General features: G+C 44.1%; 1 protein-coding gene across 1 annotated transcript; it reads left to right on the top strand.

Annotated features, from left to right (window-relative positions):
- Positions 1-21,089: 21,089 nt before the first annotated feature.
- Positions 21,090-64,247, top strand: LOC144690033 (ATP-dependent clpX-like chaperone, mitochondrial). The gene is made up of 8 exons (XM_078557557.1): positions 21,090-21,200; positions 22,801-22,900; positions 27,553-27,717; positions 31,746-31,834; positions 34,763-34,927; positions 42,066-42,362; positions 52,352-52,444; positions 64,137-64,247. The coding sequence occupies exons 1-8, from the start codon at positions 21,090-21,092 to the stop codon at positions 64,245-64,247; spliced, it is 1,131 nt and encodes a 376-aa protein (XP_078413683.1).
- The last annotated feature ends 7,842 nt before the right edge of the window (positions 64,248-72,089 follow it).

Below are 72,089 nucleotides of genomic sequence, written 5' to 3'. Positions count from 1 at the left end.
GCTACCTCTACCAATTTCTTTTTCCCAATCTGCATGAAAATTAAAGTCACCCATGATTAATATTGCCTTTTTTACATCCCCTCATTATTTCCTGATTTATTCTTGTCCTACAGCATAGCTACTGTTAGGGGGCCTATAGACTTCTCCCATCAGTGCCTTCTTCCCCTTGTTGTTTCTTACCTCCTCCCATATGGATTCCACATCTTCTGATCAAAGATCATTTCTTGCTATCGTACTTATTCCATCTCGTACTAACAATGCTACCCCACCACCCTTTCCTTCCTGCCTGACCTTTTGAAAAGTCACATACCCCTGAATATTTAGTTTTAGCTTTGATCTCCTTGTAACCGTCTCTGTAATGGCTATAAGATCATACCCATTAACCTCTATTTGTTTTGTTAATTCATTTATTTTGTTCTGAATACGACATGCATTTAAGTAAAGAGTCATTTATTTTGTCTTTTTACCATTTTTTCCCCCTTTGACCCTATTTGCTGCTTTTTTTTATATTTGTATATTCTGTCTCTTCCTGACACACTCTGGGTATCATTACCTAAGTAGCTTCCCTCAATGCCGCCTTATTCTTTTGCTTCGTAAGCCTACGTATCCCCTCTCCAGGATCCTCCCCCCTCTATTTAGTTTAAAGCCCTCTCTACAGCCCTAATTATTCAATTCGCCCGGACACTGGTCCCAGCATGGTTCAAGTGAAGCCCGTCCACCGGAACAGCTCCCTTCTACCCCAGTGCTGATGCCAGTGCCCCATGAACTGAAATCCATTCCCTCCAGACCAATCTTTGAGCCACGCATTTAACTCCTTGACTTTAGTTTCTCTATGCCAGTTTGCCCATGGTTCAGGCAGTAATCCTGAGATTAGTACCTTGGAGGTTCTGCTTTTTAACTTAGCTCCTAACTGTTCAAATTCTTTCAGCAGAACCTCCTTTCTAGTCCTATCAACGCCGTTGGTACCAACGGGGATGACAACAACTGGATCCCTCCCCTCGAACTCCAAGTTCCTCTCTAGCCCTGAGGATATGTCCTTAACCCTGGCAAAGGGCAGACAACGCAGACTTCGGGACTCACATTCACGGTTGCAGAGAACAGTATCTATCCCCCTAATTACACTGTCCCCTACTACTACTATGCTCCCTTTTCCTCCCCCCACTTGAATGGCTCCCTGTACCACGGTGCTGAGGTCAGTTTGCTTAACCACCCTGCAGTCCCTGCTCTCTTCCACAAAGCTTGCAAGAACCTCATAACTGTTGGACAATTGCTGAGGTTCCTTGAACGCTACCCCCTGGGTCTCCATACCTGTCTCACCTGCAGTCACACCCTCTTGTCCCTGATCACAGACCAAATTCAAATTATCTAACCTGTGGGGTGTGACTGCCTCCTGGAGCAAAGTGTCCAGGTAACTTTCCCCCTCCCTGATGTGGCGCAATGTCTGCAGCTCAGACTCCAGCTCCTTAACTCGGATCCGAAGTTCCTCAAGCTGCAAACACTTACTACAGATTTGTTTGCTCTAGATCACCTTGGTGTCCAGCAGCTCCCACAAGATGCAGGCTTGGCATTCAGTAGTAATAAGACCACCGAGTCTCAAGAGGTGTTTAAACATGTATTAATACAAGAAATATTGTAAACACATACATATGTCTACAAAATTACTATTATAATAACTACAAAAATCCTGTACTTACTCTGACACTCAGCAACACCATCCTTGTAATACTCGGTCTCAGACTTTTGATAAAATTGGATCCTGATTTGTCCAATTCTTTACTTGCTTCGCACAGACCGGTGAAGAGTCCAGGAAATTCAACACAAGTACAACTTCTCGTTGAGTATGTACAATGCTATCTGGTAACGGAAGGCAACTGAGTGCGTCTGCATTTGCTATATGCACACCCAGACGGTGCATGAAGGTGTACTCATACATTGACAAAATCAAGGCCCATCATTGAATTCTGGCAGAGGTTATAGGCAGAATTGCTCTGTCTTCACTAAATAAACCCATGAGTGGCTTATGATCTGACACTATGCTGAAATGTTGACCATGCAGATATTGATGGAACTTCTTCATCCCAAATATTACTGATAAACTGTCTTTTTCAAGTTGTGGCTGCAGAGAGGGTTCTGGAAACATAGTCTATTGGCCTTTTGGAACCATCTTCCATCCTATGTGACAACACTGCTCCCACCCCATAGGGAGTTGCATCACAGGTTAATATTAATTATTTTGATGGGTCATAATGTATTAGTTGATATGATGAGTGTAATAGCTTCTTGACCTTTATGAAAGCTTCTTCTTGTTACGCCTTCCATGACCATCGATGGTTCTTTTTCAGCAGTAAGTGTAAAGGTGCTAACACTGTTGACAAGTTTGGCAAGAAGAAACTACAATAATTTATCATGCCCATAAAAGACTTGAGTTCAGTGACACTGATAGGAGAGGGCGCCTCCTTGATTACCCTAACTTTCTCTTCTGCTGGATGCAACTCCTGGGGATCCACTTGATGACCCAATAAGTGACTTCAGTCACTTAGAAAGTACACTTCTTTCTTTAATCGTACACTAGCTTCCAAAAATCACCTTAAAACCTCTTCTAGGTTGGCCAGATGTTTGGCTTCCGTTGATTCTGTGATCAGGACGTCATCCAGGTACACTATTACTCGGGGAAGCCTTTGCAATAGGCCTTCCATGGTCCTTTGGAAGATTGCACAGGCAAATGATATACCAAAGGGCAGGTGTGTATATTGGTACAGGCCCTTGTGTGTGTTGATTATTATATACCCTCTAGACGTATGTCCAGATCTAGCTGTTGGTGTGCATGGCTCATATCCTGTTTGGTGTAGGATTTTCCTCCAGCTAGCTTAGCTTACAAATCTTCAATCCTCAGGATAGGATATTTATCTAATTTAGCAGTCTTGTACACAGTTAATTTGCAGTCTCCGCAGAGGCGAATAGTTTGATCTGGTTTCATCACAGGGACTATGGGTGCTGCCCATTCCAAAAATTGGACTGGCTGGATGATGCCTAGCTTCTCTAAGCGGAACCATTCTGCATCCAGCTTCTCCTTTAGGGTGTAAGGCACAGATCTGGCCTTAAAGAACCGGGGTGTTGCCTCCGAATCGACATATATTTTTGTTTGTAGGCCTTTTATCTTTCCCAATTTGTCACAAAATATGCTGTTGTACATCCTTAACAGCTCAGGAATCCCCCCTGCACTCACTTGAAAAATTTCTGATCAGTTGAGCTTAATTTTTTGTAACCAATTGCAGCCCAGAAAGCGAGGTCCTTCACCTGTTACAATGATCACTGGAAGCTGGGCTGCCTGTCACCTATAGGACACAGGTACAGTGGTGATGCCTTTTATGTGTATTGCCTCTCCAGCATACATCTTCAGCTGAGTCGTGGTTTGCTCCAGATTCAGTAGCTGGGTACCTTCACTTAGGTATTTAAATATGTGTTCTCCCACCACTGTGGTCGATATTCCTGTGTCTACCTCCATGGATAGAGGCTTCCCATTCACTTGAAGGGTGACGTTTATTGGTTCAGTTTTTACTTTGATATTGTATACGGAATAGATATCAATATCAGCAGCTTCTGGTTCAGTTATATTGTGCACTTCAATCATCTTGGCATGCTGTCTCGAATTCGCCCTACATTGCTTTATAACGTGCCTTTTTTTGTGACAGTAGTGGCATTCTGTCTCTTTAAATCTGCAGGTTTCTGGTACATGGTTACCCCCACATTGGTAACAAATTAATTTCTGAACCACTGGTGAGATGCTTCCAGTATACCTTTTCATTTTTTGGACAGTAGAGGCTGTCTCCTGCTTCACGGCTGTCTCCCTGGTTTTCGTGCCAGATCCGGTAGTAGGTTCATGCCCCAACTGTAGAACAGCGCCATGTTGCACATTCTGCAAAGCCTGTGAGTCCCTCTCCCTCCATTGCTAGCGCTATTTCCGTGCACTTTAGATCAATATTAACTTCTGCAAGTAAACGGCGGTGAATGGCGTCATTGTGTACACCACACACCAAATGATCTCGCAACGTGCCATTGAGCATATCTCCGAAGTTGTAGTGCTCATCAACTGTTTTAACTTCGCCATATAAGTTGTGATTGACTCGCCCGGGGTCCTTACTCTGGAGTTGAACTTAAATCTCCACTTAAATACTGATGGCTACAGCGGAAAATGTGTGTCTTCATGAGATCTACCAGCTTGTACAAGATTTAGAATTGGGCACGTTCGGGGTCATCAGACTACGGATGAAGTTATATGTCTTGCTCCCGCAGACACTTAAAAGAAATGCTTTCTGTTTCTCCTCCACTGTAATTTCATTCGCCATGAAATAAAAACCTATGTTATCTATGTACTGGCTCCAGTCTTCCATGGACGAGTCATAAGGGTTGATTCTGCCGAAGAGTGGCATGACTGGTGAGTATGCTTTTCTTTCCTTAATAACTGATGCACTCACATTCACAAGGTGAGATGCAGTGTTGGAGCTATTTATCCTTGTTGTTAATTGTAAAATGCTTGGTGTACTGGACAGGTTTCTTCCTTGAAATAGATAACTTTATTTACAGAGCTTTTGAAGAAGCTATACGCTTGAACCAGCTCCATGACTAGAAAGCTGCACCCCTTAAGATTACACGCGCTTAGGGCTGATTTGTCAGTACAATCACGTGTCCCCTAAAACAGTAGGAAAGGTTTTACCTACAATCTCTACTGAATAGTAGGAGAGAAAATTCTGATATGTGTAAAGAAAAACTTTCCCAATCAATGGACTAAATTTAATGCAGTCTATTGTGGCAGGAAACATAGTGGATGGGCGCTCTTAATCGTGGGAGAGGCCCTGTGTCAGTCTCCTGGTGGTGGCAAAACCTTCCCTGATTAAGTGGGAGGGTGGAAGGGATGTGGCATCCCTGGCCATCAGTGGCAGGATGTTAATTCGAATCATTAATTAGCTATAGGGCTTTTCCATGCCTTCTGTTAATTTTGCCAGCAGCCTTCTGGGAGGGTTCCCACAATGTCAGGCACTCTGTGTCCAATCAATGATAGTCACTGATTGCCACCCACTCTGCTTTTGCCTCTGCCCTTTCTCCCCACCTCCCATGGCCCCCGTCCCACAACCCCCATCCTGCCCTCACTCATTTTTGGTCTGGGATCCCATGATGACCCTGGGCCTTCAGAGACTTAAGAAGGGACTTAGCATGGATTTGTTAAAGGCAAATCGTGTCTGACGAACTTGATTGAATCCTTTGATGAATTAACAGAGCAGGTTGATCAAGGTATTATTGTGGATGTTGTATAGCTGGACGTTCAGAAGGCATAAAACAAACTGCCACACAGGAGCTTATCAAGTAGATGGAAACACATTGAATTAAGGCAGAAGTGGTGGTATGGATATGAAATTGACTCACTGGCAGGAAGCAAAGGGTGGTGGCGGGTGGATGCTTTTCAGACTGGGAGATGGTTGGCCTATTTTGGGTGAAATTTAATGGCCTCCCTCAGGGCGAGTTTGGTTGCAGGGGCATTTAATCGGATGGGAGGGTGGCGGGTGGGGACCCTGTCACCTTTGGCCTCTGCCCCGATTAAATCCAGAGCAGGAGATTTGTGGGCAGCCATCCTGCCCCACTGCCAAAGGCCCTTAAGTGGGCAATTAATGTCCATTTAATGGTCTCATTCTGCCTCCAAGTATTCACGTAGCAATGGGCAGAGGGCTCGCCATGCCGGAAGCCTGCAAAACAAACCCTATTGGAGTTGCTTGTGAGCTTCCAGGGGAGACCCTGGTTTAAAGGCACTGCTTGATCAAGGAACTCAGCATTGGGAAAGGGAGGCCCACTGACAGCTAACCCCTGCCCTTACTGCCAACCCACCTCCACCATCCACAATCCCCACCTTGCAACACCCATCCTGCCCTCACTCATCTGTGATCTGGGTCTCTCAGTGATCCTGGGCCTTCAGTGGGTGCATTGCTGGCAGCAGCCACTGCTCCCCCTGCTACACTGAGGAATGTGCAGCTGCCAATCCCTGATTGGACAACAGCTCTCGGGGCTGGATTTCTGCCTCGTGGTCCTTGATCCTGGTAAAGACCTGCCACTGCCCTGTTAAGTGTCTGATTGGCATTTAATTTGGCAGGCTTTCCTGAAAGGAGATGACGCAGTGCTCTCAGTGAGACCCCCATTGCCTCCATTAAATACCATTATCCATGCTAATATATCACTTTGATTCTAATACAAATACCGAAGTCTGTGGCTTAGTTGTTATATGTTGAACTTCAAGTTTCAAGCTTAAAGTAGAGAATTGTATGCTAAAGATGTAAAAACATAAGAAAGGAGCAGGAGAAGACCAGAAGGGTCAAACTGCCTATTCCTGCTCTTGAATTCCATGTTCCTATATTCTTGGACAGCCTGTCAAGCCTGCTCCGCCATTCATGACCAGGGCTGATCTTGGGCTTCAACTCTACTTTCCTGTCCGCTCCCCATGTTCCTTGATTTCCTGAGAGACCACACATCTGTCTATCTCAGCCTTAAGTATATTCAATTATGGAGCATCCACAACTGCCTGGGGTAGAGAATTCCAAAGATTTCCAACTCTTTGAATGAAGAAATTCCTCCTGATCTTGTTGGAAATGATTGGCCCCTTATGTTGAGACTGTGCCTCCTTGCTCTAGATTCCCCAGCCAGGGGAAACAACACCGGGATTTACTGGCGATGCTGGCGTCAAGCATGCTCAGCGGTGTGAGTGGACAATATGGCGAGAAGGCCAAAAACCGGTTTCATGACGTTGTGAAACAGTTTGCGATTGTCCACTCAGCTGGTCGATGGTGGGCTGCGTTCACGCCATTGGACATCGGGAACCTCAATACTTCAGCATATCATGATAAGGCCAGTCCGACAGACTCATCCCCCCCAGCTAGATCGTCCACCCACGTTGGCACGAAAACACGCCGACATGTTTCACAACAGCAGGCTGCACTTCACTTGGGACTTCAAGGTTGTTTTGCCTACCTTACTTTGGTCAGCACTCGCAGTCATCAGCGCCAAGCTTCACAGACAGCGCCACATCGCCTTTAGGGGGGCTCATGGGCAGGTCATTACCTACCAGATCAGCCATATGTGGGTGGCTTTTCAATGGCTGCAGGGCTAGGGCTTGCTTGGGGAAGGAGGAGAAGTGGCCTCAGGCAAGGGAAGAGGATGCAGGGTGAAGGCTGTACTGCGGAAGAAGGGTATCCCACGGTGTGTGTGGGAGTACATGTTGATCTGTGCAGTTGGCCTCAAGTTGGTGAGGGCTGAGGAGGCAGTCTCCAGAGGAGATGAGGCCATGTGGACATGTGAGGATATGTGTGCAAGAATGGGTGGTGACGTTCCTTGAGCTGGCAGTGAGTGAGATGCCAGTAAATGTCTGATGGGCTTGAGTGTGAGAGTTTGGAGTGATGAGATGGTGGCACTGATGAGATCATTCATCCTCTATCTGCATTGAATGGCCAACCTCTTCTGTGCAGCATTGGCACTGATCACCACTGTCATAGCTTACCAAGCCAGGGTGGCCCCTCCTGTAGCCAGAGCGGGGGTAGAGGACATCACAGCGGGTCTACACAGCGTCTAAAAGATGCTCGAGGGCTTCAGTCTTCTTGTCTTTCGGGGCTATGCCTTCTTTGCAGCAGTCCTGGGCTGGAAGCACTGAACATTAGCAGCTGTGCTTTATATGTGGTGCCTGGTGTAATGAAGTGGTGAGGTGTAGTGTGGCAGGTGAATTGGAGCCCACCCACAATGGAAATGGCAAGTATCCCAGGAATGCATAATTAATGCAGCGGGTTTGGGATGAAATGGCGTGAAAAGCTGCCATTGCGGCTGGCAGGTAAAGCGTTGTTTATCCCGCCCGCTACTGCACTTAGTGCAAATCTGGGACGATTCCGCTCAACGTCTCAGTCCCTACCCTCTCAAGCCCCTTCATAATCTTGAATGTTTCCACAAGATTACCTCTCTTTATTCTAAACTTTAGAGAATAATGACCCAACTTGCTCAGTCTCTCATCATAGGACAACCCCCTCATCCCAGGGACCAATCTAGTGAACCTTCGCTGTACTGCCTCCAATGCAAGTATATCCTTTCTTAAATATGGAGACCAAAATTGCACACAGTATTCCAGATATGATCCCACCAAAACCCTGTACAATCGTAGCAAGACTCCCTACGCCCTTGCAATAAAAGGCAACATGCCAAATGCTTTCCTAATTGTTTGCTGTACCTACAGACCAACTTTGTTTGTTCCTTATATGAGTATACACAAATCTTTCTCAACATCAACATGTACAAGTTTCACACCTTTAAAAGTATATTCAATTTTTTATTCTTACTACCAAAGTGATTAACATAGCACTTCCCCATGTTATACCCTAACTGCCACCTTGCTGCCTACTCACTTAACCTGTCTATATCTCTGCAGCCTCTTTGTGCCCTCCTCACAGCCTACATTCCCACCGAGCTTTATATCATCAACAAACTTAGATAAATTACTCTCTGTCTTTTTGTCTAAGTCATTAATATACATTATAAATAGCTTCGGCCCTAGCATTAATCCTTCTGGCACTCCACTAGTCACAGACTGCCAAATTGAAAATGCCCCATTTATCTCTACTCTCTGCTTCCTGCCTGTTAATCAATGCTCTGTCCATGCGAAGATAATACACCCAACTTCATGAGCCCTTATCGTGGGTATTAATCTTTTGTGTGGCGCCTTATTGAATGCCTTCGAAAATCCAAGTTTACTACATCTACTGCTTCCTCTTTATTCACCCTCCTACTCGTCCTCAAAAAGCCCGAATAAATTTGTGAAATGGGATTTCCCTTTATAAAACCATATTGACTTGTTCTAATCACACTATGCTTTTCTAAGTGCATTGTTAAGACTTTCTTAATAATAAATTGCAGCACTTTCCCAATGACTGATGTAAAGTCACAAAAAAGGAATGAAACCGGACGGGCCACCTGGCATTGGCCTAGGCACAAGAAATGACAACAGCAATCACAGCCCTGTCGACCCTGCAAAATCCTCCTTACTAACGCCTGGGGGCTAGTGCCAAAATTTGGGAGAGCTGTCTCACAGACTAGTCAAGCAACAGCCTGACATAATCAAACTCATCGAATCATATCTTACAGGTAGTGTCCCAGACACCACCATCACCATCCCTGGGTATGCCCTGTCCCACCGGCAGGACAGACCCAGCAGAGGTGGCAGCACAGTGGAATACAGTCGGGAGGGAATTGCCCTAGGAGTCCTCAACATCAACTCCAGACCCCATGAAGTCTCATGGCATCAGGTCAAGCATGGGCAAGGAAACCTCCTGCTGATTACCACGTACCGCCCTCCCTCAGCTGATGAATCAGTGTTCCTCCATGTTGAACACCACTTGGAGGAAGCACTGAGGGTGGCAAGGGCGCAGAATGTACTCTGGGTGGGGGACTTCAACGTCCATCACCAAGGTGGCTCGGTAGCACCACTACTGACCAAGTAGGCTGAGTCCTAAAGTACGTAGCTGCTAGACTGGGTCTGCAGCAAGTGGTGAGGGAACCAACAAGAGGAAAAAACATACTTGACCTCATCCTCACCAGCCTACCTGCCGCAGATGCATCTGTCCATGGCAATATTGTTAGGATTTACCACCTTCACATTGAGGATACACTGCATTGTGTTGTTTGGCACTACCACCATGCTAAAGGGGATAGATTTCAAACAAATCTAGCAACACAAGACTGGGCATACATGAGGCGTTATGGGCCATCAGCAGCAGCATAAAATTGTACTCGAACACAATCTGTAACCTCATGGCCTGACATACCCCCCACTCTACCATTACCATCAAGCCAGGGGATCAACCCTGGTTCAATGAAGAGTACAGGAGGACATGCCAGGAGCAGCAGCAGGCATTCCTAAAAATGAGGTGTCAATCTGTTGAAGCTATAACACAGGACTACTTGCATACCAAACAGCATAAGAGCAAGTGATAGACAGGGCTAAGCGATCCCTCAACCAGCAGATCAGATCTAAGCTCTGCAGTCCTGCCACATCCAGTTGTGAGTGGTGGCAGACAATTAAATAACTCACTGGAGGAGGAGGCTCCACAAATATCCCCATCCTCAATGATGGAGGAGCCCAGCACATCAGTGCAAAAGATAAGGCTGAAGCATTTGCTACATTCTTCAGCCAGAAATGCTGAGTGGATGATCCATCTCGACCTCCTCCGGAGGTCCCCAGTATCACAGATGCCAGTCTTCAGCCAATTCAATTCACTCCATGTGATATCACGAAACAGCTGAAGTTCCTCAGGGTAGTGCCATCAACCCAACCATCTTCAGCTGCTTCATTAATGACTTCCTTCCATCATAAGGTCAGAACTGGGGATGTTCGCTGATGATTGCACAATGTTCAACACCATTCACAACTCCTCAGATACTGAAGCAGTCCATGTCCAAATGCAGCAAGACCTGGACAATATCCAGGCTTGGGCTGACAACTGGCAAGTAACATTCGCGCCACACAAGTGTCAGGCAATAACCATCTCCAACAAGAGAGAATCTAACCATCGCCTCTTGACGTTCAAAGGCATTACCATCACTGAATCTCCCACTGTCAACATCCTGCAAGTTATCATGGACCAGAAACTGAACTGGACGAGCCATACAAATACTGTGGTGAGAAGAGCAGGTCAGAGGCTAGGAACTATGTGACGAGTAATGCACCTCCTGACTCTTCAAAGCCTGTTCACCATCTACAAGGCTCAAGTTAGGAGTGCGATGGAATACTTCCCACATGCCTGGATGAGTGTAGCTTCCACAACACTCAAGAAGCTTGACACTGTCCAGGACAAAGCAGCCTGCTTGATTGGCAGCATATTCACAAACATTCACCCTCTCCACCACCGACGCACAGTAGCAGCAGTGTAAAGCATCTAAAGATGCACTGCAGGAATGCACTAAGGCTCCTTAGGCAGCACCTTCCAAACCCACCACCATTACCATCTAGAAGGACAAGGGCAGCACATATATGGGAACACCACCGTCTGGAAGTTCCCCTCCAAGCCACTCACCATGCTGACTTGGAAGTATATCGCTGTTCCTTCACTGTAGCTGGGTCAAAATCCTGGGACTCCCTAACAGCATTGTGGGTGTACCTACACCTCATGGGCAGTTCAAGAAGGCAGCTCCCCACCACCTTCTCAAGGGCAACTAGGGAAGGACAATAGGTGCTGGCCCAGCCAGCAAAGCCCACATCCCGTGAATGAATAAAAAAAAATGCTGGCCCAGCCAGCAAAGCCCAGATCATGTGAATAAATTTTTAAAAACATTGTACGCATTACATTATGCATCATGTAATGGCCCAAATCTTGCAGCAGTAATGATGGTGAAACTGTCAGTGTTCAATGTCATTACCTCTCTGAATTTCAGCAATTTCCAGAGTCCACACAAGTACAGTTAAATGCGGAAGTCCTGAAGTTGTTGGTGGTTATTCTACACTTGCCTACAATATGCACTGTTGGAGGCTCCCCAAACTGCAATCAAGTAAGAATCACTAAATTGACAAGAACTTTTACGCTAGTATTCTCACTATAAAAACCCTCAATAAAGTGACTCTTTATTGATTGTGGTGTAACTGAATTTTTAGTAATGTACTAAGTTATTGCTAAATGCTGGCCCTTAAAAAAACTAATTTTGTATTTGTGGAATGTCAAACTTCTTCATTATGATAACAAAATTCACTTGTTTTTAAAATATTTTTTAAGTTTACAATATTTCAACTTCTACCTTATTCTCATGTGTATATCCCCAACATTTATTTTGCCCTCTATAAAATTTTAACTACAAGTGAAAAAAATCAGTGCATTTTACCTCCTAGTTTGCTATGTGGAAATATTTTGATGTGATCAGTTAATTGCTTGCCCTGGTTGATGGCATCACTGTTACTGGATGCCTGGAGATCCCCTTGTCTTAGCACCAGATTCAAACTGACATTGGGAAAGTGAAAATCTACACCACAGAGATTGCTAGATCTTTATGGGCATCTTTCTTCAAGGGTCAATGTTGGCGCTATTACTTTACCATTGACTTAGAAATCCGGGCCTTTATATATAACATTAAAAATGATTCTTTTTCTTCTAGATGCCACACCATTTGTAAAATGCAATCAATGCCAACACTTCTTTTTGGTGGTGAGGTCAAAAAAATCTCCTGAAAGCAGCTACAGAGAAGTAGAGTTGTGGCATACAGCCGCTAAAAGTGACTGTCAAGTGAATCTACCAACACCAAAAGAAGTAATATGCACACTTCTCTTTCACTGATACTTACTGTACTTTTAAACTGTGATGTCTCTCTGCTGAATCACGTTTATACTGGTGTTGTTTAGGCTGAACTTCAGTAGTTTGGCACTATTCCAGAGGGGGAAGCCAACTAATGGTGATTGAGGGAGATAATGGGGGAAATTTTAATCAGCCCCACCCTGCTCATGTTAAGTAGGGGTTAAACAGCGGGGTAAAAATATTCTCTTCACTGACCCCTGAGCTTCTGAATACCAGGGACTGTAGCCAGTGGTCCCTTCCTGCAGCCTTGTACTGCAGGCTTTTTCATTTGGCAGCTAGACAGCCACTCAGTTTGGCTGGCTGCTGAGCGCAAAGCGGAATAAATACATTCTGATAAGGTCCTGCTGTTAAATTAAGGATATCTACTTTCTTGATATTTCCAGCATTCCCAGCTGCTGATAGGTGTCCCCCATCCCTCCCCTCTCCTTCCCTATAATTATTCGGGACACCAGCACAAATTTCATGCAATATAAAAACAGCTGAAAATGTCTGTACTGTTTTCCTGAGAGTTTCTGACAGCCTTCCAACGTAACTTTGGCAGAATTTCAGGACCACTTTCTTTTTTTGGAAATATAATGCCTATTGATGATAATTTCAGAATAATGCACCAATTATTTTGAACCTTCGACATCTGATTTAAAATTGTATTAATTCAAGGGCTTGTTCTATGGCAAATCATGGTCCAATATTTACAAAGAGACAGGAGGGATTGTCGGTGGGGGGGCATGGGGAGCTGTTTTGCATTTGCGAAATGAGAAGAAATTCAGCAGGACCCAATTAACAATTTGTGTCTTTGTTTCATGGCTGCAGCCAGCCCAATCGAGAAGCTATTGGTCGATGGGCAGTTAGGCCTCCAGCATCAGGCCCCAGCCAGGGCTGGGAGAGAAGGGATACAGTGATTGGAAAGGCTGCAGAAGGGGGGAGATTGGAAGGGCTAGGGTGGAAAGGAGATTGGAGGCTGGTGTCAGTGAGCAGGGAGAATGGTGTTGGCGGGGAGGTTGGAGGGGCAGAATGGAAGCCTCAGTGTGGAACGCAGTAGCGGGAAGGATCAGAAAGACTTGGGTGGAGTGGGAGTCAGGAGTTTGTGGGGGACATCGGAAAGGCCGAGTTTCCGGGTGATCATATGGTTCGGTTGGACATTGTGGCTTGGCATGGGAGATCAGATCATGGTGTCAGGGATGGGTAGTTTAAGCAATCACGGTAGGCTGTGGGGAGGTGCTCCTGCTCCTCCTGGTCCACAAGTGGAGCTGAAAAGGCACTTAAATTTTCCATTCAGCACACGTACCCCACTTTAGCTGTTGGGTTTCCCAAAGTCCAGGAAGCTCAGCTGCTTAGGGTTAAACCTAAACTGGAGAAAAGAATCTGAGGCACACAGCCTGATTAAAATATTTAAATATGTGATCTGCCCCTTTTGAGAGGGGTGGTTGTCTGACCCTTGCCTTGTCCGTGTTAAAATTAAGGTTCGAGATGGGTTGGTTTTGGGTTTGAAATTTTTAACACCCCTTCAAACCCAAACCTCTCTGTTTTGGGGTCATAATACCCCTAATGTTTCTCATTGAAATTAGTAGCATTTGAGTCCAGCTTTCAATTAAAGTAACTGTTTTAAAATCAGTTTAATGACCTTGAACTTTACAAGTTGTGGAAATTTGTTAAATATCTTTGGTTTCAGCTCCATAGCTTTTTGGATCAGTATGTTATTGGTCAACAGCAAGCTAAAAAAGTTCTCTCAGTGGCTGTCTACAATCACTATAAACGACTTAACAACAACATTTCACCTGATGTCACACAGCACACTGCGGTTTATGGCGATAGTTACTCCAACTCTTCCAAAGGTAAGTTTGGTTTGGAGTTTTTGGATCTTTACAATTTTCAAGTATTTCTGGTTAAAATCGCCAGTACTTGGGATCATAAATGGCCCCAGCAAAATCAACAACTTCAAATCAGATCTGTTTGAGGCATTAAAATAAAAGGTTTTGCAGTTACATCAGAAAAGAAGATCCCAGGTTCAATCTCTGAAATTAGCTAATTTAGGGTGGCTGTAAATGTTACCTGAACAGGATGGGAACAAAATCAGTTATGGCTGGCTCTCCTCAACACTACAAAAGTGGCTCCTCCTGGAAGTATGTTTGGGGTTGAATTGAATCAAACAGCATCTGTCTTTTTTATGCACTATGCAGCCATCTAAGGTATCAAAATGGCATTGTACAACATGCCACTGTTGTGGTATCTTTGAGGAATGGACCACAGGAAACTCAGGTACAGGTTACGATCGTTTATTCGAGCAATTGCAAGGAGGGCACCATCTCAATCCAGCTTGAGACAGAACTCTGCTGAGCTACAAGTGTTCACCATATTTATACATTATTGGTCACGTACAAGAACATCCTCCAGATTCCGATCTTGTCAACATATAGGTTTACATTAAACAGACAAGTCTCTGGTACAAAGGTACATGCACCATCTGACCCTACTTTCACCCAGGCAGAGACCTGCCTTCCTATCTAAGCTGGGACCATCTGTCCTTCCCCTATCTGTTGAAGAGCACACTAAAAAAAAATGTTATTGCCATCCTCTGACTCCAGTGTAACTCCCAGGGCCTTGCTGGTGTTTGCAAACCCTAAGGGTGTACAAAGTTTGAGAGTGTATAAGGTTCATCTGGTTTAACAGTTTAATTGTTGATTTACTGATTTGCGCTGGCCTGCCTATAGATTCTAATTTAAATAATTCATTCCCTTATAATGAATTCTCCCTTATCATAAATTCTCATTTACTTTCTTCCCCCTAACAGTCCCCCCTTTGGGCTCTTGGCCTAGCCCAAGGTAGCCAACTATAGTGGTACTGTCCGTCCCTTTACGCACTGCCGCCCATTGATGCTGGCCAGTCATCCAGCTTTGGGTTGTAAAGGGTACTGTCAGATCATCTGTATCATCTGGCCATTCAATTCAGGCCTCAGGCTTTTTAAATTCCTTCTCTGTCTGGTAAAACTCCCCCAGCGCCACCTTTTTTGTGATTTCCGGGTGCGATGAATCAAGTATGTTAGATATATAATCAATATCAATTGGATCATGGGAGATAATCCGAATCCAGGGGTTTTTCTGTACATTTGAGCCCCAGTTCCACAGGCCCTCCCACCATGTGGAAGAATCTATTTGTTCAATATCTGTCTTTAAGGTTCTAACCTGTTGCTGCAGTGTATAGTAAGTTCTGTATATCTGCTGAACCTGTCTCCGAATCGCGGTGAGGTGCTCTGGTAATAGGGGAATTTCATGGGAGAACTGGTTCAAATACCGTCAGGTTATCCTTAAGGCTTTCCTTGACCTGAATAGCAGTCGTTCCTCTCTTGTATATTTCGACCAGTTCCACTTTCCTTACCCTTGCTGGCGCCCGTATGTGTAGGCACACTGAATGATTATGGATGGGGCGTATCTGGTTACCCCCATACTGGATTCTTTCCTGCCACGTGTTGATACAATATCTCCCATTCCCTCTACATGCAACATGGGTCGGTTCTTTTGCAGCCCACATAGTTTCCATTGTACAGTTTGCGGCTGCTTTAAATCCACACTTTGCTTCCTCCGTCTCATATATCAGATGTGCACATACTACTGCGGTGGGTTCTATGTTACACCCTTCTAATGTGGTACTAACTATATTTCCTTCTATGTCTACTGCGTATGGCAGAATATCGTGATACTTAATATAGTAATCCCCCAGCAAAATCCCAATATTTTCTACTCTATATAATGTCCTGCCGGGCGTTGACATAGGTATGACAGGTGTTACTAATACAATGCCCATTAGTATATTACTATTCACTATACATTCAACATTCATTCTATATACGCGTGTTAAACCTCTGAGCTGGCCACCGGTCAAGTCATGATCCTTGTGCCGTGAAAGATTAAATAAATGCTCATTAGTTACCCATAAAGGAACTACCCCTTCATTAATCTGTCTTCTTTAATCTGTCTTAAATTCTCTCGGGCTTGTTCCATAGATGCTGCAAACATCATTTCTGCTTGCTTCATCTGAAATATTTTTCCCTATTTAGTTATGAATTCCCTGTCCCCGCTCTAGAATCTCCTTAAGCTTAAAGCTCAGGGTACAGACCTTCAGGTCAACAGTTGCCAGGTTCTGAATTAACCACTGATGTTCCTGTATTGAATATCGCAGCGGCATCATTTATCAGGCTGCACTTAACGTGGTTCCTTCCCAAGCCTGGTCACATCTCGCCATTGAACTGAGATGCTTTAGTCATCAGCTGGCCCATTCGAGCCGTATATAGTGCTCGAATATGGGTTGAGCACCACTGGGGCGGGGCAATTCCGGATATGTTGAAGACTACAGGTACCAGCTCGTGGTGTACATTATCATACAAAACTTCTGATTAACCAGTCGGTCCTGGATGCATAGGTGGGTCAGTCAGTGTGGTTTGAGGGGCTTCAATAATCTCTACTTGGACCTCCCACACCCGAACTGAAGCAAACCCTTACTACAATTCGAAAGCACTTGTTCTCTTACTGTTATATTTATCATTCCCCGTTGTGTGTCACATTCGGCACTGTCCGTGCTGTATCAAAGTTCCTCCTGCGGTGCAGGATGAGCAGTGATGATTCCCGACCTTGTTGCCAGTACTGATACGCCCAGGATCGTAGATCTGTGGAGACATTACATCGGCTCCCGTTCTCCGGGTTACCGTTTGGTCAATTGTCATGTATCTTTAACTGTGTGTAATGCCTCCATTTACTTCCCGTTCTCATATCTACAAGTGCGCATGTATCACCTGTCATAATTACCTCGTATGGCTCATGCCTGTTCGCTCCAGGCTCACCTTGACCATCACCATATTCCCCACTTGGTCCATTGTTGCTCTTTGGATTTGCCTGTTTCCATATCCTTAATCACCTGTCAGTCTCTGACTTCCTTCCTTAACTCATGCAATTGCTTATTTATTTCCCTCACATAGTCTCGCTTCCTTCCTTTTAGTGGTCCTACATCTCCCACTCCTACTATGATTCCCTCAGGTAGCTGCATTGCTCTCCTTGTCATTATTTCAAATGGGGTGAACCCGGTGGTCCTGCTTGGGGTAGCCCTAAGGCGCATTAGAATATTGGGCTGTTCCCTGTCTCTTGAATTGCTTTTGTGATTGATGTTTTTTTTTAAAGTTCAGTTCATCCTTTCCACCATCCCTGAGCTCTGTGGCTGGTAGGGAATGTGGAATTTCTGTTTAAATTTAAATTTATACATTTCTTTAATGACTCTTCCTGTGAAATGAGTTCCCTGATGTGAATCCATCTGGATAGGCCCCCTCCACTCCTTCCAGTCTACTGTCTCCTGCTGCTGTCCCACGTCGGAACTCAATTCCTTAAACTGCCGACACAACTCTACAATGCACCTTCTTATCCTATCTTTCAATGGCTCAGTATCGTCACTTCCAGTGATGGTTCTCTCTGCGAGCCACTTAACTCTGTCTGTCATCATAGTGTTAATCCTGTGGTCTTACTTTTTGCACCTCGCAGGCACATTAATACAATCAGTAATACATCTATTTAGCCTTTTTCCAGCTTTCCCTTTACCTGTATCCATCTTGTGGCAAATTGTTGTTAAGTATTATTTCTCCTTACCTTTCAATTGCCTGAACTATAGATTCCACATAGTATCACCTCTAAGTTTTTTTTTGACCACGATCATCCTAAGATTCTCTTGAGATCAGTTTCTCTATTGTCAACGAGGATATCTGTCTCTAGATCTTTGCTTATCTCCCCCTGTGCGTTTCCAATGTCTCAGTTGATGGTCAGATTATCAAATTCACTTCCCTTAAAAAGTTTGTATATTGTGTCCTCTTTCCCTAACTCTTTCTCCTATTTGCCACATAACATTTTACACATACAACAGCTACCATCTTATCTTGTTCAGGTTGCCTGGAGAGGCTTTAAAATAAATAAAATATTCTTATAACAGTTTTAAAAACAGAAATCAGGCATTGACATGTTTTGCTTCCTTATCTTCTCAAACATTTTATTGTCTCAAAAGTAACCCACTAAATTGTGTCTGACCCGTTTCTTTTAGAATTATCCCAGATTCATTAACTCGGCTAAAAATTGGATTTCTGCCAAACTTTATCAAGGTCTTGAGCTTAGCTTCATATTTTGGGAACAGACTTACAAATACAAAAGCTTGCAGCATTTGAATTAGTGCCAATTGTTGTCAAACCTTTTAAAATGAAAATTCCCTTTTGAGAAATTATCAGGAACCAAACCTCAAATTTTAAACTTTGTAAGAAATGTAATTTACACTATCAAAATTAAAACTACCTCTTTCTTATGTGTATTGATTTGTGTATCCAAGTTATAATTCCCATATGTTTATTGATACATTCTTTATCTTAGATAGCATCCTAGTGATTCAAAAGTAATCTTCAAAACTACACTGCACTTTACGCCTCAAGCCTTGTCCCAACTTCAAATTACAGTGCTGTCGGGATGCAGATTTCCTTTCATATTTAATTCATCTCTTCAAAAGAAACCCCCTTTTATCCATTGGAACCACTTAGACCGTGTGTTTATGCCTTTTGATTTTCCTAGAATTCCTTGAACTTCAGGTAATCTTTTTTTTCCTTCAGAATTTTAGAATACTAATATGAGTTAATGCAACTCGTATGTATCAATCCCAATCAGCTTGGAAGCTGGTGATGCTAGTCTGCAAGGGGGTGGTACAAAGGTTGGTTCATCTAACCCTGCCTAGCTTCATGATATCTTCAAATTGCGACCCTTTTTGCCAGAAATCTCAACTCAAACCTTATACCCAAAACTTTGGAATGTTTTAGTGTACTTTTCCTTTAATCTAACATGGGGCTTTCAAACCTAAAGTGCTGAACTACACATATGAATGACAATTTACGGAAGAAAACACATTAAAGCTCACATACAAATACTTCCTTGCACACAAACGAACATACATTTAAAAGCATGTATTTATATTCCTGTATCCTTAACTTAACGACTTAAAACTCTCATATTCTAAATGAAACTTCAAATAGCAGTGGGGGAAATAAAGGGATCTTGAAGGCTCCACCTATAGGGACAATCAAACTGACGAAAGCTCACATTTCCCCTGCCTGTCAGTGTTTATTAATGCCCCTAGGGGTACCCCCCTTTTCTCTCTTTCTCCCTCTCTCTCTTCAGCACAAGCAGCTCTTGTAGCGGGTCCCAATCATCCTTCCACATTTTCAGGAAAATCTCGTCATCCCGCACGGGATGCGGTTGTCCTGAAAACTGTACATAAGTCTCCCACTTTCGCTCTGCATAGTCCATTACGGACTCACCCTTTTTCTGTACTACGGACGTTATACACCCCCAATTCATCTGTCGCTCCCCCAAGCCTTCTTTACCTGTCTCCTCAAAGTCCCTGTGCAGGGCTCGCCTTCTCCCGATCTGGGACGTCCCCAGGTTTTGCCCAGTCTTCACTCCTAAACTGTAGGGGTAATCTTCCCCAAATATCCCCTGAGCACTTTGCCTACACCAGTACGTGAGTATCAAGGGGGTGCATTGCATGGAAATCTTGCATTTCCCGCAATTTGGTACAAAAATCTGGGTTGTTCTGCCAAGGTTTAAGTCTCGGCAATTCTTTAAGCAAAACCTGCTTATCCCCCGGTCTGAATGGTACATGCTTAACCTTCTCTACAACCCTCTCAAATTCCTCATCCCCTCCCACCCCTGGGCCCCCTTACTCTCTTCGCCTTTTAATTTGCCTTTCCTGACTTTACTTTTCCTAACGGTTAATGCCATAGGGGCCATGGGATTCAATGGGCACATTGGGGCGGTTGGTTCATATGAGGGCGGAACTGCCTCAGCTCCTTCATAGGTTTCTCCTTCGGAGCTTTCCCCCTCTTGATCAGTGTCACTGCAGGCTGCTGCTGCCACTGCTCTGACCTGTCTTGGATCTGACTTTGTTTCTCTCTCTCTAATTGACTGGAATTTAGTATTAACCCTTCTGCACAACTGTAGGTACAGCGTGATAATAACCATCATCCCTTTCTTTTCCTTATCCTTTTTTTTGCTCTAACCACCACTGTTTTTGTTCTCCGGGGATTCCCTGTGAGTTCCACCCCTCCTTCTGCATTTTAGTGATTATTTTTGACTGTTGTTCCGCTATGAACCTCGTAATGGAGTCCGCGGTTCCCCAGTCAAGTTCCTTAGCGCTATTTTGTTTCCCTGACGGCATCCTATTCCTATTTTCCGTATATTTCTGCGCGGTACGTTCGCACATCCTAACAACTTCGTTATCTGAGGTATGTATGTGCGGTTTAACTGGGGTGTGGCCTCCCTGTGCGGCTTTGGCTAAGGTTATATTTCAAACCGTAACCCGCCAGCACGGCTCTGCCTCCTCTCAACTGGGGTCTGGCCTCCCTGCACGGCTTCGGTTAAGGTTATATTGCAAACTATAACCACGCCAGCATGGCTCTGCCTCCTCTTACTGGGTTCCGGCCTTCCTGCATGGCTTCGGCTAAGGTTATATTTCAAACCGTAACCACGCCAGCACAGCTCCACCCTCCTCTTAACTGGATAATGGTTCCGGCCTTCCTGCGCGGCTTTGGCCCCGCTAGCCCGCCTGCACGGCTCCGCCTATTACCCCTGGCACCTCCTATCTCCTGTCCTGAGTCCTCCTCTTGATTCTTTAATACTTGACCGGACCGTTCTCGGGTAGGCTTGCTGCACTAACTACGGGTGGTAAATGAATATACTCGCCTACTTTGCAGAGCCGTCCCGAGGATCCGATCTAAGTATCCTGCCAACTATGCCAACTTGTTGTGGTATCTTTGATGAACGACCACAGGAGACTCAGGTACAGGTTACGATCGTTTATTCGAGCAATTGCAAGGAGGGCACCATCTCAATGCAGCTTGAGACAGTACTCTGCTGAGCTACAAGTGTTCACCATATTTATACATTATTGGTCATGTACAAGAACATCCTCCAGATTCCGATCTTGTCAACATATAGGTTTACATTAAACAGACAAGTCTCTGGTACAAAGGTACATGCATCACCTGACCCTACTTTCACCCTGGCTGAAACTTGCCTTCCTATCTAAGCTGGGACCATCTGTCCTTCCCCTATCTGTTGAAGAGCACACTAAAAAAAAATGTTATTGCCATCCTCTGACTCCAGTGTAACTCCCAGGACCTTGCTGGTGATTGCAAACCCTAAGGGTGTACAAAGTTTGAGAGTGTATAAGGTTTGTCTGGTTTAACTGTTTAACTGTTGATTTACTGATTTGTGCTGGCCTGCCTATAGATTCTAATTTAAGTAATTCATTCCCTTATAATGAATTCTCCCTTACCATAAATTCTCACTTACTTTCTTCCCCCTAACACCACCTTAGTTAAGTGATTTGTGTGTGAACACATACCTAATGACTACTTGCAGCATGCCAAACAGGCAGATCATAACATATTTTGATTTTAATTGACAGTGATTTTCCATTTGGAACTTTACACATCAGTCAGTGCCCTGCAAGATAGAGTAAAATGTGGCAGTGAGTGTCCTGCAATATATTTGGGTGATATGGCTTTCATGGTTGAATAGCTGCATGTGTGTGTGAGAAGTGAAATTGTGGTCGGGGGCCGATCGTGGTCAGCGATCCATTCCCCGGCCGCTCCTGGGCCCGCCAATCACGCCCGCCCGCCGACTAAAAATCCTGCCCTATGTGTTCATAGAGATCAACTGCGGACAGGTTTGTGGCTGACAGAATGGATAGTTTTGCCAACAGTCACTGTCCCTGCCTTTTTGTGATAGATTCCTTCTTAGGTATGATACAAAGCCTGCTTAATTCCGTGAAACCATTCCAGCATAAGTCACCAGAAAAAGAGGAAGGAAGGAAGGAAAGCATTTTTTTTAAATTTCGGAAAGTTTGTTGAATTTTCTTTAAAGTATTCAGTCTTTATCACATTGGTGCACATTACATTGCAGGTCACAGATCAAAACTGTTTTGAATACCATTCACGAGGTCACATGGAGCCATTGCTGATTCAAAGTGTAATTTCAAGTGGTTTGCACAAAAATAAATGTGCCAAATGTCTAATGGCCTGAGATAGGAGTGACCACTAAAAGTTAAAAAAATGTACTGCATGCATAAAATTCTCCCTGTTCCTAAGTTTCTAGCTCAAAAGTCGTATGCTTTAACTGTGGTGGGGGCTGGGAGAAGAGGGGGAATTGTTGCTTTATGCTATTATCTAGAGAAATTTGCTTTAATGCTTATTTAAGAAGCTACCAATAATATGAGGTGAGGGTAAGTTAGGTAGGATCACTTCTGTTTATAGTTTTGTTGTTGGATTGAGCAACATTACAAAATAAAGCTTTTTAAGGTGTTCATCTATATTTTCCGGACAGAACTGCTTCAGTTAACAGGATTGATTCCACCTTCACCTTATTTATCGCAACAGCCATTACCAAAGAGAAGCTTCCAACAGAATTTTGACTCTGATGATGACACTGCTCATCTAGACAAAAGTAATATCATTCTGCTTGGACCCACAGGCTCAGGTATAATGAAGTTTCAGTAGGATCAGAAATAGAAATCTAATTATTGTATCATTTTCAGGTTGTCCTGTTTCAGAAATTTGCTTTTGAAAATAACATAGGTTCATATCAAGTTTGGGTAAGAATTAATCTGGCATGAACATTGAAAAAAAGTTGCATTTATATGGTGCCAAGTTTCTCGGAACAACCCAAAACCTTCACATCCAGTTAATTATTTTTGATGCTAACACAACAGCCATTTTGCACATGGCAACATTCTAAAACAGCAGTGAGATGAATGATCCATTATCTGCTTTTGATGATATTAGTTGAGGGAGGAATGTTGTTTAGGACTCAGGAAACACTTCCTGCTGTACTTCAAATAGTGTTATGAGATTTTTGCATGAAAACCCGAATCGTTGGAAGACAGCAGCTCCATTTAACATTTCATCTGAAGCCTGGCGTGTCCGTGCAGCATTCCCTGAAATGTCTGCCTAGTTACTTGTTTGGTCAAAGAATGGTGCCTGAATTTACAACCCTCAGATTCAGAAGCTAATGTCAGTATCAACAAGAATTATAATGCCATTTCCAGTTTCACACCAGGAATGAAATTAAATCCTGTTATTTGCATTCCTTTGGCACAAGTACAGTAGGTTAAAATTGTACTGTGTGATATGAGTAACAAATGCGCTAACATGCTTCTATGAAACCCCCTTGTCCTCTATGTTAACTAAGATATTGACGGAATAGTCCTGTAATCAGCAAAGTCCAATATCAGGTGGGAAAAACAGTAGAGTGCTCATCTTTGACACGTTTTGCCATTAGCCCGGCTGTTTTCTTCCCCCCACCCCCACTGCACCCCCACCCCCCACGCCCTACTTTGCAATGTGTTTGTGTTCAAACTTCAGTCGGTGCTGCCATGACCCCCCACTTTGCACTGTCGCTCTTGTCCCGATGTTGCCCTCTCCCCCTTTGCACTGTTGCCCCGGCCCGAGGTTGCCTTCTCCCCCTTCCCCCTTTGCACTGTTGCCCTTGCCCCGAGTTTGCCTTCTCTCCCTTTGCACTGTTACCCTTGCCCCAAGGTTGCCTTCTCCCCCTTCCCTTTTTGCATTGTTGCCCTTGCCCCTGAGGTTGCCTTCTCCCCCTCCACCCTTTGTACTGTTGCTCTTGGCCCAGCACCACAAACCAGCCATGAAGAAGCCGTTGTGGAGACTTACCTGTGCACCCCGCCCCGAATACACGGAGCCGCTGGGATCATCACGAGTGCTGCGAAAGTTGTGTGCACACACCTCCGAGTTCCCCACAAAGTTGAGGCTGCCTGGTTCACACCTTTTAAAGGCAGTTATAAATCATGCCATCGTGAAATCATGCTGACGTGTGATTTAAATTTGACATGGGGAGATGATTCTGCTGTGTGGCCACAATAAGTAGATGCAAATTTATTAAAGTTAAGTTCCCTAAGTTTGACGGTGGGAAACATAGCCCACCATTGAAGGGGGGAGTAGACAATCATGTCCTGGATTTATGTCATTGGGAATTGTGACTCGGGCTTTTTTGTGAGATTCTCTGATCTCGCCGTTGAACCCACCCGTCATGATCAGGCATGGAAAACCCAAGCCATTTACCTAGTTAAAATAAATACGTTAGTGCCTTTGTTAAAGTGGTATAGAGAAATTTCATATGAATATTAAAATACTCAGTGCTAATGGGCGGAATCGTCCCAGATTTGCACTAAGTGTGGTAGCAGGTGGGAAAAACAATGTTTTACCCGTCAGCTGTTTATGACTGTGTCTCGTGCCGTATTATCTCAATCCCGCCACATTAATTATGCATTCCAGGGAAACACGCCGTTTTGATGGTGGGCGGGCTCTGATGCGCCTGCCAAGCTGTCACCTCGCCGCTTCATCGCACCAGGCACCACATTTAAAGATCAGCCATGTGCACACCTATCAGTTCTTCCAGCCCACGACTGCTGCAAAGAAGACATGGCCCAGAAAGGCAAGAAGACTGCATCCAGGTTTAATGACGCATCCCTCGAGTGTGTTTTGGATGCCGTGGAGGCCCGCTGTGATGTCCTCTACCCTCACTCTGGTTGCAGGAGGGCAGCAACATTACCACTCTGACTGGTAGGCAATGGCAGTGGTGACCAGTGCCATGCTGCACAGAAGAGGTTGGCCATCCAATGCAGATAGAGGATGAATGATCTCATCCATGCTGCCTGAGTACGGCAACCATCTCATGGCTTTAAAGTCACACTCTCAAGCCCATCATACATTCACTGGCATCTTACTCTGCCAGGTCAAGGGACATCACCACCCATTCTCACACACATACCCTCACATGTCCATCTGGCCTCTTCTCCCCTGGAGACTGCCTCCTCAGCCCTCACCATCTTGAAGTCACGCACAGATCAACATGTGCCCCCACACACACCCTGGGATACCCTCCTTCCCCAGTACAGCCCTTGTGCTGCAGCCTCTTCCCTTGCCTGAGGCCACTTCTCCCCCTTCCCCAAGCAAGCCCCAGGCCTGTAGCCATTGAAAAGCCACCCATGCCTTATGACTGGTCTGGAAACCTGCCGTAAGCCCTTTTAAAAGAGATGTGGTGCTGTCTGTGAAGACTGACTCTAATTATTGCAAGTGCTGCCGGAAGCAAGGTAGGCAAACAAATCTTGAAGTCCCGAGTGAAGTGCAACCCGCCAAGCGCACGCATTATATATGCTGTTGTGAAACGTGTCGACGTGTTTTTCCCTCAACATGGAAGGATGATCCAGTGTCGGGGGATGCTTCCAGTGGGCTGGCCTTATAATGATATGAAAATGTATTACAATGAGGTTTCTGACATCTGATGGTGGGAAACACAGCCCACCATTCGCGGGCAGAGCGGACGATTGCAAACTGGTTTCATGATGTGAAACCAATTTTTGGCCTTCTCGCCATATTGTCCACACATGCCGCCAAACATGCCTGATGCCAGCGGGCATGGAAAACTCTGCCCAATATCACAATTTCAGTGATTTTGCTACAAACTGAGTCAATATCTCATACAAGCCTTTTAAAGTTGCCTTAACTGCGTGGCTATGAAAACATAGTTGGGGATTATAGTACGTGATTAATTTGCACCCATTCATAGCGATGCAGGGAGTACATTACATTTATGCTTTTGCTGATTTTAATGATTGCTCTGTGTAGCAAGCTTTACCTGTGCTGTTGGTCAGCTGAATGCATCAGGAGGGAGCCTGATATAGGGATTGGACAGCAGTATTTAAAGGCGGCTAGCACTTATTAAAGGGGGGATGCATGGTGGTTTTAAGTGGAGCTGAAGGCAGGAATTGTGATTGAAAATTGGAACAATGGCAGAAGGTGGTGAGGAGCGTGCACCAGGCTTGTCTGATATTGCACTGGAGGCCTTGCTTCAGGAGATGGAGAGGAGGTGGGACATCCATCCACCTTTTGAGGAGGTTGTGGGAGGAGATCCTGGCCTAATCTAGCCATCTGTATTTCTTAAGAATTAAGTTGATTTACAGTGATTTAGTTTAGTAATGAGAAGTTCTTACTTTTTGACATTGTTATGATCTGTGCGTATAGTCAAATGGCACCCCTCTTTTCCCTTTCCTCATTTGACAGCAACAGGTTTTTGTTAAAACAGATATAGTTTCCAATTCCATCAGTGTTTAATTGTTTATGTGCTGTAACCATAAAAGCCATGATCAAACAGGTTTTCTTGAGTTTTTAAAAAGAAGAGGATAGTTTTTATTGTACTGAACCTGGTCTAAATCAAATAATAAAAAAAGTTCTGACTTCCACACACACACACACACACACACACACATACACTTGAAGTTTACATACACCACAAATAGATTACAGAGTGGAGAGAATAGATTAAGTAATTTAGAGTCCAGTAAAATTAAAGGGATTCACAGCTCTTGAAGGTTAGTGACTTGGCTGACTTCAGTCTGAATTTGCTAGTCCTGCTTTCATTCAGTGGTCCTGCTGATTTTGGAGTCAAGGCGTTTAAAGATGGATGAGTTATCTGTTCTGAAGGCAGCAACGCTGGATTGAGTTCTTTTAAAAATCTCTGTCTGGGGCATCTGAATAGTCATACTCGGTATACAGGGTTAAAAACCTGCATGTTGCATGGAGAGAGAGAGAGAAAAAGAGAGAAAGAAGGAGGGAAGGAACCCACTCAGTGTCTTGTTCTTTCAGCATCTCAGTTGCTTGTGTCCTAGCTATTCTGCAGAGAAGCCAGGTGCTTAAACGTTGGATTGTGACATTTTCTCTCCAACTGCCCAGTGACTCAAATATGGTCATGGCCAATATATTCCAGTTGTAACTTGATTAGATCATAGCTGGGAATTCCTCTCTCAGCCAGGGTCCTATTGTCCAAGTGATTATGTTTAATAGTTTGTCTCTATCCAGTCAAGTATTGTTCCTGGTGCAGCTTTGCAGACAGGTTTCAATGTTTTTTGGTATGCAGAAGGTATAGTGATGCAAGTATGTAGCCATCTTTGACTGTGATCCCAAGTCACTGGAATGTGTCTTTAATCTTTTTTAAAAAAATCAGTTAGGAGTTTCTAGCCAGTAAATTCAAAAATCATTTTTCTTGATATCAAGCAGGGTCTCACAACAACATATCTTTATTTCAAAACCAAATGATCTATTTTATTTTCATAGGGAAAACATTGTTGGCCCAGACACTGGCCAAGTGCTTGGATGTACCATTTGCTATCTGTGACTGTACATGTCTAACGCAAGCAGGATATGTTGGTGAAGACATTGAATCGGTCATTGCTAAGCTACTGCAGAATGCAAACTTCAATGTTGCAAAAGCTCAACAAGGTATAACCATTCTTATTTTTGTCAAAAAATTATAATCAAATGAAATGGGTCAGTGAATAAGTATTAGTATTTTTTTTACCATATTTGTTCAAATCTGTCAATACTGTTGTGGATTTGTTGAGGGTAACATCAAGGATAATAGGGTCTTTTATAACAGGAGACGAACACCTTGTCACAAATCATTGAATAACCTGGAGCTCGTTCCTTTCAATGGCCTCCATCATTATATGTGATGATCAGCTGATGGGTGCAAGTTTCGTTTATTGTCGTCATTTTAAACAAAAAATGAGCAGAAGTGTGTCCCAAAGAAGGGTAAAATGGTAAGCATCACAATTGTTCCAACAAAATTGACCTGGAAGGTGATGTATTGTGATGCAGAAGGTGAGTATTTGGTCATATTTAATCTATTGCAATATTAGAAGTTACTTGAATTTATTTTTATAGTTGAAATACAAAATAAGAGATAACAGCATTATGAATCTTCATCCTCTGCTACTGAGCCCCTATAATTATATTGCTGGTAAACTGTCTGTGTTGTAAAATCTTCATCGCAAGATTATTGATTAATATGAATATAATCCATTTAAATGTATGAAGCCATTAAACTTTTAAGATTGCCATTTATAGGTCAATATAGGTCAAAGAAATCATAATCAGTGACACTTGATAGAATCTGAACACCCTTCATTCCTTAAGTATGTTCTTGCATCCTTTCCCTTCTATTGAATTAAATGTCTATGACATAGTAGGGAGAATGGAAAGGCAGAATATTTTTTAAAAGGAAGAGACTAGTAAAAGTTGGTATTCAAAGAGATTTAAGAGTCCTTATGTACAAAGCACAGAAAGTTAACATGCAGGCACAAAACTAAATTAGGAAAGCAAATGGTATATTAGCCTTCATAGTAGGCAAATGTGAGGTCACCCATCATGGACCTAAAAAGTGTAAAACAGGGTACTTTCTGAATAGTAAATAACTAGAAACAGTGGAAGTCCAAAGAAACTTCAGGGTCCAGGTACATAGATCATTAAGACATCATGAACAGATATAGAAATAAAAAGGCTAATAGAATTATGACCTGTGTACCCAGAAAACTAGAATACAAGGGTTTAGAAGTCGTGAGCTATAAAAAGCACTGTTTAGACCATACCTGAAACACTATGAGTAGTCTTATGCACCGCAACTTAAGAAGGATATATTGGCCTTAGAGGGAGTTCAGTGTCGATTTACCAGAACAAGACCTGGTCCTCAAAGGTGAAATGATGAGAGATTACACAAACTAGGATTATACTTCTTGGAATTTTGAAGGAGAAGGGATGATTTAATCAAAGTTTTCTAGATATTAAGCGGAACAATAGGGTAGTTAGATACTATTTCTACTGAAGAGGGCGGGCAACATCTGTAGAGAGATCTCAGCTCCAGGACACCAATCTCAGCTCCAGGACATGACTGTAGGAGTACCTTGGGGTAGTGTGCTCGGCCCAACCATCTTCAGCTGCTTCATCAATGACCTTCCTTCCATCATAAGGTCAGAAGTGGGGATGTTCGCTGATGATTTCACAATATTCAGCACCATTCGCGATACTGAAGCAGTCTATGTCCAAATGCAGCAAGATCTGGACAATATCCAGGCTTGGGCTGACAAGTGGCAAGCAACAAGTAACATTCGCACCACACAAGTGTCAGGCAATGACCATCTCCAACAAGAGAGAATCCAACCACCGTCCCTTGATGTTCAATGGCATTACCATCACTAAATTTTTTAAAAATTCATTCATGGGATGTGGGCGTCATTGGCTGGGCCAGCATTTATTGCCCATCCCTAATTGCACTTGTTCAGAGGGCATTTAAGAGCCAACCACATTGCTGTGGGTCTGGAGTCACATGTAGGCCAGACCAGGTAAGGATGGCAGATTTTCCTCCTTAGAGGACATTAGTGAACCAGATGGGTTTTTACAACAATCAGCAATGGTTACATGGTCATCATTAAACATTTTAATTTACTTTTTTAATTCCAGATTTTTATTGAATTTAAAATCCACCATCTGTCATGGTGGGATTCAAACTTGGGTCCCCAGAGCATTACCCTGAGTCTTTGGATTACTAGTCCAGCGACAATATCACAATGCCATCACCTCACCATTGACCAGAAACTGAACTGGACTAGCCATATAAATACTGTGGTGACAAGAGCAGGTCAGAGGCTAGGAATAATTCACCTCCTGACTCCAAAGCCTGTCCATCATCTACAAGGCACAAGTCAGGAATGTGATGGAATACTCCCCACTTGCCTGGATGAGTGCAGCTCCCACAACACTCAAGAAGCTTGACACCATCCAGGGCAAAGCAGCCCGCTTGATCGGCACCGCATCCACAAACATTCACTCCCTCCACCACTGACGCACAGTAGCAGCAGTGTGTACCATCTATAAGATGCACTGCAGGAATTCACCAAGGCTCTTTTGACAGCACCTTCCAAACCCACGACTGCTACCATCTAGAAGAACAAGGGCAGCAGATAGATGGGAACACCACCACCTGGAAGTTCCCCTCCAAGTCACTCACCATCCTGACTTGGAAATATATCATCGTTCCTTCACTGTCGCTGGGTCAAAATGCTGGAACTCCCTCCCTAACAGAAATTGTAGGTGTACCCACACCACATGGACTGCAGCATTTCAAGAAGGCAGCTCACCACCACCTTCTCAAGGGCAACTAGGGCTGGGCAATTATTGCTGGCCCAGCCAGTGAAGCCCACGTCCCATGAATGAATAAAAAAAAAAAGAAGCAGCGTTTATCTTTCAGGTCAATGGCCCTTCATCAGAACTGAAGAGTCATTGACCTGAAATGTTAAATCTGTTTCTCTCCATAGATGCTGCCTGGTCTGATGAGTATTTACAGCATTTTCTGTTTTTATTCCAGTTTTCCAGCATCTGCAGTCATTTGCTTTTGAACTATTTCCAGTGATTGGAAAGTCAAAGGGCGTAGTCTCAAAATTAAAGCCAGACCTTTCCAGAGTGAAACTAAGAAATACTTCTCCACACAAAGGGTGGTAGAAGTTTGGAATAATCTCTAGTCCCTGAAACCTCCAGGGCAATCCAGGAGGGTTGGCAACCCTACTGCAGTGGTTCCTTTAAGGACTACCAAGTTGGCTGTCAAGTGCCAAAATAAACTAACAGCAGCATCCAGAGCCCTAGTTGTGATCAGTTGCAATCAAATTTTGCAAAGTTGGCATCAAACTGGCATTAGGCTCCTTCTTTGCAAATGCAAAGGGACTAATGTCTGTTTCTGAAGCACGCCCTGGACACATAAGAATATGACGTGCTGTAAACTTCCAGCACAGAATGAGCAAACAATTGCCATATATGAAACCAAAGGCACTGTTCAAATCCACTGTTTGAAATTGACAGCACAGTTTGATCTAATTTCTGATTCCATCCCTCCATAATGTTAGGTGGCCAGGTCACAGAGTGCTGCGAGCATGCTCACAAGCTGGGCGCTAGGTTCATTATGCTCTCAAAAATTAATTAATTTAGGGGACCTGTCCATCATGCAACTGCAGTATCTCTGCAAAGCTCATGTCACTCAGTACATTTGAAACAGGAAATAAGGGGTGGCCCTGAATGTTTTCCACACCTGGTAGTCTCCCCCACAACCTTTATCTCCCCATTTCCCCCTTTTTCATCCTCTCCCCCTCTCTTACCAGGTAAAATGGCAATAATTTCTGTGTAGCTGGCAACCTTCACTGGCTGCTAGTGCTCAAAATTACAGTTCCTGCTCACCTGGAAGGAAGTGTCTCGAGCAACAGTGAAATGTTCAGAAGGACTGACCTTGGACGAATATGTAATGTCAGTTTATATCTGAATATCTGCCTGGGAAGCCAGAACAGCATGGGGCACCATTATTACCTATTAATGGAGGAGCCATGATTAACACATGTTGTTTTGAAGGCTGTGATACGTATATCAGAATGTCATAGCGAGACAGTCCTGTATTTGAACATTTATTCATGTATTTTTTAATCCATAAGGAATTGTGTTTCTTGATGAAGTGGATAAGATTGGAGCGGTTCCAGGAATACACCAGCTTCGTGATGTAGGTGGAGAAGGTGTGCAGCAAGTGAGTGATAGGCCTGATTTCCTTTCTTGGCAGACCTTGGTTTAAAGGGCCCCGTTAGACCCAATTTTGGCTCCGACGAAGTGGGAGTGGGTAGAGTCGGTCCTGCCGACCCTAGACGCAGGTCCTAGGTGACCATGGGGACAGGCAAGTGGGCTGGTTAGAAGGCTGCATAGGTTCTCTGGGACTTTGTCCCAGTTATTTTAGAAAATATCAGGTCATCAAGCCCTCATTCCTCACCCATTCACTCCCATGCCCCCTCATAGCCCCCATTCCACTGCTAGGGCAACTCATGTACCCGCCTACCTCCATGCCCCTTCATAGCCTCCATGACACCTCGATAGCCACTCAGCCAGTATCCATCATGTGCAGGCTTCAGGAGCCTATGGAGATGAAAAATAAACTTCTAATAATCTAATACAGCTATCATTCTTACAGCGAAAGATAGCGAAAAAGCTCCCATTCATGAAACTCATTTAAAGCTTTAAATCTCCTCAAGTGGTTAATCCCCTATAGAAACAAACAGACTTCTACTCAGAACCCAGATCAAAGGCATCTAATTTTTTAATGGCTTCTTTCAACTGTCAGCTAAACTGTCAACTCAGAATCCCTCCCCCCCCACTGAGATAATTGTAGCTTTCAAAACTCAGTCAAGTATTCATAATGACATAATAATAATCCTTAGGGAAATGTCAACAAAGACCTCTACTGAAACTTCATGGCCAGTTGGCAATTTTTTCTAACCAGGTGGCCTGTCAATCAGAGAAGTTAGGCAGAGGGTTTTTTTTTTACTCTCATTGACAGCTTCAGCCTTTTTTTTCATGTTTAAAGAATGGGGCATTTAAAAACTTTAGATCATGACACTTAAACAGACCTTACCTATCCTTCACCTCTATGTCTACTCCATCAATTTGTGACTCCCACATTGTGGATTAAGGCCCTTTTAACAGCCAAAATGGGGTCTGCTTGAACTCAGCACTAAGCTTAAATGGTGCTGTTGAGTTCGCGTTCCCCCAGTGAGTTAGGCCCTGCCTTCTTCCCCGCTGGAAAAATGGAACCTGTCGAAAATGGGGGTGGGACTTCTGCATCCAGGTCTTGTCTGCCCTTTTTAAAGGTCTGGAGATTTCTTTATTCCACAAAAATATGGCCCATAATATCTAATTAAACAGCGGAGAGGCATTTTTTAATAGATGGTGTGGCATTGCTGTAAAAAAATAAAGCTCAGACCATAGGATTTATGAGGCCAGTTAAAAACACTTCAAAACAAATAGCAACTTTTGAGAAATTTCTTTTTCAGAATATTTGCCTAAATATGCGTTTATGCTGCATAGCAGATGTAACTACAACCCAAAGTTTTCAGAGGCATGTCAGTAGGAAACAATATTTTTTGTGATAATTATTATTATGTAACATGTTTACAGCTTAAATTGCACAATTTTTGTTGCTTGCACATTTAAGGAGAGATTTTCCTGAGTTTCCTCCCCAAGTGCATTGAATCACATGCCTTTAAAAGAACCCATGAGATTTCACTTTGTTCATTTAAATACAGGGAAATCTGGGAAGTTTCTTTACTAGTGTACACATTGACCTGCTGAATTTTCTGTTATTCCAGATGATCAAGTATTCCTGGTACAGACCCAGGAATATTTTAAGTGATTTGCTGGTAGATTTCTGTAACTAGAGTAATATCTCATTGAAAACTAAGTAGAATATTACCTGGAACTGACAGTTTGTGCACTGGTTGGTGGATAATGTGGGTCACTAAAGGTTTGGGAAACAAAGCCTGCTAGTTTACACATGAGAAGTGATAATATTGTCTTGGTGCAGAGACACTGGGACCACTCCTCCTTGGATGCTGCACATGTCTATTGTGCTGTGACCTGACCTGGTGCTGTAACATGCAGTCAGCTTCATTGAAATAAATTGTCACCATACCCAGTCCACAGAGTAAGTAGCCTGGGGTTAAGGGGCAACTTATCTGACAGCAGCAGTTCATGAAGGAGCTCTGGTCACTCTTAAAGCTGTCCTGCTCCTAAAGAGGGGGAAAAGATGGCTGCAGCAAGTGAAAACACTAGAATAGCTCCTTGGAAGTGCTGCTAGAAGAGGTCCTACAAAGGAATATGCTCCTTTGAAGTGAAGGGCCATCCTACAGTAAGGACAACACCAGAGCAACCTGATGGAAATTACATAGGCTATTTGGCCTACTGGTCTATACCGTTGTTTATGCTCCATCTAAGCCTCACCCCACCCTACTTGATCTAATCTTATCAGTATATCCTTCTGTTCCTTTCTCCCTCATGTGATTACCTAGATTCCCTTTAAATACACCTATGTTACTCACCTCAACTACTCTTTATGGTAGCAAGTTTCACATTCTAATCCACCTCTGTTAAATAAATTTCTTCTGAATTCCCAATTGGATTTATTAGTGATTATCTCAGATATACAACCCCTATTTTTGGACAACCCACAAGTGGTCATATCTTCTCTATGTCAACCTATCAAGCACCTTCATATTTTTAAAGAGCTCTCTTAAGTCATGTCTCAGCTTTCTCTTTGCTGGAGAAAAGTGCCCCAGGCAGTTCAGTCTTTCATGATAGTTATAACCTCTCAGTTCAGATGCCATTGTTGCAAATCTTTTTTTATCATATGGAGGCCAGAATGGTGTACAGAAATAGCAGAGTCAATGCTGCTTCATTTTGCACCAAACCTGGGACTAGGTAAGAATGAAATCTTCTGATCTCAGGAAAGTTACCAAGGTAAGGACTGCTCAAATTTTATTTCATTCTGTCATTTGGCCTTACAAGGTATCTTAACAACTCTTCAGTTTAAGTGTAGGCTGTGATGTATCACTGGTAATTTGGAAACAGAGGTCTTAAATTTTAAGAAACAACTGTGGGGAACATGACAATAGTACTTAATGTCTTTCAGGGTTTGTTGAAAATCATGGAGGGAACAATAGTAAATGTTCCAGAACGGAGCTCGAGAAGATATCGTATAGATACCATTCCGGTGGACACCACCAACATTCTCTTTGTAGGTTCAGGAGCTTTTAATGGACTGGAAAGAGTAATCAGCAGGAGGAAAAATGAAAAGGTCTGTTCTTAATTCTGTAAATGCAAAACATTCTTTCCAACACTTGTGGTAATTTGTTAGACTGTTCTGAATGGTAGTTCTGCCAGAGTAATTCTCATGGCCTTTATGATGTCTGAAACTGATTATTTCACTGCGTTAAGGTCCACAGTAGAATTTTTCATAGTTCACCAATCTTTAATCAATCTTTGACTTTTTCATATCAAAATTATGTTAAACATCTGGGACAGTAAAATCGACAGCCATTCTTGTGAACTCACCTTTAATTTCATGAATTTGCTCGATTGGCTGGAAACTGGGCCAAGCACCTGCATTGCGCCGAAGGAGACGGTGGATCTCGGCACTTAAATCAATGTAAATGGGTTGGGACTCCAGACCTTGGAACCCTCACACCTTGAGTCTTTTTTGGCACCCCGCATATGATCACTGCAAGTATGTCTGGTGAGAATGCCATCAAATTTCCATGAGAAAAAGATGAGTTATCTAGTGTCCTTGCCCACTTTTCTTCAACATCTTCTTTCTTTTATCTTCCATGTGGCACATGGGGTAACCTATTTCTTCCATTGCATTTACATTTAGCAGAAGGTGCTCTGGGTTGTTTCCATAATGAAGACCCCCTTTTTGTTTTATGTGCCATCATATTAGCCACAGAAGATTATAGATTCCATAGAGTGTCAACACTCTGCCTCAATCAGACACAAGTATTTCACTGGATGTCAGTCCAGTTTTCAAAGACTGGAACCCTTGTTTCCTTTACCGTGGCTTCTTAAATTTACCTCCCATAAAACTGATCCCCTCACAGTTCTTCCACTCTTTGAACTTGTTTCTCTCAGCTCTGAGTGGCACTGCAAGCCTAAGGCCTCCAAATTTGGCTGCTTGCCTGACCTGACATGCTGCCATATTTCTGCAAACCACCCTTAACCCAACCAAAGCTTCTAAACATTTGGATAAAAGCAAAAAAACTGCAGATGATGGAAATCCAAAACAAAAATAAAATTCCTGGAAAAACTCAGCAGGTCTGGCAGCATCTGCGGAGAGGAACACAGTTAACGTTTCAAGTCCGTATGACTCTTCAACAGAACTAAGTAAAAATAGAAAAGAGGTGAAATATAAGCTGGTTTGGGGGAGGGTGGGGTGGGACTTCCCTCAATTTAGTCTACTGCATTCATTGCTCCCAATGCGGTTTCCTCTACATTGGAGAGACCAAACGCAGACTGGGTGACCGCTTTGCAGAACACCTTCGGTCTGTCTGCAAGCATGACCCAGACCTCCCTGTCGCTTGCCATTTCAACACGCCACCCTACTCTCATGCCCACATGTCTGCCCTTGGCCTGCTGCATTGTTCCAGTGAAGCTCAACGCAAACTGGAGGAACAGCACCTCATTTTCTAAGTAGGCACTTTACAGCCTTCCGGACTGAATATTGAGTTCAACAATTTTAGATCATGAACTCTCTCCTCCATCTCCACCCCCTTTCCGATCCCCCCCCCCCCCCTTTTTTTTCCAATAATTTATATAGATTTTTCTTTTCCCACCTATTTCCATTATTTTTAAATGTATTTCCATCCATTGTTTCATCTCTACCTTTTAGCCTATTTTGATCCATTCCCTTCACCCCACCCCACCCCTACTAGGGCTATCTATACCTTGCTTGTTCTGCTTCCTACCCTTAATTAGCACATTCCTTAGATAATATCACCACCTTCAACACCTCTTTGTCCTTTTGTCTATGACATCTTTTGGCTATCTCCACCTATCACTGGCCCTCTATCCAGCTTTACCTGTCCCACCCTCCCCCCCTTAAACCCGCTTATATTTCACCTCTTTTCTATTTTTACTTAGTTCTGTTGAAGGGTCATACAGACTCGAAACATTAACCGTGTTCCTCTCCGCAGATGCTGCCAGACCTGCTGAGTTTTTCCAGGTATTTTTATTTTTGTTTCTTCTAAACATTTGTCATCCAGCTTATTGCTACTTTCCTGCTGGTTTCCCAGCACTGAGTCAGGAACTGGCTCTTGGTTCATTCAGGTGCATGATGCTCTTTGCTGTATATTAGGCTTGTCTCCTGACCTGACAATGCTATACACTGCTCCTGATTCCTGACTTGGGAACTCACCATAGTCCAATTTCCCGACGTTGATGCAGGAACTGGTATTTGTTGTAATATGAGTTCTTTTGATGTCTCCATGATGAGATCTTGAGACTTGTATAGTTAAATATGAACCCTTAATTGTTAACCTTTAATTATTTACAAATCCCAGGTTACTGCCATGCATGGTGCTGTTACCTCCATGCAGGCTGGTTCCAGAGCATTCTGTCTAGACTGTTCTCTCTCAGTCTATTACTATGTGACTTTACATATCACACCGTGAGCCATGCTATTCTTCAGTTCCACATTAATCCTTGCTCTGCCGAGCACCTTTCCAATACAATGGCATGCAGGCACATACAACATCATACAACATCGTCCGTTCTTCTCGAAAGAACATTTTCCTTTCCAACCTAATGTAAGTATTTGTGATATAATTGTTACTTGCTATCCCTGCTCCCCCATCCCAAGTCTCTGACTTTATAAATTTAGACGGTCTGGAGGTTCGATAGTTCTTCCACATCTCAGTTAGTCACATTTAGAGGAATGGTAGTAATACTCTCTGTTTCTGGTATTTGGCTATCTTCATTTGATTTGCTTTTTGCACTCCTTCGTGTTACGTTCCTCTTTATTAACAACTCATTTGATTTTTTTGGAAACTATGGGTTTGTCTTGTTCCTTCCGAAGGGAACGTGCATTCTGTTCATTCCCAGAGCGGACTCCAATTTTCTTTTCCCGTGGTGTCTGCCATGTTCTTGCTGGACCTTGACATTTCACAAATGGAACCTTTATTTCCATTTGTTTTGCAATTTCAGCCAAACACTTGTTTCTTGTTTTATTTTCAAATCATTTTGCAAGATTATGAATCTTTTAATTCAGCTCAGCTTTTTCTTCTCCTAGTGCCTTGTGCTTCAGTGTCAAATTTACATTTTCCGGCCTCCTTTCTGCCTTTTCTTTTTCTGTCTACAACAGGACTTTGTCCTTGTCCTTCATTTTGGTTTCACTGTTAGCCAGGTCTATCTCCGATGAAGTGTTAACTTGTTTCCATTCTGTAATTGTGCTACTCATGGCTTCATTATCCGCTCACAGCTTGGAAAGTTCTACACTTTTTCCTCTCAATGCCTCCTTTTTCATTCAACTGCTTTTTCAGCTCTTCAGTCTGTTTCTTGTAGCTTTTGGCTTACTCCTGGAATGTTGAACATTGTTGAGTCTTCTCTGCCAACTGGTTCTTCAGTTTGTTCAGAGTGATGTTACATTCATTTTGCCTCTCTTCATAATTTTCCAGAAGAATAAACTTAGTTCTGAAGGGTTCTTGTAACATGTAAAGGTCTTTAAATACGTTTTCCTTTTCTTTGCAAAGCTTGCTTGTTTCATCTTGAGCTTTCCTGTAATGTAATAGAATCCATTTGAGTTTCTTCTGCCATGCTTTCATTCTACTGTTCAAGACAGTCTTCATTTTTTCATGTTGCTGAATGGTTGCGCATTCCTTTTGCATTTGATCTTGAAGGATGATCAACTGCTCTTTCAACTGTTTATTTTCTTGTTGACCTCTTGCCAACTCACTCTGAGCTTCAGTGCGTCATTTCATTGCTACTGATAGTTCCAATGCAGCTTTTTCTGAAGCAATATGCAACATTCTCTGAAGCTCCTCATGTCTCTCCATGGCTACATATTGATTCTTCAAGGAGTCTTTCAGGGGTGCCTTTTCTGCCTGCTTTGATTTGCCAACTGTGGAATTAAGGGTTGTTATTTCCTCTTGATGCCTTTGTGTCGTCTCTAAAATTTGTTTGTTCAGATCTTGAACAGCTTGGTTCATTGAAGACTTCAATTTATTGTGCATTTTCAAAGGTATTACTCAACTTGAATCTTGCACTTCAAATCTTCCAGTTTAGCTCTGGTGTGAACATTTTCCTGTAGTACAGCTTCATTTACTTTTTGCATGTTTTGCTTATTTGGAGTTACCTCAGGTAGCTTTCCTTCATTCACAGCCATCTGCTCACTCTGCACTTCCATCTGTCTCCTTCACCCTGGGGTCTTTTGGCTCCCTATCTCTGGGGTTTTCTGTCACCCTGTTTCTCTAGGGTCCTTTGTTGCCCTCCCTCTGGGTCTTTTGCTGCCCTCTCTCTGGGGTCTCTTGTCTCCTCCAGCGTTTTATTGGGGTGTGTTTGACCTTCTTCTAGCGCCTGCACTCTCCACAACTTGGAGTTTAAAATATCTGCCAAAGCCTTGTAATATCTCACCAAATGTTGCCAAGTATTGATCTATACATTGGCTGTGGAGTACTTCACCAGCAAATGAATCAAAGACAAACAAAAACTGATCAACTTGTACTTCTTCTGATTCCTTATTCTTGTAGTTCTTCTGTAAACTAAAAACTGTCCTCTCCAAGACCCCCACTCTTGTGTCTGTTTTAGCCCTTTCCATAGCAAAAATGTATCTGGTTCTTCTAATTTGCTGCTCATGGCCATTTTTTTTTCTTGTAGCTATCGCTTTAAATTTTTCTACTCCTTTTTTCACTTGGGCTGTCTGAAGCTGTGGGCTTTCTGTGCTGTGAGTTTCCCATTTTTGGGTTTTGCAGGCTCTCCGGTGATTGTGACTACTTTTGTTTCTGAACTTCTAAACTTTCAAGGTAGGAGTATTGCTTTTCTCTGCGATTCTCTCTTTTTCTTCAGATCCTCTTCTTTAGATTTTGGCAGGCTCATGATCTGATTGGGGCCTGGTTTTTTATTAACTTAAAGCAACAGCACTTTGTTCTTAAAATCTGCAGGCCTCTATTTTTTAAAACTCTGCAGGATCTGCTTAAACTTTTGACTCTGCCAGCTGATTTTTACAGGTTTTTAAAAAAAAACCTTTGTTTTTTGCTTGCAGCTCTCTTTCAGCTGCCCTCTGGATGCTGAGACCTTGGGACTGCCACCTATTAGAAAATGTAAGTACAGCTACTTTTTTTGTATTTTTGCTCACCAAGTCATGAACAGTGTCACTCAGGTTCTTGCAATTTTCTGTAATGGACCTACGCTCACTCTGGTGGATTCCTCACTTCGAAGTCTGTAGTGAAGCTTCTTCAGCTTTTTCTTCATGTCTTCTTCTTAGATGCATATCTCTCTGGTAAGGCTTCAGTTGCTCATAGTTTTTCATACCTTGAGATGCTGTTCTGGGTTCATTCGTTTAGCTGCCACCTTTTATATCACTGCAGATCTCTATGTCTGATTATGGTACTATCTCTGATGTGATATCTTGTGGAAGAAACCAACTCTGCCAACTATGTTGTACTATGCTGATAGCGCCGATATCCCACCGCTGCCAACCATGTTGTAATAAGGATTATTTTGATGTCTCAATGATGAGACCTTGAGACTTGTATATTTAAACATGAACTCCTTATTGTTAACCTTTAACTATTTACAGATCCCAGGTTACTCTCATGCATGGTGCTATTGCCATCATGTTAGCTGGTTCTAGAGTGTTCTTTCCAGACTGATCTCTCTTAGTCTATTATCATGTGACTCTATACATCATACCGTGGACAGTGCTATTCTCCAGTCCCACATTAACCCTTGCTCTCCTGAGCACCTTTACATTATAATGGCATGCAGGCACACACAACATCATATAACAATATTAAGTTCCTTTAAGCGTTTGCTACACTTTGATTTATCTTTCCTGCCTTATGAAAGATAATAAAAACACAGTAAGCACTTCAAAGAATTAAAACCAATATTACATGACAACTGGAAATTTTGGCATTAAGGTTATTCTTAAGGTGGGGGAAGGTTGACAGCATAGTTTTCACAGCACTGAGTGGGAAACTGCCATTTAGTTGATTCTAGTTTGAGTACGTTTTTTTTATTTACTAAGGTGTTGTATAAATGCATCAAGCACTTTAATCAACTGATAAGCTTTCACAACCCAGCCCATGCTACTCCTGCATCCCTGATCATCTCACAATAGTACCTGAAGTCAAAACCCCTTTCCAGCACAGCAACTCCATCAGAACCCCCTCTCACCATTACCAGTCACTCAAGGTACTGGGTTGAATTATACAAAGCGCTGGATTCCAGAAGTCTGCTTAGGGGAACATTGGCTGCCCTGCAGCCATTTAATGACCAATGGTTGTTAATACGGTGGAGGTGGGATTTCCACCCCACAGGAACAGGAAATCCCAGTCTCTGACCAAGTGACCCCTACTTCCCATTACTCCCAGAACCACTCATCCTAATGCCAACCTGGCCATTCCTTAAGTGCTCTCCAGCACTCCAGGACAGATGCATGCAGCCTTAGGTCAGGATTTGGTTATGTGCCTAGGAGTCTTTTGAGTGTGAAACTATCATGCCCTGGCAAGGGGCGGGTGGAAGGCTGGGGTTTTGGATGGCTATGGGGAGAGGGCAACCTTTGGGGGGGGTGGGTGGAGGTAAAACCATGGGGGCCCTCCAATGGTCCCAGGGGGCCCCTTAAGAAGGGAACACTCCCCAACCATTCTGCCACCAACCCACGCAAGGAAACCTGCCAGGCTGGCCGCTTGGAATGGGGTGAGGCATTACCATGAAGAAAGCAATGGAACTATAGGCTCCCCGTGCTTGCTGGATATTCAAATAAGGCTCAAGACTTGAACATATTCGGTTGAGCTCGTATAGTGACTCATTTGCATTTGCTAGAAGCAACATACATTCATATGCAGGGACCCATTCGCTGCAAACAAAAGAAATATGTTCAAGCCTTGTGCCTTCTTTGAACTACCTGAAAGCATGGGAAGCATATAGTTCCCCATTGCTTTCTCCATGGTAATGCCTCAGCCAATCAGAGTGGACTTGCCAACCAATCAGCATTCCCTTTTTCTCCTATACGATAAATTGTTGTGATCATTGGAAATTTGGCATTCTTGGGTTTGTCCAGATGAGTGCAAGATGAAAAGCTTTGGCAACAAGTCTCTCTTTTCTGCAATATTACTGTTAATACTTTTCTCACAATTTAAACTGTGAACTATTTGAATTTCATTTGTGCAATAAAGCTCTGAAAAGCAAATGGAAAGTAAAATAATCTATGTTTCCTCACTCAGTACTTAGGATTTGGTGCAATGTCGAGCCTGGGCACTGGGCGTCGAGCTATAGCAGCAGCTGGCCTGGCTAGTTCCTCTGGAGTGAATACCCATGAAGAGTCCCAAGAGAAAGACAAGTTGCTTTGTAGTGTGGAGGCTAGGGACCTGATAGAATATGGAATGATTCCGGAATTTGTAGGAAGATTTCCTGTGGTTCTCGCACTACATAGTTTAAATGAGGACATGTTAGTTCGTATTTTGACAGAGCCACAAAATTCAATAATAACTCAGTACAAGATGCTGTTTGATATGGATAAGGTATGCAGAAAATAAAAACAGAAGTCTGGATCTATATAGCTGCACAGGATAAAAAAAGTTCAATGGCCTAATTCTATCTGTATAGTTAGCAGTAAAAGAACAACACACAATTGACCACCATGGCGCAAACCATCGTCTCACCAGATAGAAGTCTGCCACAAAAAAAGAAGTGTCAGCGTTGATTTAAAGCAGAAATGTGTGTTCCCCGAATTATGGGACATACAGAATCATAGAATCTTTTAAAATTTATGTGGGGCTGTGAGCGTCGCTGGCTAGGCCATCATCCCTAAATGCTCTTGACCAGGTTACACCATAGAAGGTGTTTATTCAGCTTGTTGTGTCTGTGCTAACCCTCTGAAGGAGCAATTCACCGAATGTCACTGCCCTGCCTTTTACATGAAATCCTGCAAATTTTTCTTTTTAAGATAATGATCCATTTCCCTTTTGAAAGCCTCAATTGACCCTGCCTGCACTACACCCTCAGGCAGTGCATTCCAGATCCTAACCACATGTTGCGTGAAAAAGTTTTTCCTCAGATGGAATTTTATAGCCCCTCCCACCACCGAGATTTTCCAGTCCTGCCAAAGTTGATGGACTTATGAACGGATCATCATATTTTCCGGCCCCGCGCCCCCCTCCCATGACAGAGCCATAAAATTCCACCCCTCATTTCACCATTGCTTCTTTTGTCAATTACCTTAAATCTCTGCCCTCTGGTTCTCGATCCTTCCATCAGTGGGAACAGTTTTTCCCTATCTACTCTGTCCAGGCCCCTCATGATTTTGAATACCCCTATCAAATCTCCTCTCAAACTTCTCGAAGAACAGTCCCAACTTCCCCAATCTTTCTATGTAACTGAATGGAACCATTCTAATGAATCCTATCTGCATCCTGTCTAATGCCTTCACGTCCTTCCTGTGCCCAGAACTGGACACAATACTCCAGCTGAGGCTGAACCTGTGGTTTATACAGGTTTAAGTAACGTCCTTGATTTTGTACTCTATGCTCCTATTTATAATGCCCAGGGTGTTGTGTGCTTTATTAACTGCTCTCTCAACCTGCCTTGCCATCTTCAATGATATGTGCACATATATACCCAGGTCCCTTTGCTGCTCCACCCCTTTAGAATAACACACTTTATTTTATACCGTCTCTCTGCAATTTTCCTACCAAAATGAATCACTTCACGCTTTTCTGCATTAAATTTCAACTGCCATTTGCCTGCCCAATCCATCAATCTGTCAATGGCCTTTTGAAGTTCTACACTATCTTCCTCATGATTCACAATGCTTCCAGGTTTCGTATCATCTGCAAATTTTGAAATTCTAGTCTATTCACCAAGGTCTAGGCCATTAATATATATTTATATATATTGGGAAGAGCAGTGGTCCTTGCACTGATCCCTGGGGAACACCATTATAAACCTTACTCCAGTTCGAAAAATAAACATTCACCACCACACTTCGTTTCCTGTCACTCAGCCAATTTCGTATCCATGTTGCTACTGTTCTTTTTAGTCCATGATCTCTAACATTGCTCACAAGACCGTTGTGCAGCACTTTATCAAATGCCTTTTGAAAGATCATGTACACTACATGAACAACAGTATCCTCATCAACCCTCTCTTGCCCCATCACAAAACTCAATAAAGTTAGTTAAGCATAGTTTTCCCTTAGCAAATTCCTGTTGGCTTTCCTGAATTAACCTGCATTTACCCAAGTGACATTAATTTTGTCCCGAATTATTGGGCTGGATTTTCCACTCCCCCACTGGCGTGTTTGAAGGCAGGGGGCTCGTAAAATGCATACATGGCCTACCCCACCACTGACCCACCCACTGCCAACCTCTCTCAAATTGGACAGGACACGGTGGAGGTTTTGGGTGGCCCATCTGACCTTGGGCCTATTAAGGCCCTTAAGTGGTCAAGTAATGGCCACTTAAGGGCCTCATCCCATCCCTGCCAGTAATTTATCCATGGAAGGGGGCACCCCAAGTCATGAGGGAAGCCCAGCAGCTTTAGCTACGCTGGCTGCTGTTGGGGAAATGAGTCGGTGGGGTGGGGTGGGGTTGGGGGGTGGGGGGGGTGCGGCGGTGGGGAGGGAGTGGGGGAACCTCCTTTGCAGATCCCCTGTACTCATTGGAGTACCTCCCAAGGTCATACTCCCCCCTTTACCCTCCCTGCTGGCCTCTCATACCCAGCCCCCAACCCCTCGTCCCCCTCACCAGGGTTTGCCAGTCTTGCCCCGGCAATACCCTGGACTCACCTTGAAGCCCGGTTCCATTGCAGCACACTTCTCTCTGGGACTGCCTGTAGTCCCAGTAGTGGCCACCACTCGAGCCTAGTGCTGCTGGGACTACAGAGATGTTGGCCATCTGATAGGCCAGAAGTTCTCTAAGGCAGGTCTTCCTCCCAAGATTGGGGTGGATGTCTCATCTTAAGCCAATCAATATAAATTCAGGGGGCAGAATATTGCCATTGGCGTGTGGGGGAGGGCCTGACACGCTGACGGGTGAAATGATGCACAATGATGTCGGGCGTGTGTCCCAACGTCATCGTGCGTCATTTCGATATTTCATTTGGCGGGTACGCCAAACTGTCAACGGTCTATTAAGGCCATTAAAAAAGTAATTTAACTTATTAACAATGCTGCCTATCCAACCTTAAGGTTGGGGGGCAGGCGAAGAGCCCAAGCAGCCTTAGCGTTTTTCAGGAAACCTCATCCATGGGCGGGTTGAGATTTCCTGAAGTTTTTATAAAATAAATAAATAAATTTTCTTAGCTTTACAAACATGTCCCAGCTCATGTGACACTGTCACATGAGGGGACATGTTTAAATAAACTTTTACTTTATTTATTGAAAAGTTTTGTGACCCATTCAATCTCCCTGAGGCAGCTCCGTGCCTCAGGGAGATTGCTGCGCTCTTTTGCATGCATGCATGAAAGAACACAGGTCCCCGACTCTCCCTCCTCCCCCATGCCCGCACAGGTAGTGCTGAACACTACCGGTCACGTATTACGCTGGGCGGGCCTTAATTGGTTTGCCCACGTAAAATGGCGGCGCGCAGTCGATCGCGGGCGGTGATCGGCTCCGCGCCTGCTCCCACCCAGTCCGCCCGCCATAGGAAAAACTCTCCCCAGGGTTCTTTAGTGCAGCCTTGGCAAATGGAGTGCAGCTGACCTAACTGAGTGAAGACTTGGAGTTTGGTGAGAGGGGAGTTTTAAGTGTTAATTTTGTTCCTAAATTTTGCTCTTAAAATCTAGTCTGTAATTAGCAGTAACTGGAAAGTACAGTATAAGCAGGCTAAGTTCTTTCTTCCTTGCAGTTTAGACAGGGTAAACTCACTCTTAGCTGTAGGAGCTGAGTAGTTAATTAGCTAACTGGTTGAATCTGGATACTGTAGCCCCAGTTCAGTTTACTTTAAATTCAGGGTTCTATAGGGCAGTCTTGACAAATGGAGTGCAGCTGACTAACTGAGTGAAGACTTGGAGTCTGGTGTGAGGGGAATTGGGGGAACGGGCGTGTTTGTTTCCTTTGTCTATCTTTCTCATTCCATAGAAATTGGTTCTTGCTCTACAACAGGGAAAGGAACTAGCTGTTTGGTGAGTATCTAGCAAGTGGTTAAATTCTATTCTATTCCTGAGGTTTACAACAGTACACAAATTGGTGGTAAAGTTTACAAAAGATATAAGAAAGCAACATAAATAAGTGATTACTATAATTAATTATTTAAAACACATTAAGGATGGCAGGACAGATGATGTGTCAAAGCTGTAGGAAGTGGGAGCTCCTGGATAAGATTGTGATCCAGGATATAAAAAATCTGCAGTAAGTGTTTGTGACATGAGGAACTTCGGCTCAGAGTCATTGAGCTGGAGGCTGAGCTGCAGACTCTGCAACACATCAGGGAGGGGAAAGTTACCTGGATGCTTTATACCAGGAGGCAGTCACACCACTTTGGATAGGGTCTTCTGATTTGGTCAGTGGCCAGAGACAGGAGGGTGTGACTGTGAATGAGGCAAGTAAGGGGATCCAGAGGTCAGGAGTGCAGGAGTGTGAGCTTCTGCCATTGTTCAATAGGTTTGAGGTTCTCTCAGCTTGTTTGGATGAGAGCGGAGGCTGCAGGGTGGATGAGAAAACTGACCATAGCACCATGGTACAGGAGGCATCTAAGTGGGGGAGCAAAAAGGAAAGTAGTGGTAGTAGGGGACAGTATAGTGAGAGGGATTAGCACTGTTCTCTGTAGCAAAGAGCGAGAGTCCAGATGGCTTTGTTGCCTGCCCAGTGCCAGGGTTCAGGATATCTGCTCAAGGCTGGATAGGAACCTGCAGTGGTAACATATTGGCATGGATAGAAGATTGGCTAGCTAACAGGAAGCAGAGAGTTGGCATAAATGGGTCTTTTTCTGGTTGGCAGAATGTGACGAGTGGTGTGAATCAGGGGTCAGTGCTGGGGCTTCAACTTTTTACAGTCTATTTAAATGATTTGGTTGAAGGGACTGAAGGAATGGCAGCTAAATTTGCTGACAACACAAAGATAGGGAAGTAAATTGTGGAAAGGACGTAAGGAGGCTACAAAGTGACATAGATCGGTTAAGTGTGTTGGCAAAGATCTAGTAAATGGAGTATAATGTGGGCAAATGTGAAATCGTTCATTTTGGCAGGAAGAATAAAAAAGCTTATTATCTAAATGGTGAGAGATTGCAGAGCTCTGAGTTTCAGAGGGATCTGGGTGTCCTAGTGCATGAATCACAAAAGGTTCTTGTGCAGGTACAGCAGGTAGTTAGGAAATCTAATAGAATATTATCATTTATTGTGGGGGAATTCATTACAAAAGTAGGGAGGTTGTGATTCAGTTGTACAGGGCATTGGTGAGACCACATCTAGAGTACCATGTATAGTACTGGTCTCCTTATTTAAAGAAAGATGTAAATGCGGTAGAAGCAGTTCAGAGAAGGTTTACTAGACTAACACCAGGAATGGGCGGGCTGTCTTATGAGGAAAGGCTGGATGGGTTAGGCTTATATTTGCTGGAGTTTAGATAAGTAAGAGGCGACTTAATTGAAGCTTTTAAGATCCTGAGGGATCTTGACAGGGTGGATGTGGAGAAGATGTTCCCTCTTGTGGGAGAATCTAGAACTAGAGGTCACTGTTTAAAAATAAGAGGTCACTCATTTAAGACAGAGATGAGGAGAATTTTTTTTTCTCTCAGAGGGATGTGAGTCTTTGGAACTGTCCTCCTCAAAAGGTGGTGAAAGCAGAGTCTTTGAATATTTTTAAGGCAGAGTTAGATAAATTCTTGATTAACAAGGGGGTGAAAGGTTATTGGGGATAGGCAGGGATGTGGGGTTGAGATTTACATTCAGTTCAGCCATGATCTTATTGAATGGCAGAGCAGGCTTGAGGGGCCGAATGGCTTACTCCTGCTCCTAATTCGCATGTTCATATGTTAAGTAACATTGCTCCCAATGTTTAAGGGCAGCCAGCAGTATTGTGGCAGACGTCCTCCTCTGACTTTTTAAGGGGCCACGCTGCCCCATAATATCCAGCCCATCAGTTCTAGAAACCTCCCTATCACAGAGATTAAACTGTCTGGCCTGCAGTTGCTGGGCTTATATTCACACCCCTTTTTGAACAAAGGTGTAATATTTGTAATTCTCTAGTCCTCTGGCACAACCCCTGAGTGTCAGGAAGATTGGAAAATTATGGCCAGACCTCCGCAATTTCCACCCATACTTCCTTCAGTATCTCATCTGATCCTACTGTCTTATCCACTCTAAGTACAGACAGCCTATCCAATACCTCCTCCTGATCAATTTTAAACCCTTCAACTGTCTGAATGAACTACCTCTTCTTTCACCATGACCTTGGCAGCCTTTTTTCCTTGGTAAAGCCAAAAGCAAAATATCGATTTAATACCTCAGCCATGCTCCCTGCTTCCTTGCATAAATCCCCTTTTTGGTTCCTAATCAGCCCACTCTCCTCTTACCACCCTTTTACTAATTTTATGCCTATAGAATACTTTTGGATTTCCTTTTATGTCAGCTTAGTGTCTTTTCATACTCTCTTTTTGCTTCTTTTCTTTGCTTTCTCAATTCCCCTCTGAACCTTCTATATTTGGCCTGTTTCTCAATTGTATTATCCACCTGACATCTCTTAAGCACACTTTTCCTTCTTCATCTTATTCTCTATCTCCTTCATCATCCATGGAGCTCTGGATATTTTTGTTCTACTTTTGCACTTTATGGGAATCTACCTTGAATTATCTCTTCTTTAAAGGCAACCCATTGTCCAGTTACAGTTTTTGCTGCTAATCTTTTGATTCCAATCTATCTGGGCCAGATCCATTCTTACCCCATTGACATTGGCTTTCCCCCAGTTAATTATTCTTACTTTGGATTGCTCTTTGACCTTTCCCATAGCCAACCCCTAAATCTTATGATACAATAATCAATGTCCCAAAATGTTCCCCTATTGACACTTGACCCATTTGGCCCACCTCATAACCAAGAACCAGGTGTAGCAAAGCCTCTTTTCTTGTTGGACTGGAAACATGCAACTGTTGGAAATTCTCCTGAACACAATCTAGGAAATCTTGACCCTCTTTGCCCTTTACTACTATCCCAGCCAATATTTGGACAATTAAAGTCCCCCATTCTAACGACTCTCTAGTTATTGCACTTCTCAGTAATTTCCTGGCAAATTTGTTCCTTTACAACTTTCCCACTAGTTGGTGGCCTATAGACTACACCAAACAATGTAATTGCACCATTTTTGTTCCATAACTCTAAACAAGTAGATTCTGTCCTTAACTCCTCTGGGGCATCCTCTCTCTCCAGCACTGCAATGTTCTCCTTAATCAATACTGCCACCCCTTCCTTTCCTATCTATCCTGAACACTTCGTATCCAGGAATATTTAATACCAAGTCCTGCCTTTCTTTGAGGTAGGTCTCTGTTTCTGCCAACATCATTTTCCAATGTGGCTATCTGTGTCTGCAACTTATTGATCTTACCACACTCTGCATGTTCACATACATGCACAGTAACCCTAATTTAGACTTTATTACTTTCCCTCTTATGCTGAACCCACCTAACATCCTACTATTTCCTATCTGTTTCTCCCCTTTATCCACAGCACATACGACTCCTTCAAAGAACTCCAATGCTGACTTTGTACCTTTCCCTCATTAGTATTACCTCCTAGTTCCCACACTCTTGCCAAGTTAGCTTAAACCCTCCCCAACAGCACTAGCAAATTGCCCTGCAAGAAAATTGGTCCCAGCTCATGTAACTTGGTTACAATCTTCTGTGCTACTGAGTTTCCCATTCATGTATCACTGTGCAAAAGCATCAACTTGGTGTCAGGCACTTTCCCACAGAAAGGGAAATAAAACAAGATGGAGTCACCTTTCCAGGTGCTCTTGCACTGTTACTAATGTTTGATTCAGAGCAGCATTGACTAAGGGCTGGAAATAGGTAGCTGCCTCTATTGGCTGAAATTTCTGCATAGTTGGAGGAGAAGAGGGAGGAGTTTTTTTTTCTATCAATTAAAGAAGCAATATTGCCACTGCAGATCCACACTCTTGCCCCCTGCCTGTTTACTTTACCAGCAGAAAGAAGAATGACCAGCAGTTAGGTAGGGAGTATTGATATTCCTGGTGATCCAAAACTGATTTATTTCCTTTTTGTTGATATTGGTAAACAAAATAGCAATCATTTAAGTCATTTGTTGAAATTAAGGCTGCTGTATGGCATTTTGTAATAGAGCATGCATCCTTTCAATATTTAAAATAAAATTAAAATTAGGAAGGAAATTTCATTTATCTGTGGGAATCAAACAAAAACAATGGCTACTAAAGGAGTGTAATGACAAAATCAAAATATCTGACACACTGACTTGTATTAGATGTTCAGTGTTAACATGTAAATTAGGTAAAAAAAATGTACATATCCAGACACACCATCAATATTAATAAACAATTGAGTGAATTAATGTTCTGAATGTCACTTATGAGGAAATTGATTGATCCATGGGATATGAGATTAGAATAAGCACTGAAATGGGCTTTTAAAATTTAAAAAAGAAAAGTTGATCATCTCTGTCTTTTACCTCCCCTAATCCTCTGATATTGGTACCCCCTGCACCCCTCCCCTTGCCCTACACCAATAAAGCACTTGGTGCACAAGGGTAGCCCATTGCTCTTCATTGGCTGCCAGACCTTGATATGCAGTCCTAGCACTCCTGGTAGTGGAGAGCCAGTGAACTATGAACATTGACTCTTCTGCATTATCCAGCGAGAGTAACCAAATTTAAGCATAGGTGCACACAGTGCCTGTGCAATGCCTACGGTTGGGCAAGTTGTTCTATTTTGCCCTATAAAGCAAGACGTTCCATTCATTTCTTTGAGGGGGATTTTCTATACTTTCTAATGATATGTGCTGAAACAAATAATAACAAATATATTAAATTTATCAAGTATGTGATATTCTCAATACAATAGGAAGTTAGGAGCAGCTTGTGAAGAGGGAAAGATGTTGTGATTAACACTTGCGATCATTTGATTTTATTTAACAATGTTGACATTAAATTGTAAAAGCAGAAATTAAGTTGTTAAACTCTAGACAGTAGGATGTGCCTATTGATATGAACAAGCACAGACCTTTAAAGAAAGCTTTAGGACATTTAGTTCCTTCCGAAAATCAAAATGAAAGAGAAAAAGTAGGAATTTCTCCCAGTGTCACGGTCAACATTCATCTACAACCAACACCGCTAACATAGATTATCAGGTTGCTTTCTCATTGCTATCTGTGGGACCTCACAGCATGCAAATTGGCTGCCACATTTGTCTACATTATAAAGTGACAATACCAAAAGTACTTCATTGGCTGTGACAGGCACTATATAAATGCAAGTTTGTTCTTTCTTTCACTACAAGATGGTTGAAGTTACTGTCCCTTTGAATTCCCTTTCCTACATTCACTCCTTTCCTCTGACTAAACCTTATCAGAATGTACATTGGTGAAGTTGCCACAATGTGGTCCTTGACATTTGGAAGACCAGCCTATATGAGCAAATCCCATGTACATGCTTTTATATTGTTATATTCCTATCCAAAATGAGTGTATATTTGTCATCACATGAGATACATATTCAAACACATTGAAAAGTATGCCTTTGGCAGGGAATGGGTTGTGCTTAGTGAGCCCAGAAGTGTTGTGCAAATTAGCTCAATGATAATTTTTTAAAAAGGCATTATCAAAGCTAGATTATCTCATACTATAGTTATTCAGCAGATTCAATATACAATATACTCAGCCTGCGGTCATTAATTCAGTTGGTGGCCCTCTAACCTTACCAACAGTTGGATTCATTGTATTGAGTTTCTTTATGGCAGAAGAAAATCTAAATAATAGATTTTGATAAAGGCCACAAATTCTGGCATATGTCTCACATGCTAGGGTTTGCTTTATGAGCATCAGTATTTGTTAGCCAAGTCTCCGTTATGAGTGCATCTACTCAATGGATGGGTGTTCCTAAAATTGTCTTGTTGATTGTAGAATGACTTTGCTGTCATTAATCTTCATTAATTTGAAAATATTGTAATTCTGGCACTAATAGTCCTTATTTTTAATAGAAATTGTTAGCCACCCTACCAGGGTGTTATAATCCTATGCGAAAAGTAAGCTAAATTTTCCTGCCCATGTAACTGTTTCTCAACAGCAATAGAGACCCAATAGATTTGGTGTGTCTTCTTGACATTGATACTGATATGGAGAGTGGTTATTCTTTTATTCTGAGGTATACTTGAGGATTAAGAAGTCCTTTCCAAAAGCATGTAGTTCAATATATTGTTTAAAGTTAAAATAGATAACTAAAAAAAAAGCTACAACAAGTGAAGTAAACTAATCCTTAAAATATTTCTGAACCTAAATAACAATAGAGCAGTGATATGAGATTTCTCAGGAGTCTTCTTGGACCTCTTATTTCAGTGTCACTTCTCCATTACGGATGCAGCTCTGCATGCTATTGCATATAAAGCGATTGAAAGGAAGACAGGGGCCAGAGGACTGAGATCAATCATGGTAAGTTTATTTTTACCAAGCTTCTTGCATCTATTAAGGATTGCAGTCGCATTTTGGAAGTAAATTTTAAAATATTTTAGGACCAAGGTCAAAACCAGTCATTGTAGCAGTAGATCCATGAATAATCAGGCAGAGAGGAAATCCAAAATGTTTCTCCTGAGTTTTGTTGTAAGAAAGCACACTGGACTATAACAAAGGCGCAGCTGAGAAGGATAGGTAGAACCATAGAACCATAGAAAAGTTACAGCACATAAAGAGGCCATTCAGCCCAATGTGTCTGCACGGCTGAAAAAGAAAAAAATACAAAACTAGCTGCCCATTCTAATCCCACCTTCCAGTACCTTGTCCATAGCCTTGCAGGCTACAACACTTCAGGTGCAGATCCAGGTATCTTTTAAATGAGTTGAAGGTTTCTGCCTCCATTACCAAACCAGGCAGCTATCATAACAAGTTGGGTCCTTCCTGATGAATGTTTTATTATGCTGAATGTTTTATTACATTAAAGGTGCTATATCAATACAAGTTGTTGTTGTTGCAGTGTTATAGGCTGATTGAAATTTTGAGCAGAATACTGGGCAAACACCTTATGATAGAAGCATTAAAAAATTACAGCACAAAAGAAGCCCATTCAGTTCATCCTGTCTGCACCGGCTGCAAGTAGCTATCCAGTCATTCTTACTTTCCTGCTCTTGAGCCATACTGCTGTAGTTTATGGTACTTCAAGCGCATATGCAAGCATTTTTAAATACAATGAGGATTTCTGCCTCTTCCACCCTTTCAGACAGTGAGGTCCAAACCCCACCGCCCTCTAGATGAAAAATTTCTCATCAACTTTCCTCTAATATTTCTGCCCATTACTTTAAATCTGCAGTCACTGGTTTTGGGCCTCCTTGCTAAGGGTGCTTCCTATCCATTCTATCTATGGTCCTCATAATTTTATATACCTCAATTAAACCACCTACCCCACCGCCCCTCCCCCCCACCTCTGCCTTCCAAAGAAAAATACCCCAACCTATCTAATCTTTCCTCGTAGCTAAGATTCTCCTTCCTGCAGCATCCTCGTAAAGCTGTTCTGTACCCTCTTTAATGCGATTGCATCCTTCCTGTAATATGGTAACCAGCACTGCACATAATATGCTAGCTGTGGCCTAACTAGTGTTTTATACATTTTTAGCATAACCTCCCTGCTCTTATGTTTTGTGCCTCGACTAGTATAGGCAAGTATTCTGTTTACCTTCTTAATCATCTTATCTACCTGTTTTACTACCTCCAGACATCTGTGGACATGCATGCCAAGGTCACGCAATATTCTAACATTCATTATGTATTCCCTTCCCTTGTTTGCCCTCCACAAATACGTTACCTCACAAGTCTCCAGACTGAATTCCATTTGTCATTTTTCTGCTCACCTGACCAGCCCATTGATTTTGCCTGCAGTCTACAGCTTTCTTCCTCACTATCAACCATACAACCATTTTTCGTGTCATCTGCAAACTTCTGAAACATGCCTTCTATGTTTAAGTCTAAATCAAAGAAGCACCTAGTTCCCTTAACAAGGAGGTCAAAAACAGTGACCACAGATTTAAAGTCATTGGCAGAAGGAGTAGAGGAGCAGTGATGAGAGATTTTTCATCCACAGGGTAGTGGGGGTCTGGAACTCACTGCCTGAAAGAGTGGTGGAGGCAGAAATCCTCATTGTATTTAAAAATACATGGAAAGGCACTTGAAGTGCCACAAATTACAGTGGTACGGATCAAGAGCTGGAAAGTGGGATTTACTGGATAGCTTTTTTGCAGCTGGCACAGTCACAATGAAAAGCAAGGGACCTAGTCATGAGCCCGACTGAACCCCACTTGCAACAGCCTTCCAGTCACAAAACATCTATCGTCCTTTACTTCCTGCCACTGAGAAAATTTTGGATTCAACTTCCCACTTGCCCTTGGATTCCATGGGCTCTTACTTTTCTGACCAGTCTGCCATGTGGGGCCTTGTCAAAAGCCTTGCTAAAGTCCATTTACACTACATTAAACACGTTGGGCGGAATTGTCCCAGATTTGCACTAAGTGCGTTAGCAGGTGGGTAAATCTTCGTTTTACCCGCCTGCTGCAATAGCAGATTTTCGTCCCAAGCCCACTGCATTAATTATGCACCCCAGTAAAACATGCCATTTAGATGGAGGGCGGGCTCTCATTGGCCAGTGCCATATTTAAAGTCCAACCACACGCATACATCTCAATGCTTCCAGCCCACGACCACTGCGGGGAAGATGTCCACAAAAGGCAAAAAGACTGCAGCCCCTAGGTTTAGTGATGCGTCACTGGAATGCATTTTGGACACCGTGGAGACCCACCGCAATGTCCTTCATCCCTGCTCTGGCCGCAGGATGGGCAGCAGTGTGACCAACCAGGCTTGGGAGGCGGTGGCAGTGATGATCAGTGCCAATGTTGCACAGAAGAGGTTGGGCATCCAATGCAGATAGAGGATGAATGATCTCATCCATGCAGCCAGGGAAAGGCAACCATCTCATCACTATGAACTCACACACTCAAGCCCCTCACACATTCACTAGCATCTCACTCACTGCCAGCTCAAGGGACATCATCACCCATTCTCACGCACATACCCTCACATGTCCATCTTGCCTCATCTCCTCTGGAGACTGCCTCCTCAGCCCTCATCATCTTGAGGCCACTTGCACAGATCAACATGTGCCCTCACACACGCCCTGAGATACCCTCCTTCCCCAGTACAGCTCTTGTCCTGCAGCCCCTTCCCTTGCCTGAGGCCACTTCTTCCCCTTCCCCAAGCAAGCCCTAGCCCTGCAGCCATTGAAAATCCACCCACATGTGGCTGATCTGGTAGGTAGAAACCTGCCGTGACGCCCCCTAAAAGTGCTATGGTGCTGCCTGTGAAGCCTGGCACTAATGACCGAGTGCTGCCCAAAGCAAGGTAGGCAAACAAACCTTGAAGTCCCAATCAAAGTGCAGCCCGCCAGGTGCACGTCGCTTATGTGCTGTTGTGAAACACATCAGTATGTTTTCCCATCAACATGGGCAGAATATCCAGCGGGGCTGGGGGGAAACGATTCCAGCGGTCTGGAATGCAGATGTATTACAATGAGGCTCCCGACAACCGATGGTGGGAAATGCGGCCCGCCATTGATGGGCTGAGTGGATGATCGCAAACTGGTTTCACACCGTCGTGAAACCAATCGCGCTATATTGTCCACTCATGCCACCGAAGACACCCGACAACCGGGGTGGTGGAGGGGCGTCACAGAAAATCCCGGCTGTTACTTTCATCACTCAGTCTATCCTTTCCTCCATTTTTAAACAACAATACAACATTAGCAGTCCAATATCATGCTTGTAGCCAGAGAGGATGGGAAAGTGATGGTCTGAGCCTCCATTAATTCCTCCCTTGCTTCCCTTACAACCTATGATAAATTTCATCCGGGCCTGGTTATTTGTCCACTTTCAATGATTCTAAATTCATTAACATTTCTTTTCTTGCTAAGTTTTTCCATTCCAGTATTTCTCACACCTCCTCCTAAACTACAATATATGCATCAACACCCTCTTTTGTGACGGCAGACGCAAGTATTCATTCAGAACCATGCCCAGGTCTTTAATCTCCATACATGTCACCTTTTTGGTCCCGAATCAGCCCCACTCTTTCCTTAGTTATCCTCTTGCTTTTTATGAAACATCTTGGGGTTTTCCTTGATTTTACTTGTTAATACTTTTTCATGCCCTCTCTTTGGCTTTCCCAATTTCCTTTTTAATTCCTTCCCTGCACTTTCTACACTCCTCCAGGTTTCCTGCCTTATTGAGCTTTCGGTATCTGACATAATAGATATGATAACAGAGTGGTGAAAACTTTGATCTGTTTCTTGATCAGCTAAAGCACATCTTCAGTCAGCCGATTACATAAGCAAAGCAACACCAGTGACATAGAAATGTGTGATCCAGATCACTGTTACCCTGTATACAATTGAAGTGATTTTGGAAAATGTAAAATTTTCCACTTTCACTCATTTTTCAATGACTTTTGTGTTGGAGCTACTTTTTCTTTATGTCAATAATCTACAAAAGATAAACTTGTGTGAATTAAACATGTCTACACTACTCTTGAATTTATGAATTTGTAGAATAGAATAATGTTAAGGTGCTAATATAAAATTTTTTTAAAATGCTGGGAATAGTCAGCAAGTGTTGCAGCATGTGTGGAAAGAGAAACAATTAACATTTCTTCATCTTCAGCTGCTTCATCAATGACCTTCCTTCCATCATAAGGTCAGAAGTGGAGATGTTCGCTGATGATTGCACAATGTTCAGCACCATTTGCGACTCCTCAGATACTGAAGCAGTCCATGCCCAAATGTAACAAGACCTGGACAATATTTAGGTTTGGGCTGACAAGAGGCTAGTAATATTCATGCCACACAAGTGTCAGGTAATGACCATCTCCAACAAGAGAGAATCCCAACCATTGCCCCTTGATGTTCAATGGCATTACCATCACTGAATCCCCCACTATCAACATCAGAAACTGAACTGGATTAGCCATATAAATACTGTGGCTACAAGAGCAGGTCAGAGGCTAGGAATCCTGCGATGAGTAACTTACCTCCTGACTCCCCAAAGCCTGTCCACCATGTACAAGGCACAAGTCAGGAGTGTGATGGAATACTCCCCACTTGCCTGGATGAGTGCAGCTCCCACAATACACAAGAAGCTTGACACCATTCAGGACAAAACAGCCCGCTTGATTGACACCACATCCACAAATATTCACTCCCTCCATCACCGATGCACAGGAGCAGCAGTGTGTACCATCTACAAGATGCACTGCAGGAATTCACCAAGGCCGCTTCGACAGTACCTTCCAAACCCATGACCACTACTATCTAGAAGAACAAAGGCAGCAGATAGATGAGAACACCATCACCTAGAAGTTCCCCTCCAAATCACTCATCGTCCTAATGTGGAAATATATCTCCATTCCTTCACTGTTGCTGGGTCAAAATCCTGGAACTCCATCCCTAACAGCGCTGTGGGTATACCTACATCACCTGGACTGCAGCGGTTCAAGAAGGCAGCTCACCACCACCTTCTCAAGGGCAACTAGGGATGGCCAATAAATGCTGGCCCAGCCAGTGAAGCCCACATCCCGTGAATGAATTAAAAAAAATCAGGTGTGTGACCTTTCATCAGATGAAAGGTCACAGGCCTGAAACATTAATTTTTTTTCTCTCACCAAAGACGCTGTCAGACCTGCTGAGTGTTTTGTTCCTTTTCTGTTTTTATTTCAGACTTCCAAATCTGCAGAGCAGAATTTTCCATTTCTGAGATTGTGTGGTGGTAAGCGGTTCAGCCACGCCCACCTTGCTGGCTGGAATGGCGGGAACTTACACCCGATTCCGTGCTTAAAAGCTCATTAATTATGCACAGGCGAGTATCATCTGGTGGGTCGGGAGCTGATTTGTCCGCCAGCCGTCAGCTAGCAGGGTCGAAAGTCCAGGCCTCACATTTAAATGCCAATCCAACATCTCACTCTCTCCAGCCCACCAGTCTTTAAGACACCTCCAGAGATGTTTTCTAGCCATAAGAAGAAGGCCAAAAGCCTCAAGAAGAAAGCAGCACCTGCTTTGCCCACCTGGCCCTACAGGCCTGGATCAAAGCAGTGCATGCGCAATGGCAGATCCTGTATCCCAGGGATGGCTGCAGGAAGCACAGCAGCCTCACCTCTCCGGCCTGGGAGGCCGTCGCAGAGCAGGTCAGCATGGCTGGCACCCGCGCCCGAAATGCCACCCAGTGCAGGAAGAGGATGAATTACTTCATCCGCTCTGCAAGTGTGATTCATCCTTCAACTCCCTCCAATATCAAACTTTCATCATGGCATCATGTACTCAAACAGCCACTCTCTTCAGGGATCTCATACAACCATTAGTGGGGGACACATATCAACAATCATTCTCTCACAAAGACTTTCACATCACCATCCCATCTATCATGTTGCTCACACTCCATCCTCTGGCCCTACTGGGGAAGGCTCACCACACACAGGGTACATGCATCTCACCCAATCTCTGCTCCATCCCTTTTCATCACATGGCTTTCTTTCTTCTTCATACAGGCCATGCAGGCACACAACTGGCGCGCAAGATTGCAGACCAGGGGAGGGATGGCCGACATCATCGCCCTCACTGAGTTTGAGGAGGCTGCTGCCGAACTGACTGGGGAAGACAGCGATTGCTCCTGTGCGGAAGGGGAGATCAGCCTCTCCCAGCAAACTAGTACGGATCACAGTTCCATCACTTCACCAAACCCTGACAATCACAGAAATTCACATGCAGTCTTATATAGCTCATGCTCATCAACTGAAACTATATTTTCTATTTTCTAGGCACCAGCAGATCAAGGTCCACATAGTAGCCGAGCACCAGTCCGTGCCCCCAGACTACGCCTGAAGAGGAAGTTCAGGGAGAATCATCATGGTGCTCACATGCACCCCGCACCAGCTCAGAGACACATATCGGTGGGGCATAGGTATAGATTAGGCCCGGGCTCACTTTCTGGGGAACACGTTACTGATATATCCCTGCAGCAGTTGGAGGCGGGGAGAGCCCAGGTCTCCGGCACTCGGAGGGCTGCTGGAGACCAGCCACCCACTCAGTCTGAGTCAGATGATGAGTCTCTGGAAGTGGCCGCCAACTCAATGCTGGAGATCCAACGACAGGCAAGAGAATATCAGGCAGAGGTTCGACAGTCACTCAGCAGACTAGAGCGAATGATGGAGGAGTCAGTCCATGTTCTGTCTGATGTCGTGGCTCCAACATGCGAGCGCCTTGAGGTCACCATGGGAAGGCTGGCAACCACCATGGAGACTTTAGTCCAGCAGGTGTTGCCAGATTTGCGCTCAGCGCTGCACTCCATGGCTGCACACCCTGTTGGGCACCGTCAAGATGTAGGTGACATGGGAATGAGGCACCTCCCTCCAGGTGCACCCATCTCCTGGAGGAGCCAGGGCGGGGCCCTCAGTCACCCACAGGGAGATTGAGCATAATCCAGACACCCCGGGGGCTTTCTCATAGGACACTCCAAAGGTGTGCCTCTACTCACAGTCCCTTCTGCCTGTGACCCCATCCACTCCAGCTTCTCAGGTCGCCAAGGGCGCTTTTGCCTGTGAGCAGGTGACCCTTATCAGGCCAGGGCCCTCCAGGCCTCGGGCACCAGAGGACGTCCACCAAGGTTATCACAGGCATCAGGATATAGCAGCCAGCAGGCTGCCCGCATCTCTGCTGCAGATGTCGGGGCTGCACCCAGGCGTAGCGCAGGGTTAGGAAAGGTAAGAAATTTTGAAGTCACTTTAGGATCAGGGATGTGCTATAACTGTAAAGAAATTGCACTTTTGTGAATACATTTGCTGATTATGTGGATGTTTTGGTCAACTGAAGGCATTGGTGAATTTGTACATTTGGAATCCTCTTATGTCAAGGTTTAGCTATTCTCCCACTCAGTGATAGCGTCCCACTGTGAGATTAACATTCACGTGATGTCAACCTCAGTTGAACTAGCCTCTGCAACCTTGTGTGATGTCAGGGAGATATGTTTAAATCTTTATTTGAAGTGTGTGATGTAAGCGTTTCTAACCCTTCTTTGTCAAGCAACACCATTGAGTGAGAACAGCTCATCAGCTTTGATATTCTGGTGGCATTTGTGTTTCCTCTGGTAGTGGCAGAAGACACAATATGCACAGGAGGAGATCCCTGGGCAAGTCCACATCTCAGTCACAGCAGTGTTTGTATCACTAGATAGTGGCAAAAGCTTCAAGTATTCTCTCGCATTGCTCTTGTTCCTTAGTGGACTCTCACTCACAGGGCACAGCGGACCAAAGCAGGGATCATGGTCTGGTGATTCATGAGGCCAGAACGCGCAAGTGTGAATGTGGGACTCGTTTTCGCTGCAAGTAGGTGGACATCACTGAGATGAAATTAAATGGCATTAAGGGTTAGGAGAGATGTGGCCATATGCCCTCACTTAACTTTACTCTTCCTGGAACCTGTCAGTAATTAAAGTATCACATGCATGACTCCCACATCTTCCTTCCTTAATGGTGTGATCGTGCTCATACTGACCCTCAGCAGTCTCCTGTGGTTCCTGGGCCTCTGGATCTTCATCCTCTGAGCTCTTCATCTTCCTCCAGTTCATCCTCTGACAAGGATTCACCTCTGCATTGCCAGATTGTAAAGGGTGCAACACACTGCAATGATGCAGGAAACCCTGTCAGGAGTGTATTTTAGTGAGCCAGCTGAGCGGTCCAAGCATCTGAAACGCATCTTCAGAAGCCCTATGGTCTGCTCTATAAGGGAGCATGTGGAGCTGTAAGCAGCGTTGTACCTCTGCTCGGAATGACTCTGAGGGCAACGCACCAGTGTCATCAGCCAGCATTTCAGTGGGTACTCCTTATCCCCAGGCAGCCATCCCTACAGATGTAATGACCCCTCAGAAATCTCAGGCACCTGGGAGTGACTCGTGATTTAGGAGTCATGGCAACTCCCAGGGTACCATGCACAAATGTGTAGTATGTGCTTCTGGTGATCATGCACGAGTTGTACATTGATGGAATGGTAACCTTTGGGGTTATAAACATTAGGGGCTGCTGCCATGGAGCCCGTAAAGCCACATTGGTGCATTATTGCACCCTGCACTCAAAGGAAGCCTGAGATGGCGGCAAAGCCGGTGAATCTCATAGCCTAGCTATCTTCATCCAGACCAAACATGACATGATGGGCCTCCTGTAAAGGGCATCTGTGACATCCTTTATGCATTGATATGTTGCGGACTGGGAGATGCTGCACAGGTCCCCTGTTGATCCTTGAAAGACCCAGAGGCAAAGAAATTGAGCGCTGCAGTCACCTTCAAAGGCACTGGCAGGGGATACCCTCTAACTGCACGTGGCATCAGGTCTTCATGAAGGATGTGGCATATGTGATGTACCAGAGCTTGGAACAAGTGCAGACGTGCACAGCATTGCCTCTGACCCATTTGTGAATAGGAAACTTTTCTACAATAAATCCTAGAGCTGGCAATTCACCTTCGTTGTCTGGGTCTTTCCTCCTGACTCTCCTGTTCATGATCCAGCCACTTGACCATGTCCCTCAGGTGTGGCCTCCTGCTGGAGCTGCGTGTGGTGTTGCCTCTCCCTCCTTCGCCTCCTCCAATGCATTAGGACCATGACAAAGGCTGGATTGAGTCCTGGATCCATATGTGCTTTTGCATTCTCTCTGAAAGGAAACATTGAAGACATTGATGATTCAAGGGGCAAGAAAACAAAGCTCAAAATATGAAATGTATGGAAACATTAAGGGTCCATAGTTTTTCCTGCCCTACTTGCATGGTGGCTGATGTTGCCTTGTCCCTGAGACATGAGCACACATCAAGGTGACCAAGATAGCATCGCAGATATGTAACATCTTGAGTCCTGCATTTGATGCTAAGGTTTAATTGAGATGAGTGACCCAACCTAGCTCTGTGCTCAAATCTCTGATATGGCATTATAATGACCAGTCAGTTGCTCATGGTCAATGCCCTTTGGCCTGTTAGGAATGTCAAATCTAGTGAACACGGTTCAGGCCTTCATTGATGGAATGCCATATATGATGCAGCTGTGCCTCCTTCACTATTGCCTGCATTCCCAAATTCTAAATTCCCATGTGTTACTCTTGAGATGAAGCAACTGTGATATGAAGCTACTGCGTTCTGAGTAGCCCTTTAACATTGCTAATGAAACCATTGGCTTTCAGTGGCTTTCATCCCAGGAGGTCTTCCTCCTTTCTAAGCAGACTCCTGTTCACTCATGTGGCAACAACAAGTTAGAGGGCGACCCCAGAAAGGCCCACTTGTGTTTGCCCAGCCCTCTCACTGCCATTCCACAGCCTTCCTTCCCCATTGTCCCCCTTGTATTCACCCTTCCCCCTTGCTGCAATTCCACAGCCTTCCTTCCCCTTTGCGCCCGTCGTGTTCACCCTCATAGCCCTTCAACAGCCTTCCTTCCCATTGCCCACCTTGTGTTTGTCATCCCCACCCTCGCCTCACACCCTACCCTGGATTGTAGTGCTAGTTTCTGAGAGTGGAGTTCTATCTGACTAGCATTGCACAGTGGTGTCCTTGTGGACAACGGTCTCGGCCACTGAGAGTAGAAGACCACTGCACTCCCCAACTCCGGCTGTATTACTGGTCACTGCCTGAAAGTGGAGGCCTGCATGAGTACCGCAGCACAGTGGTGTCCTTTGGGACAACATAGGCAAAGAGCAGAAGCAAACCAATGCTACAGCAACAGTTTGGTGTTCACCTCAACAAGACCAGCACAGTGCAATGGCAGGTAGGCTATCTTTATTGCACTCACTTTGAAGTTACAAGCGAACTGAGGTCTGACTTGTGCACATCATTCCTTTTGAAATGGGTTTGAAGCCGATGTAATTTCCCGCTGGCGTGACGCAAGATTGGAAGCCATGACAAGATTTTGACAAGCAGGTGTTTTAATGAGCATTCATAAGATGTCAATGAATACAAATGGTGTTCACGCCATTAGTCATCGGGATAACCGACCCACCATTAACCTGACAAAGGGAGGATTGCAAACTGTTTTTACACTGGTGGATTTCCGACTTTTTGCCTGTTGCTGGATTCTCTGCGGGATCAGAAAATTCCACCAGCAGTCTATGCATTTGTATTAATGTAAAGGTACAACTTTGTCAAGAAGTTTTGAGTTTGAATCCTAGAAACTTTATTTTATGTGACAAACGCACCTCACACATCCCTATAATGATATAACATTTTGACAGACTCCCACTTACTGATGCCATATTTTATTTATTTTCATGTCGAGGGACTATTTCCTCTTTATGCTCACTCTCCCTGACCGCATAACAGGTGCAGCCAAGCAAGATGATGATGGGTCAGCTCTTGAGTCTTCACCAATGCTATTTTGAAGTGCTGTGAAAATCAAGAGGTGCACAGGGATGAATTTTCTGATTTATTTTCTTTCTGTGAAGAAGCAACTGGTCTTCTTTCGTAACATCGATACTGCTGGGATACAAAATCACAAGCATTTGTATCACCCTGCCACTGTATGGTGCTGTGTATTGATGCTATTACATCAGTACCCCTGCAACTACAGTACCATCTTTTAGTGAGTGAGCAGTCCTTGTTCTACACCCTGATGTTACACTTTGCTATCACCTCAGTGTTCTTCACAATCCACTGAAACAACAAAATCACATTAACGCCTGTTCAGTGTTTTAATCATATTTTCCCACTTTGTCCCTTGTACTTTTTTTATCTTCCCCCCTACTCCTTGTCCTGCATCATTCCCAGCTAAGAGGGCAGGAAGGCTGCCCCCAGAATATTGCATCACTCACCATATTTGTTAATATCATGAGTGAGATTGGAAACTCTTTACGTGAAAAAAGATGGGCATAGTCTGTGCCCAGCTGCATGGTCCACTGCATTGAAGCACTGACCATATGGTGTGTTTCAATTTTTTTTTGCAGATAATGTACTTTCATTCTGATGTTTATGTGATCCAAGGTGCAAATATAATTACTTGACTATAAGCCCTTTAAGTATGATAAAAATCTAGCTAAAGTTACATTTTTGAAGGATAGTTTTGTCTGCTTTTATTTCAGGAACAATTACTGCTGGAACCTATGTATGAGATTCCTAATTCAGGTATCATTGGCTTTCATGTAGATAAGGATGTTGTTGATGGTAAGAAGGGTCCACAGTATGTTAGGTAAGTTTTTGTACTTGTATCATTTGGATTGTTGTGATTATTGAACATTTCACTCTTAAGGAACTAGGTAATCATGCTAAAAATCAGAAAATTACAACAGTACTTGTAATTACTACAGAATGACTGTAAAATGAATGTACTGTACTTGTAATTACTACAGAATGACTGTAAAAATAGTCAAAACACCAGCATCTCGAACAATTCTGGCCTGTATTTCTTGCATTTTATATGGTATATTTTGTTCTATGTATGAAGTTAAAGATAAATTATTTTACTGAGGTGTTATTCTAGACCAATGGCAGCTTGCTAACATAATTTTTCTTTAACATTACACAAAGAGAAAAATAGATACCGCCTCTTCTATTGCATAAGTACAACTGCACTTCAGATTTTATCTGAAAATACATTCCTTGTTAATTTTGTTCAGTGTACATTGCTCTCAATGATCCTGTCTTGGAAATCTAGCCTGAAGAGCCCGAACAATATCAAAATCTGATGGGCAACTAAGGATGGGCAATAAATGTTGGCCCAGCCAGCAAAGCCCACATCCCTTGAATGCATTAAAAAAAAATCGACATGTGTCTATATATTAATAATGACTCCAATGTTTTAAGTTGTGTTTTCTTAGCTTCTACTTTATATTGCTGCGTGAACTGAATCACAATGGTTACTTCTTACAGGGCACTACCAAATGTGAATGATAACCACAAGTTAAGCAGCCAGGATCATGGCTTGATGAAAAGAGTTGACACCAATAAATGATCAGTCAAATACTGCTGGGGTACAACGCTGGTTTGGAGCAAATAAAGCACTCTTATTTGTGATCAATAAATGGAAGAAGTTTGCACATATAGATTCTTCTCAACTTACTTAAACTCCTGTGGGTGGGGAGTGGGGGGGGGATGATGAAAATCCTATGGGTGGGGAATGGGGGGGATGATGATTATATATGGTAAAGCTTCCTAGAAAATAATATGTGGACGTTTCTCTTTTATATGCCTCAAGTGTAATAAAACAAAATATTAATGACATACCTTTGTAAATAGTATTTTATTTGCTTATTTATCAGAGTGATTAGATATAATGTTCAAGAATGTACAACAAATTAGCTTATTCTTCATGTCTGTACATTGTAAACATGATTAAGTGAAATTTATTTCTGTATATAATTGTATCTTTGTCACTGTTTGTACAAAAACAGTTCTACATTACGAGCAATCTCAAACAATGGAGCAGCCACCATGGGAAATGTTTTCTAATTTCTTTGCAGACATTGATTATGCCTCAAATTTGTGTCAATATATATCATTGCATCACATGTGCAATGTAATTATGGCAAAAATATCATAACACCTAGTTCTTTCTTCCCTCAAATGGTTTTCACAATATTTTTTCTTGAAGACAGGGCCCTGGGCCCAAAATTCCACTGCTGAAAGTGTCAAGGAGCTGAACTTGTAGCTTTCCACGACCATCAGTATAGAACCCCTCATAACTCATAGAATGGCAGCTGAACTGGATCTCAATGGGCATACAGGAGAGGTCCTTACTGCAGTGCATGTGAAAAAGTGATTACATTTCTCTTGGACGTTCATGGGTCCTTTACTAAACACAAAATAGACTCATGCCAGCTTTTAATTGTTGAAAGCTCTGCCAGCCTTATTAGGGCATAACAAGCAAAAAAAGCCCCTTGAAATGGAAGAGGGAGCGGGCAGTTGCACACACTGACTGGAATTTGCAGCATTGGATTTTAGAGTGGAATCTCAGGGAAACAGAAACAAAAACAACTCATATTAATATATAAATAAAAGCAAAATACTGTGGATGCTGGAAATCTGAAATAAAAACAGAAAATTCTGGAAAAACTCAGCAGGTCTGGCAACATCTGTGGAGAGAGAAACAGAGTTAACATTTTGAGTCCGTCATGACTCTTCTTAAGAGCTGAATAGAAGTAGAAATGTGATGGATTTTATACTGTTGAAGAAAGGGGGTGGAGCCCATGGAGCAAAATAGAAGGTCAGGGATAGGTAGGATCTCAGCAGTGTTATGGCACAGCCGATGGTAAATGCTTTGTTGTTCAAATCCCAAAGGGAAACTTGAAACAACTATAAATTTCAAGACAAAAACAAAAATAGCTGGAAAAACTCAGCAGGTCTGACAGCATCTGCGGAGAGGAACACAGTTAACATTTCGAGTCCGTATGACTCTTCATCAGAACTAAGGAAATATAGAAATGTGGTGAAATATAAGCTGGATGAGGGGGGTGGGACAGGTAGAGCTGGATAGTGGAGGCAAAGAAGAGATTGCCAAAGATGTCATAGACAAAAGGACAAAGGGGTGCTGACGGTGGTGATATTATCTAAGGAATGTGCTAATGGTGACATTAAGGGTAGAAAGCAGGACAAGCAAGTGACAGATGGCCCTCCTGGGGTTGTGCTCGGACCTGCAAGCCCTGACAATAAAAGCCTCTCATAGCACTAAGTTTTACCAGTAACCTTCAGGAAAAATAAAAACACTGTTTCTAAACTTCACCTGGCTAGGTGACACATTTCGTCCCTCCTTTGAAAACAATCTAGTTTGGTTTATTTAAAAATGCAAATCTTCCCTTGACATCTAAACTGTTTACCTAATTAATATTTCAAACCTAACTTCTCTTCTTACATCAAAGCACCAGGACTAATTCAATTAAGTCTCACACACACACACACACATAGACACATCCCACTATTACTCTACAATAAATTCCAATAACAATAATAATTATTATATCTTCCTGACAGGAGAGATTGACAAAGATGTCATGGACACCAGACAAAGGCAGTGTTAATGGTACTGTTAAAGACAAGGTGTTAATGGTGGCATAAAAGTCAGATAGCAGAATGTGTTAGTAGCAGAACAAGGATCAGCGCTCTCTAAAAGTAAACCATAAGAACAAGTTACAAGTGGCCCTGTGGGGGGAGGGGGTTGGGGAAAAAAATCATAAAATGATCAAAACAGAGGGCAGAGTTGTGAAGTTGTCGATTTTAATGTTAAGTCCAGAAGGCTGTGAAGTGCCTAATCAGATGATGAGGTGCTGTTCCTCCAGTTTGCATTGGGCTTCACTGGAACATTGCAGCAGGCCAAGGATGGAAATGCGGGCATGAGAGAAAGATTGTGAAAGGACTGAGCGAAGGTGTTCCGCAAAGCGCAATGCGCTCTCCTGTAAACTGGGGATACCAAATGCAGACTGGGTGACCGCTTTGTGGAACATCTTCGTTTAGTCCGCAAGCATGACCCTGACCTTCCTGTAATTGCCATTTCAATTCACCGTCTTGCTGTCACCTGCACAACGCCCTCTCTTCAACGATATAAAATCCATCATATTTCTACCTCTCTTCAGCTCTGAAGAAGAGTCAAATGGACTCAAAATGTTAACTCTGCTTCTCGCTCCACAGATGTTGCCAGACCTGCTGAGTTTTTCCAGCATTTTCTGGTCTTATTTCATATTAATATATCACTTCTAACATAAACTGTCCCAAGATGCTTCACAGGGGCACTATAATACAAAATATGATATTGAGCAGATAAGGAGATCTTAGGTTGTGACCAAAAACTTGGTCAAAGTGGTAGGTTTTAAGGAGTGTCTTAAAAGGGGAAAATGATGCAGAGACACAGAAATGCTTCTGGAGAGAATTCCAGAGTTTAGGGCCCAGCTGAAGGCACAGCCAGCAATAGTGGAGCAATTAAAATCGGGAAAGCTGAAGAGGTCAGAGTTAGAGAAGTGTACATGTTTCGGATGGTTGTAGGGCCAGATGAGTTTATACAGATACAGAGAGGCAGGCTTTACTCTAGCCAGGTTCTACTCTAATTTCACCCTGTCTCAGTAGATCTGATGCTGCGTCCGCCTTCAGCACCTTAGCCCTTTAGGAGCTGGTGCACAGCATCACTGGTCACAGATGCTGGTGTGATGGAGGCCAGCCCCACCTTAAAGGTGCTGAGAGCACACAGAGAGTATGAGAGAACTCTGTGGTGTCTGCCCACTACATTCTGGCAGCAATGACCAGCACTGCCAAGGTGCAGGCATCAGTAATGTTCCCAGGGAGTATGAGGCTGGACCATCACTTTGGCCTGAAGGCTGCACAGAGCACAGGGAAGAGGCCCTGGACTGAGACACCTGCCTTTTATCTTGTACAGAAATGTTTCACATCTGAGTGACAAGAACACTGCTCATCAGAACAAGGAGCCACAGGCAGGGTGATATTCTTAGTTTATTGACAATAGTGAACAGTATGTACAAGTGATCAACACCTGTGCCCAGGCTGTACAACTACTTTTACCTAACTTTCCTAACCCTGCCGCTACATCTTGGTGCTCCCCGGGCATCCACAGCAGAGATGGAGGCAGCCTGCTGACTGTGACGCCCTGTCTGTGATGACTTTGGCGGGCATCCTCTGGAGGGCTGAGACTTGGTGAACCTGGCCTGCTTTCAGGGTCCTGCTGTGTGGCAGTGGCACCCTCCTCAGCCTGTGAAGCTGGAGCTGTGGAGGTCACAGGAAGATGGGATTCGGGTGGCCGATCACTCCCAGTGCCACCTGGGTGAATGACCCCAGAATATGCACCTGCTGTTCCTCCTCCCTATGGGTGCCCAGGGGCCCTTGACTGACTCCTTGAGCGGAAGAGGTAGCTGGAGTGAGATTGAGCTGCCCAGCACCCCTCTTGCGTACACACTGTTGGAGGCCAACTATGGCATCAGCAATCAAGTTAAGCCCGCGCAGCAGTGCAGGAGTGACATCCTGGACTAGGGTCTCCACGGTGACTGCCATCCTGCCAGTGTTGACCTCGGTGCGTTGCAATGCGGCACTATCACCTCAACCTGAAGACGGAAGGACTCCTCCATCATGCCTTGCAATCTGAGGAGTCCAACGGACATCCCTTCCTGATGTTCCCTAGCTTACCTTTGCAGCTCCTGCAACTGTGACACAGCTGAGTCCAGAGGCTCGTCAACTGACTTGGACTCAGCAATGTTCTGGCCTCCAGCAATCCTCTGAGTGCCAGGGATCTGGGAAATCTCTGCCTCCGCCTGCTGTGGATCAGAAAGTGTGATGTGCTCATTAGATTGTGATCCTGAGGCTACTCTAAAGCTAGGTCCCACCAAGGTGCGTGTCTCTGCGCTGGTGGAGGGTGTGGGTGAGCACTGTGACGGGACTTCAGGAAGGGTCAGATTCCCCTTCGGAGGTTTCTTCAGGGCTTGATTGGAGGCCCTGGGTCATGGACTCTGTCGGCTGTTTGGCAAATGTGCCTGCGAAAGCAAGGGGAGATAATTAGAGACTGGCAGTGGCCTGTGAAAGTGGACACATCACTCACGGCATTGTTGTCTGATAGATGAGTACTGCTGGATGCTCACTTGGTAGAGCAGCGCCGACCACAAAGTTTCATGGCTGTGTCTCTGAGATGGCTCTGATTATGGAGCGCAAGCGAGCTGCCCTCGGCCAGACAGGAGTCAGACGTTCTCAGAGGTTATGTGAAGATCTATGGAGTGTCCTCACTGCATGTTGTCATAATCCGCCTGCCATCGAATGACTATTAGGGCCTCCACTGCACCTCCATGACAGGAGCATTCTCACAGAGGGTATTGCCATAAGCCAGAATGGAGTCAAATGTTCACAATTGCGATGTCAGGATCTATAGGGACACCTCACTGCATGTCGTCATCCTCCACAAATCTGGCAGCTATGAGGGCCTCCCAAGCGTGCCTGCCTCATCTAACCAGTGCAAGAGCCTCATCCCCGTCATCCTCACCACCGAGGACCCCCTCACCATCATCCCTGTTGGTGTCCTCCTCATCGGAGGAGATGTGCAGCTCCTCCATCTCCTCCTCAGCCTGTTGCAGCGCCAGGTTGAAAGGTCGCAGCAGGCCACGATGATGCGTGACACACTCTGCGGACTGTATTGCAGGGCTCCATCAGACCAGTCCAGACACCGGAACCACATCTTCAGCATCACGATGGTCTGCTCCACCAAGTTGCGAGCTGCTGCATGAACATCGTTATAAAGTCGCTCTGCTGCAGTCTGAGGCTGCCGCATGGGTGTCATCAGCCACTTTCTCTGCCAGGTAGCTCTTGTCCCCAAGGAGCCAACCCTGCAGCCTCTGTGGACCCTGGAAGACTGTAGGGTTCTGCAAGTGTGCACACCTGCAGGATGCATTTCTGATGGTCGCATACCAGCTGCAGATTCAGTGAGTGGAAGCCCTTGTGGTTGATGAAGCCCACCATGTGTAGCGACAGAGACCTGAGTGTCACATGAGTGCAGTCAATTGCACCCTGCACCTGTGGGAACCCCGAGATCAGGGTGAATCCAATGGCCCTTGTATCCTGACTGCCCCGGTCTCGGGCGAAATGCACAAAGTTGTGTGCCATGGAGAAGATGGCATCCGTGACCTCATGGATGCATTTGTGGGTGGCAGATTGTAAAACCCCACAGAGATCACCTGTGGAGCCCTGAAAGGAGCCACTGGCATAGAAATTGAGTGCTATGGTCACTTTCACAGCCACTGGCAATGGATGCCCTCCATGTCCCCTTGGCGCCAAGTCCTGCAGTAAGTGGCAAATGTGAGCCACCAGGTCCCTGGACATACGCAGTTGTCGATTCTGGTTCTCAGTCATCTGCAGGAATGGCAGGCAGCATCTATAGATCCTGGGTGTCGCTAGGCGCCGACCAGCTACAGCTCACTGTCGCTCCTGGGCAGCGTGTGGGGGAGCCCCTGCTGCCCCTTCTCCATGAGGTTGCTGCTCCTGCCTTTGCTCAGCCAGGAGCCTAAGTTGCTCTCTCCTAAGTCTTCTACGGTCTCTGTAGGCCATCAGGAATACAGCTAGGTCACCATGATCCATGATCCTGACGCGGTCCTCCTGCGGCATGAAAGAGAGAGAGACGTGGTTATCATGGCTGTACTTAGCACCTTTCCTGGCCCTGTGTGACCGCCCCTTAATACTTCCTGGAGAGTGCTGGTCACACCTTGGATGGCCAGAGATGAATGCACTGCATGTCTGCCCTGTTGACCTGCGACACGGGGGACACTGCTCCAAATGGGATGCTGAGATTGCAAGGGGCTATGAGCACCTCCAGCAGTGACTGCTACATGGCTAGTGTTGGTGAAGAGATTGTACAACATGTGCAGTCTAACAGCTACACAGTCCAATAAAGTGGTGGTGGACTCGAAGTCTATGTGGGGGCGGGGGGGTGGTGGGGAGGCGGCCAAGGGGGTGTAAGGTATGGAGCACTTGGTGGCCCTTTGGTGCCTCCATGTTGCTTGCATGGGTGGGCAGGTTAGGAGCCCGACCCCAATCATATCACTGTGGCTGTGCCTGATCTGTCTTAGTTGCAGAAGCATGGTCAGTTTATACAGGTGTCCCTAATGTGTGGCCACTCTCCTTGCTTATCCTGACCCACACGTCGATTGCCTGCGAGCGGGATGCAGCACCAGGGCAGCATTTGAACCCCCCCCCACCCCTCAGCAATTGCCTTCGACGCTGACCAGCACTTGCCCCGGACACCCCCACCCCCATCAGCAGTTGCCTCCAAGGCCAGGCATCAATTGTCCCCACCTCCCGGTGCCCCTGAGGCCTGTAAACAATGGGTGAGCTGTGGAGAACGCTGCTGCTCACTCACCTCAGTTCCCCCAAAATGAAGGCTGCCAAGTGCACATCACCTGTGTGCTGTTGTGAAACAAGTCGGCGTGCTTTCCCGCTGATGTGGTTTGACGATATGGCGGGGTTCCAAGAGCCTGGCGGGATGGCCTTTTAATCATATGCTGATGTATTACAATTAGCTCCCCACCGACCGATGGTGGGAAACGCGACCCGCTGTTGGCGGG

Source organism: Cetorhinus maximus, chromosome 2 (assembly GCF_964194155.1).
Source record: "Cetorhinus maximus chromosome 2, sCetMax3.hap1.1, whole genome shotgun sequence".
Classification (NCBI taxonomy): Eukaryota; Metazoa; Chordata; class Chondrichthyes; order Lamniformes; family Cetorhinidae; genus Cetorhinus; species Cetorhinus maximus.
The sequence above is the reverse complement of the archived record's forward strand: the minus strand, read 5'-3'. Positions and strand labels throughout refer to the sequence as shown.

Excerpts from the sequence above, each read along its gene's own strand:
- LOC144690033 (XM_078557557.1), top strand. The coding sequence starts at position 21,090 with ATGAATATACTCGCCTACTTTGCAGAGCCGTCCCGAGGATCCGATCTA. Across the intron at positions 21,201-22,800 it reads AACGACCACAGGAGACTCAG|CCATTACCAAAGAGAAGCTT; the intron begins GTACAGGTTACG and ends TTATCGCAACAG. Across the intron at positions 42,363-52,351 it reads TGCTGTTTGATATGGATAAG|TGTCACTTCTCCATTACGGA; the intron begins GTATGCAGAAAA and ends CTCTTATTTCAG.